Source organism: Neoarius graeffei, chromosome 11 (assembly GCF_027579695.1).
Source record: "Neoarius graeffei isolate fNeoGra1 chromosome 11, fNeoGra1.pri, whole genome shotgun sequence".
NCBI lineage: Eukaryota > Metazoa > Chordata > Actinopteri > Siluriformes > Ariidae > Neoarius > Neoarius graeffei.
In genome coordinates, this window is record NC_083579.1 from 75,510,946 (window position 1) to 75,583,034 (window position 72,089).

Consider the following 72,089-nt stretch of genomic DNA (forward strand, 5'->3'; position numbering starts at 1 on the left):
TTATGTCCAGAAGACTACAAGCACCTACTCCATTCTCACTGATGGAATGATCAAACTGTCTCCTTCCCCTAGGTGTTACATGTACAGGTTAAATTTACACATTGACATCTATTTCTTATAAACTAATATGCTATATAAATTCATAGACTATTTGATAGTAAAAATATCTTATGATTCACAGTGCCTCCCAGAGATGTGTATACTTTTTCTGTTGAGACTTGGTTTTGTTCCAAGGGTGGTTCTTGGTTGCTCACTGTTGCCTCACAGCAAGCAGGTTCTGGGTTTGAACCTGCTAGCTGACTTGAGCTGCAGTTTCCTCCCATGGCTCCAAAACATGTAGATTAGATCAACTGGCTACTCTAAATTGCCCATAGATGTGAATGTGAGTGTGAATGTCTTTCTGTCTCTCTGTGTTAGCCTTGCAATATATTGATGACCTGTTCAGGGTATACCCTACCTAGGGTATATCCTGCCTCTCACCAGGTGTCAGCTGGGATTGACTCTATGATTGACTCCAGCCCACCCGCAATCCACAGTGAGATTATCTGTGGTGTACATAATGAATGCATGCATGAATGAATAAATAAATTAGTACAATTCTATAAAATTGTACATGCATAGTATTTTCCATATTTACTGTCTCGAAAAAATATTTTTATAATCACCTGTACAAATAGGTTAAGTATCTTTGTTTGTGACTGACTGAGTTCACAGAATCACTGCTAGATGGCAGCGGTGGCTTGATTTCCCTCCTGCAAAAGGCATTTTCTCCAACAATGGCCAGCACACAATACTGTAATGTTAATTATTCTAATTTTTGTGATCTTATATTAAATTGCATATCTGGACCATTATTTCATCCAGAAAATTTCCAGCAATCAACCCACAGGCTTGATTTTTTTTGGGGTGGTTGGAGAGACACGGGCAGCTCAGTGGTTAAGGCTTTGGGCAACTGATCAGAAAGCTAGAAGTTTAAGCCCTGGTACTGCCAAGCTCAGATATGCAAAAAGAATGTCACTCTACTGCACTTATATGTGTGACAAAAAACAAACAAACAACCTCCCCCCCAAAAAAAACCCAACAACCCATTATCTTCTTCTATGACTCTTAGGTTTTTAACCTATGAATTAGACCTGTGGAACTCTGACCACAGATTTAATAGCATTATACTTACTTTTACTTATCCTCTTCGCTCCCACTGGAGCACAAGGTCTCCACAAGATCCCTCCATCCGGCACGGTCTTTTGCCTTGGTCTCAGCCTTACTCCAGGTGATCCCAATTTGCTTAAGTTCTGCTTCAACTGTCCGACATGGAAACACTGGACACTGGTCCAGTTTCCACCATGAGTGTCTCAGGAGGATAAACAGAATATTTTGGCCTAACAAGATCTCCAACAAAGACCTCCTCCAGCTCAGCCCGACCACATGCAAGATGACTTCGATGGCTAGGACATGTGCTGAGGATGCCACAGAGAAGTATTGCGAGGGTTGCACTGTGATGGACCCCACAAGGTAAGAGAGCAAGGGGCAGGTCAAGGAACACCTGGTGAAGGACAGTTGAAGCAGTTGAATAGCATTCTAACAGGATTAAAATTCCTAGTATGAGATGCTCATAAAACAATGATGCTCCTTCCAACATTTGTGTGTTGATTTGGATGTGTGTTGGGGTAATTGTCCTTTTGAAAACTGATTCAGCCAGGTTGTAACCTACTAACAGAATCAACCAGGTTTTTGGCTATCCTGGTAATGTTCATGATGCCATCAATTTGAATAAGAACCCCTGGACTACCAAACACAAATTCATCAGTGAGCCACCAGTATATTTCACAGTGGTTATCGTGGCTTGTATCCAGTCATCCAGTATCCACATTTTTTCATGCCAGTGCTTTTCATGGGCAAAAATCTTTGCTGGTATTTGACCAGAACACTTGATTCCAATTAGACTTGAAGTTTGGATGCTGCATTTTGTGAGTCACTTTCCAGAAGAGCTTCTTTCATGCAACTGTTACAAAGAGTTTGCTGCCTCATAGCCACACAATATGGCCAAAAGTACATGCGTACCTGACCATTCAGGTTGAACATCCCATTATAGATTATTAATGCTATAACATACAAAGGCAGGGTGGCACGGTGGTGTAGTGGTTAGCGCTGTTGCCTCACAGCAAGAAGGTCTGGGTTCGAGCCCCGTGGCCGGCGAGGGCCTTTCCGTGCGGAGTTTGCATGTTCTCCCCATGTCCGCATGGGTTTCTTCTGGGTGCTCCAGTTTCCCCCACAGTCCAAAGACATGCAGGTTAGGTTAACTGGTGACTCTAAATTGACCATAGGTGTGAATGGTTGTCTGTGTCTATGTGTCGGCCCTGTGATGACCTGGTGACTTGTCCAGGGTGTACCCTGCCTTTCACCCATAGTCAGCTGGGATAGGCTCCAGCTTGCCTGCGACCCTGTAGAACAGGATAAAGTGTCTAGAGATAATGAGATGAGATACAAAGGCATCCTGGACAAGTTTGTGCTTCAGACTTTGTGGTAAGAATTTGGGGAAGGTCCACATATGGGTGTGATAGTCAGGTGTGCACATTCTTTTGACCATATAGTGTAGTAGATTTTGAAACTCAACAACCCCAAGAATCAACTGATCTGGGGGTGGGTTTCCCAAAAGCATTGCAGCACAAAGATCATCGTTAAATGGTAGAGCGAGCATCACAATGAACACTCTTTCTCCTGGTTAAGATGCTCTTAGTGTTGAGGCTTTTGAGAAACCCACCCCTGTGCCACTTTTTGCGATGTGTTCATGTCATTTTTAAAATTTATCATATAAATATTGAATAAGCATTGTTAGAAAAATAAAAACAAAGGACTACAGTATATTGTGTGTCTGTGCTGTAGATTTGTAATTTGCCCATCTAACTTTGTGGATGCTTTCATGGTTTGTTTTATTAGCATAAGTCTTTGCTGCTAATAGAGATGTTTACGGGCTGTCTGTGCTGTTGTGTTAAATCAGCATGTTGGTTCACATTTGTTTTATGTTCCTTTGTGCCCCCCTTTCTGATAAAGCCTTATGGGATTTGTTATCCCTGCCAGTGTTTCCTTTATTGATCCAGTTCTGTGGCTAAACACCAAGACTGTGTTTGTGCTCCAAGTTTGAGTTGCCAATAAAAGAGAAGGGCTTTAATGATGTGTTCTGGCCATGCTACTTCCTCACTCACGCCATTATATTTACAAATTGAGACGATATTTTAAATTCCCATTTCCAGAGAGACGAGTGCCTGTATTTGTCATGTGTTTATATATTGGATTTTTCTGTGTACTTTTGTTTTTATGATTCTGTTTGCTTTTGCTTTGGTTTTGGTCTCATCTCCACCTCATGTTCTATCAATGGTCCGTTCTCTTGTTCTTTGTTAGATCTTAATTAGTTTGTCTATTTATCTCCTGCTGTTTCTGATGTAGTATTACAAAAACTCATGCCATGCATTTTGGTATCAAGTACTTTCAAGCCTTGTTTTCTTGTTTTCCAAGTTGTTCTGGGTTTCACTTATGGATGTTTTGTCTTTAGCTCCATGATTTCACCCTTGCTATGGATTACAACAATGTGCTCTGGATATCCTCTAATGAAAGCTACATGGAGTTCACGCACTTGTGTTCTGGCTCAAGTCAGAGGTGATTAATTCGTAAAATTAATTTATTGTATATTATAAAATGCATATAAAGTGCATAGAGTGTGAAATGTGCCAGGGAATTTTAGCAATTACATTTTATAATACTTGAAGCTGAGGAGTACAGGCCTGGATTTGTACCATTTTGCCACCAAAGACCTTCATAACTTCTACTGTAGTGGAAATGCACCTAAAGTAAGCGTATCAGACGCTCGCTGGCTGTGCTGTGAAAATTGTCCATGCAGACGCTCATCTAAGTTTCCAAACCTGTCATTGCTTAACTCTTGAATACGTTCTATCATAAATAAATTAAAAAGCTTATAATCTCTGCTTTCCAAAGAAATTTATCTGGCTAAGATCTGTTCAGTACACAGCAAAATTGGAAGTGTTGTTTTGAGTTAATTTTACTGGAGTTAATTATTCCGGAGTTAACCGGAGTCACTGGGTGTTGATTGTGGTGTTAGTTTAACACTGGAAGTGCTCAAAAAGCTCTATGGATGGTGTTGTTTCTAAGAGTTAACTGCTTAACACATTGTGAGAGTGACTTTCCACATCCGGTTTCATTGGGCTTCATCCGTTTGGACAGCGGACATCTTGCATTCTTTCCCAGCCACGAAAATATCATGTCTTAAAAAGGTAAGAATATATAATTGTGAGGTTGATTATATTTCCAAGAACATTTTAAATAGGTGGGCTAGCTAAGAGGGTAGAGGTTTAAGCTGTTTAAACTAGGCATACAGCAAACTTTGTGTTTGAGCTATAGGCTACTCATTAGCGTTTATGGTTGATTATCAACCATAAACACTAATGAGTAGAATCTGTAGCATACATAGCGTATATATACTACATCATGTACAGGCATCCTAATATTCCCACTATTTTCTTTTATGCCAAATGAAATGCGTTTTGAGCATGTATAGCTAGTCTATGCTATTAGACTATGGTTTTGAATAAAGGCGGGAATGGGGAGTGGGTAGCTGCTAGCTAGGGTTCTAGAATCTATCGTGGTCTATTTGAAAATGCAACGGTTGCCACCATCTTTTCTTTCTGCAGGCTTTCATGAGCCAATATTGCTCACATAGCATGTAGTAATTATACTATAAGTAGAAGTAATGTGTGTGGTCTAGCAGACTACTACCACCGCAAATTCTTCTGAAAAGGTAAGAATCGTTTACTAGAGAGAGCCTTTTAGCGAATGGTCTGTCCTTTCCCTTTATCAGTGTTCATGAGCCTTGCTAATGGGAACTCCATCAGAGCTAGCAGTCAGGATTATCAAAGCATATTCCAGCCTTCAATGTCTGTACTTGTTTCTTTCGTTGGGCAGAAACAGCAGTATTAGAAGAAATAAGGTGCTTTAATATAAGTTGTTTGACCTGGAGATGTCAACAACGTTTATGCTTTACTGTGGTCAAATTCAGCCTTGTCCTTGCATTAGAGCAATGCCTCTACATCAATGTAGCATACTAAGCAGGCCTAGACATTAAGCATTTACCACTGGTGGCCCATTGGGCCAGTGGAATTGAAAAGTTACTGGCCCGAATGCGCACGGTACCCAAACCACGGCTGCCACAGGCAGCCGCTGCAAGCACCACAGGTGCTTGCACAAAGAGGGGGGTCCGGGGGCCTTCCCCCGGAAAATTCATCAAATCAAATCTGCATGTCTTTGGACTGTGGGGGAAACCCGGAGCAAACCCACACAGACAACATGCAAACTCAACACAGAAAGGCCCTCGCCGGCCACGGGGCTCGAACCCAGGACCTTCTTGCTGTGAGGCGACAGCGCATTCTGGTCCATTTTAAGGTGAAATTAATGAAAATAAGATTATTCATATTTTGCTAACATTAGTAAATCTTTGTTTGTTCACATTGATATTTTATTGTTTGCATTTCTTGTTCTATCAATTTCTTAGTTACATTTAAAATTTTCCTTTGTTCTTGTTCTCTGTTCGTTTAACACATGCTGTTGATTACTGTTTTACATTAACAATTGTTTGTATAAGTTTTAGAATAAGCTAAGTTTTGCCTCATCATGCAACTGACTTGTTTATAGAATAAGCTTTGCCTGTAACCCACCCTGTGTGATGGAGACATATTTTCCTTTTTTGTCATGGTTTCAACTTTGGCTCATATATTCTCAACATTGTAGATATTGAATTCTCACCACTATAGATATTCTAATAGAAATAGAAGTACAATGAACTTTTTAAATACACCTTTATATAATAGCCACAAGGCACACACAGGCCAGTCCCAAGTCTGGATGAAAGGTGAGGGTGGCATACTAACCCTTATCATGCTGGATTTAAATGGGCATTTTTATTGCCCATGAAGTTTTATTTCTTAATTAATAAAATATAATGAGAATCACTGACAAACCATACATTTCCTGAAAGGGTGGACTTTGGGAAATAATCTAGTGAGATTTTTGCAAAGCCTTACCTGCTCAGGGGTGACCCTAATTACCTGTTAATTACCTAATACCTAATAATAACCCTAATTACCTGTTAATTAGCTTATTAACAGGTATGCTCAGGTGAGCCAAAAAAGGGTGAAATGTTGTATTTTTTTAATAAGACAAGATATAAACACCAAATTTTCAGGATATGTCCTTGGGGGAACTAGTAGTACATTTTTGCAAATTCAGCTCATTTGCATAAACCGTTGCCATGGCAACAGCAGATACCCAAGCAACTGGGGGTATACTGGGTTTAGCATGGTCTGGTTGTACCAGAGAGGGTCAGAATAGTTATTTTTGTTGTAATGAACTAATGTAGACCTAGTTTGGCTATTTTGATAGATTTCATCATCTTTGGATATTTGAAGAATATAATATATGGGATCAGATCTAATTTACCACATTATTTTATCTGTTCTTCTATTTCAGTCATAGCAACCAACATTTATACTTCATTCTTTAATCACTAAAAGTTGATACACGTGTAGCCATATTTCTTAGCAGTGTATCCTGAAATTGATATTAATATACAAAGTCTGAACGATTTTACACCATCTGAAGCTAAAGCGTGTGTGTTGAAATGCTGACGATTTGGCAAGTTGTAAACCGAGCGTGACGTTGCGCGCTCTGATTGGCTGCTGAGTTCAAAATGAAGCCGTTCGTTAACACCTGATAGTTAATTTATGCACGATCGCATTTAAACTGTTGACCTGGCCTTTGGCCAGGTTAGGGAGCATGGAGTTTGAACATATTTCTATTTGAATTTCACCGTTCTGATGGTCTCCTTGCCGCAACTGTCTTCGTCTACAAGATGATATTTTCCCGCCAAAATGACGCTTCCGAACAGCGCCGAAGATGCACGAAGATGACACACTCCTGCGGAGGAGCGGAGCGTGATGAAAACAAAGATGGCGGACCTCGTATCGAAAAGGTGCATTTTACGAACAATTTCTTCACAATTCTGGGTAAAATATGAGTAATAAAATTTGTTAATTTGTATCGAAAACATACTGGCCCGCCCGGGCCACTCTTTGGCCAAATTTAGTGGCCCGAACTGGCCCAAAAGACGTAAAAAACACCGCCAGGCCATCGGGCAAGTGCTAATGTCGAGCCCTGCTAAGGCGGTGACTACATTGTAATAGATGGTTTCTGCTGTTCTCTGAATGTTTCTTTATTATCCGTACAAATATAGGCTACCTGATATGTTAATCCCTTAATGTTGTGTATTAAATGGACTGCATGACCACAGTAGCCGTTCCTGCTTTCCCTCGGAATGTTCGTGTTCGGCCAGAGAAACATTTCAGATACATTGTCAATACATTGAGAGAAATGGACTTGGAGATTTATCAGATTCAGAAGTCGCGTTGATTAGGTGACACTTATAATTCGTTCTGAGAAACGATACGCAGCATTTTAGTTGAAGATTTCCATTGCTCCCCACCTTTGTTACTTACAGCTGCTAAGGGGCCATTTAATGTTACATCCAGCTAATAGGTGAGCTAATATCACATAAGAGTAAATCAAATTGCCTCTCACTGCCTCGGTAACGTCTGGACGCTTACTAAGTGATAGTGAGTTGGTATACTACAACAACGTTGTCCATATCCTGACATAAACAGTCTTAATAAAACTTCTGTTAGCTTATTTGAGCCTCATTTCATAGCTCAGCGTAGACAACTCTACACTTTGTGTCTCCTTTTAGGTAAGGAGAAATGAAAAGCTTAATTGGATTAAAATGTATTGATTCAATGAATGGGTATTTTCTAAAATGTGAAAAGCTGTGTACTGCAAGTGTTTCTTCCCTTCCACTTCAAAATCGTTATCTATTTTGCATTTCTAAATATATTACAGGTGCAGTTTTGGGAGACCATGCTACTGAAAGTAAAGTATCGGAATGTAAAGAAGTATGTCAGTTGGCACTCGGGTATCACCTATGAAGACTTCATCAGTAAAGGTAAGAGCTTGATGATTGATGCCATAAGACATGATACCTGAGTCTGTTATGGCCCTTTTCCACTACCCTTTTTCAGCTCACTTCAGCTCGCTTCAGCTCACTTCAGCCCGACACGGCTCGCGTTTCGACTACCAAAAACCAGCACGACTCAGCTCGCTTCAGCCCTGCTTAGCCCCTAAAACTCGCACCGTTTTGGAGTGGGGCTGAAGCGAGCCAAGCCGTGCCGAGTGAGGCTGGGGGCGTGAGCAGACACTCCCCTGTGCACTGATTGGTGAGGAGGAGTGTCCTCACATGCTCACACATGCCCCGCGAGCGCGCTGGGATCTGTAAACACCGTAAACCCGGAAGGAGAAGAATTACGAATTACGAGAATTTCTGAAGCCTTATGCGCCTCGCCTCATCTATACGCTCTTGCCAGTATCTGTCCACGTTGTCGGTGACAACAAGCCACAGCACCAAGACCAGCAACACTAACGACTCCATGTCCTCCATGTTTATTGTTTACTATCCGGGTCGTGAGACTACCGCTTAAAAGATCACTGATGTCACTGTTTGCGCCGCTTAACGACATCACCTGACGTCCACCCACTTTCGCTAACTCCACCCAATGTGTCCACCCACTTCCAGCCAGCACGGTTCAGCGCGGTTGTAGTCGAAATGCAACTCCAACAGCCCCGCTCAGCCCGACTCAGCACGGCACGGCTCAGCCCGACTCAGCCGCGTTTGTAGTGGAAAAGCGGCATTACTCTCAATAGGTGTTTTTTTTTTTTTCTGTCGGTATTTCATTCCAAAGACATTGTTGTTGCATATTTGGGTGATTTTAGGAAAGGAAAAAAATCATCCCAGTTAATAAAAACGGTGTCTCACGTAGATAACAATACCATTGTATACAAGGATGGCAATGTAGGGTTATTTGAAGCTACATGTATATGGATAGATAAGATCAGTCATTGTTTCTCTTTCCTACAGTCAAAGAGAAGTTTGGCCTTCCTGACGCCACTGAACTTGACGTGTTCGATGATACGGACACAGCAGTTGATGAAGACATTATCACTGAATTATTGGAGTCCAATCCAGATGTATGCTTGACAGTCCGTGAAAAAACTTCAGATGAAGGTATTAGTCTTGTGCTGGTAATGAAGACTACGTAGATAACAGTGTGCAGTGTTTTTGCTCCGTGATGCAGCTGGCATTGAACTGACAACATACAATTTAGCTAAATTTTCAGTACTTCATTGCATAGGAATTGATGTACGGTACACTACTGAGAATTGTTAAGAAATTGGAATGCTACCACAACATCTCATGTCAAAATGGATACTGCCAAATATTAATCAAAGGATCTATTGTACAGTTTTCTCTCCTTTAGACCATTCAACACCTTCTACTTCAGATACTTCATCTTCTCTCATGGACACCCTGCCCCTTTCATCAAGCGACAGCGACCTCAGAGATAAAGGCATTCCTACAGGCCGTAGTAGGTCAAGCATAGAAGGTAGTCCCTCTGCGGTGAAGACGCCTCTGTCAGAGACTGCAAAAGAGGTAACATTTTATGAGTACTGTCATTTGGTGCTTGATAATTTACATGGTATAATGTTGTTTAATAATGATAACTACTTTTGCTTATTCTGTGTAAGCAGATGGTCAAAAATGCCTTGCTTGGGAAATCTGGAGGAGAGGATATTCTTGAGGAGTATAGAGATCTTGCAGTCATGTGACCGTAAAGTACACAACCGCCATCTTGTCGGTCAAAAACACCGCTGAATACTGCTGCACTCGTGTACAGAATGGATCAATTTCAACTGACGGACTACACGGCTCATTTTTCTAATGAACAGATAACTAGATATATGTCTAAAATAAACGATCTACAGATTAGTGACCCTTATGGCTTACTGGACGGAGTTTTCACGACCGTATTTTGAACTGCCAGCGGAATACCCGGACTTGTATAATTACCTCATTAACTTTCCCTCGCTGTTCAGTGGTGAAGCACTGCGTGCCTATAAATCTCTGGACAGTTATCTTTACAGAAATTCAGGATTTGTCAGCGACTCAGATGTGGCATCTTGTAAACAAGAATCCTCATTGGACGGGTAAGTCACTTAAGTATTGAGTATAGCACTGACCAGCCGATTATAGAATAGAATAAGGTAATTCCAGCTGTAATTCCAAATCGTCCGTCTTGTTTACATGGATCTGGCGTTGGAGAGGTAAAGGCTTAGCAGTGGAGGTTTGAGTGGCTGTTTTCTGAGCTTAGTCAACAGGCCGGCTCTGCAGCCTCGCTTTTACTTCCGCTCCCGGCGCCGCCTCCTTCGCTTTGCTTCCGATAACAATCCACGGAGACCCCGCTGGTCTCGCTATCTCGTCCGGAATGTTGTGCATGCGATGGAAATCGCTACAAACCGTCATTTTCTGCTGGAAACCAATGTCCAGTAAGTCCATATGGTTGTAGTGGATATTGAAGTCCGGTACAGACGAACAACACACAAAAATACACACAAAAACCATAAAAAACGTGCACTGGTAGGGAGAGCTTGTAGCCGCAGCCGTTGTAGTAGAATTGTATATAGTAGGGTTTTCCAGAAGAAAAGGTAGAAGTAAAAGCAGAAGTAGAACCAGAAGTAGAAATAGAAGGCGGAATATGGCGTTTGACCGACAAGATGGCGTCTGTCACAATCTGGATCGGCTGTGACCTCACATGCAAGTGCTCCATAGATCAGAAAACTCATTGAAGCACCGCACCAGGAGGCAGCTTGTCAACATATTGGCAAGTCATATGACTGAGAGACATGGGTAAGACCTAGCAAAATGAACTTTCTGAAGGGCATAGATTTGTGCAACAATATTATCCCACCCATCAGTACTAAGTAAATTTCTTGTCTTTTCACTATAGACATATTCCCACCCGCCAGCAGAGGGAGAAATACGGGCTAGGAATCGTTACACTTTTTCCTGCACTGAAGGATCCATTCTCATCTAAAGGCGATGTAAGTTTTGCAGTGATGGTGAGAAAAAAATGGTTTTCATTGGAAGGTAGCTAATACAACTGATAGGATGATTATTGCTGATTTTTATTAATAGCAACTGAAGCAAGACACTCATTTGAAACTGGAGTATGCTATGAACTTCTATTTGAAAATGCAGAAGAATCATAGAGATAATGGCCTGCTTTTATATAAGTGATTATACTTTTGTTTCCTTTTGCCGTGCCTGATGCAAGACTATTTCAATGTTCTTTCATTTGTTGCAGGAGCATTTTTATGATGCTGAGAAAGGCACCGGATATTTGGCGTGGCGTCTGAAGACAATGAACAGGGCTACAGGGAGGAGGCCAGCAAAGGAGCCGTCACTGCCTAAAGACCAAGGGCCAAAACGGAGAAGGAAGGCAACAACACTGCCCGAGCAGCTTGATGGTGATGACTGCAGAGAGGCCATTTCATTTCTTATTCACACCCCTGAAGAAGCAAGTGTGCTGGAGAAAATGAAGATGACGTTTCAATATCGACAGGACTTGGTGCATGACCCAGAAAGAAGCGCTGATGTCTTCAAAACTTTCCCACGCTTTCTGGATGTCAAAGGACTTGTGAGTAGAACATTTCTTTCATTTTAATTTGTGATATTTCATACTTCAGCCTTAGCGTTATTGAATGTATCCTGTTTGTGTGGTTTTGAGAATTTTGTTCAATCACATAGTGTGAAAGCAGATGCAGCATAAGCAATACCAAACCTTGGCTCATTATGTTATCATTTGTGTGATTAACAGGTAAATCTAGACTTCACCCTGCTGTTTGGTATTGAAACAAGTTCCAAGTTGCTTAACAAGTGGGACACAACATTCAAGTTAAAGATCATCAAAGAAGCCACCCAGCTGACTCAATCAACTGATCTGGGCCGTCTGTTAAAAGCGGCTGAGAGACACCCAGAGAATGATTGTAAGCTTGCACGTAGTGTTTGTACAGTATAAGTTATACTTGTTTAATGTTTTCTGTTCATATGTTAATCACAGACTTTTTTTCTCTGATAGACTGGGACAGTGACATGGCTACTCTGCTGCTGCTACTTCATCTTTTGCCTCCCACAGCTGGACGCAAAAAGAGGACCAAGATCAGCCCAAGTGATGCAGCTGATAAAATGGTGCTCTTCCACAAGGTAAATTCCTTGTAAAATGTACCAGACATACTCGTGTTTGTGAGGAATGACCTAGTAGGGAACATGATCTCAAACCAATAGTCATGTCAGAACCAGATAAGTCACTCGAGATGGTCTTGTTTTGTTTTTTATTATGTGTTTTGCAGTCATGCAGCAGCATAGATGAACATCTACAAGAGAAAGAAGGAAAGCAGCCAGTCATCCTTGCAGTTGGCTGTGCCCGCAACAAGATCGACACCTACTACATCGCTGTTGACAAACAGCTCATTCCATGCCATGCCAGCAGCTCCCTGAGTGCTTTTGATGAACTTTTCAAATGCCACTATGTCTTCAACCTGTCGTATGCTGAGTCTCTGGTCCATCTGTACACCTTTGTACAGACCACTGTATTCAACATCGATGTAACCTCCACAGAAGAGTCACCACGTGTCCGTGAGTTGCGTGCCAAGATTTTAAATGACAATGTATAAGTGTTTTATCTGTCAAGCCTTACATACCACCAGTCAGGCTTTAATAAGCCACTTGCGGATAGGACACAGTTTTTACCCAAGCACCAAGTTCAAATTGTTTTGTTCCCAGGATGCCTGTCGGCGTCAGTTCAGTACATATGCAGGTTTGAAGAAACATTTAAATACTGGCCATTGTAATGTTTTATGTCACGGTGATGAGGCAGCAACAGAAGAGTTGTTTGAACCTGATTCTGTCATTTCACAAGATCCTATTGGAGGAAACATTGTCATGCAAAGTGTTGGGCGTTCTGAAAACAGTGGATGTGATCAGTGTATCAGTGACAACACGAAAGACATTTGTGCTGCAATTATTTCTAGACTCAATGGTAGTGGTGTGGCCAATAGTGTAGTATCAACAGTTGCTAGTCATTTAGAAGATTTTGCAGAAGGACTTCATTCTGAGTTTAAGCATAAAGTATTGTCTGCTATACCAGTTGACAATCCTATCAGACCTAAATTGGAAGAATGTCTTGAAACTTTTGAAAACCCCGTTGAGAACTTCAATACTGAAACTAAAAGAAAGAAGTATTTAAGTGAAAAATGGGGAATCATGGACCCTGTGGAAAAAGTGTTAGGATTTCGTTATGATTCAAGACTCAATAAAGGTACGGGTACTTTTGATCAAGTATCAGTAAAAGACACTTTTGTGTATGTTCCAATTTTGGAAACAATCAAATTTATCTGTCGCAATTCTTATATTTGTGGACTGCTTAACACACCCTCTGTATCAAATGAAAACCGATATGAAGACTTTTGTGATGGAAGTTACTTTAGATCACATCCATTGTTTTCAGAACACCAGACATCTTTGCAAATTCAGTTATATTACGATGACTTTGAGACTGCTAACCCACTTGGTTCCAAACATGGTCATCACAAAGTTGGGGCACTGTATTATGTTCTGAGAAATCTGCCCCCAAAGTTAAATTCTGCACTAATGAATATCCATTTAGTTGCATTGTTTCATGCAGAAGATGTGAAAAAATACGGCTTTGATCCTATTTTACAGCCTCTAATTGATGACATTAAAGTATTGGAGAGTCGTGGAATTAATTTGCCCTATTCATCAGTGAATGTCCACGGCACAATTTGTCAAATAACAGGGGATAATTTAGGAATGCATGGGATTCTAGGTTTAATTGAGTCTTTCAGTGGCTGGTATTTCTGTCGCTTATGTTTGATTGAAAAAAGTGATGCTCAGAATGTGTTCAGTGAGGATGACCCAAAGATAATATTACGAGGGAAAGAAATCTTTGAAACTCATTGCAGCGAGTTACAATCTAATCCACGAAAGCTGCATGTGTTTGGTTTAAAGAGGAATTCAACTTTAAACAGCTTACAGTTTTTTCACGTTTGCCAGAATTTTTCTTTGGATATAATGCATGACATTCTTGAAGGGGTCGGTCAGTATGAGATAAAGTTGCTGTTAGAGTATCTATCTGGAAACTTTTTGTCAAAACCTGGTGTTTTGTCCCGAATCTATGCTTTTGATTATGGATACTTGGAGCGGAAATATCGTCCAACAAGGGTCAACTTGGATAGTGGTAACAACACTGTAGGACTGAACTCCATTCAGACTCTTTGTCTGATTAGAAATATTCCTTTGATTTTTGGTGACATTGTACCGGAAGGAGATCAGAATTGGACTTTGCTGTTGCTTTTACTACAAATCATCAACATCATATTCTCTCCATCTGTAACAATAGGCATGACCGTATATTTAAAACATTTAATAATTGAACACCATGTCTTGTTCAAACAGCTTTATCCAAATAGAAACATGATCCCAAAAGACCACTATATGTTACATTACCCGAGTTGTATCAGAAAAATTGGACCCTTAATTCATATGTGGAGTATGAGATTCGAGGCAAAACACCGGGTGTTTAAAAACACTCTGAAAAACTTCAAGAACATCACAGTGTCACTTGCCAAAAAACATCAGATGTTGATAGCTTACAATCGGGAGATGTCTCCTTTAAACCATATAGAGTATGGGCCCCTGAAAACATTTGATCCAGATACTGAGCATGAACATTTAGCCCAAGTTGTGTCTTTAGTGCAAGGTGGAGATGCTTTCTCTGCTAACTGGGTTAAGATCAGTGGGATAGAGTATAGAGTAGGATTGGTCGTTTGTAGTGGCACTGACCATGAGATTCCTGTGCTTTGCCGGATAAAAATGATACTTCATGTAAATAGTGTTATTCATTTCATTGTCAATAAGCTTGAGGTTGAATACTTTTGTGAACATTTCCATGCGTACAAAGTGTGTGAATCAGATGAAAAAGTTATCATTAGCAGACTGTGTCAAAACATATAGGCCCTTTGACCTGCAGAGTGCTTATAGTACTGAGGATGGTGGTCTTTACATTGTGCCGTTATTTTATTTGTAATTGTTTTGTGGTGCTTGGTGTAATAAAAATGATAAATGCATTATTTGGTCATGTCTTTTTCTCCTGAGTTGTGTAAGATGACCCAAGTGACACTTCCAGAACATTTGATGTAGTTGGGTATGTTCCATGCATTTAAATGTAAGGCTGCACACAGTCCAGATTTTAGAAAACAGCAGAATTTATTGTAAATAATAACACAAATGAGTGTTACATAGTAACACCTACAGTGAGTAAAGGTAACCCAATCCAGTGTGGAATTGAACACTCAAATGTGTTAAAATATGACACTATAGGTGTTAAGCTGTTACACTTCAAGTGAAAAAAGTTAACACTAATTGGTGAGGAAAAGACACTAGAATAGAGTCAAAGGTAACACCGTAAGTGTTACAGAATTAACACTGAAATAGTGTTAAACTATTAACACTATTGAAAGTGTTAAATTAACTCTGAACCAGTGAGAATTACAGTGGTGCTTGAAAGTTTGTGAACCCTTGAGAATTTTCTATATTTCTGCATAAATATGATCTAAAACATCATCAGATTTTCACACGAGTCCAAAAAGTAGATGAAGATAACCCAGTTAAACAAATGAGACAAAAATATTATACTTGGTCATTTATTTATTGAGGAAAATGATCCAATATTACATATCTGTGAGTGGCAAAAGTATGTGAACCTTTGCTTTCAGTATCTGGTGTGACCCCTTGCGCAGCAATAACTGCAACTAAATATTTCCGGTAACTGTTGATCAGTCCTGCACACCGGCTTGGAGGAATTTTAGCCCATTCCTCCATACAGAACAGCTTCAACTCTGGGATGTTGGTGGGTTTCCTTGCATGAACTGCTCGCTTCAGGTCCTTCCACAACATTTTGATTGGATTAAGGTCAGGACTTTGACTTGGCCATTCCAAAACATTAACTTTATTCTTCTTTAACCATTCTTTGGTAGAACAACTTGTGTGCTTAGGGTCTTGCTGCATGACCCACCTTCTCTTGAGATTCAGTTCATGGACAGATGTCCTGACATTTTCCTTTAGAATTCACTGGTATAATTCAGAATTCATTGTTCCATCAATGATGGCAAGCCGTCCTGGCCCAGATGCAGCAAAACAGGCCCAAACCATGATACTACCACCACCATGTTTCACAGATGGGATAAGGTTCTTATTCTGGAATGCAGTGTTTTCCTTTCTTGAAACATAACGCTTCTCATTTAAACCAAAAAGTTCTATTTTGGTCTCATCCGTCCACAAAACATTTTTCCAATAGCCTTCTGGCTTGTCCACGTGGTCTTTAGCAAACTGTAGATGAGCAGCAATGTTCTTTTTGGAGAGCAGTGGCTTTCTCCTTGCAACCCTGCCATGCACACCATTGTTGTTCAGTGATCTCCTGATGGTGGACTCATGAACATTAATATTAGCCAATGTGAGAGAGGCCTTCAGTTGCTTAGAAGTTACCCTGGGGTCCTTTGTGACCTCACCGACTATTACACACCTTGCTCTTGGAGTGATCTTTGTTGGTCGACCACTCCTGAGGAGGGTAACAATGGTCTTGAATTTCCTCCATTTGTACACAATCTGTCTGACTGTGGATTGGTGGAGTCCAAATTCTTTAGAGATAGTTTTGTAACCTTTTCCAGCCTGATAAGCATCAACAACGCTTTTTCTGAGGTCCTCAGAAATCTCCTTTGTTCATGCCATGATACACTTCCACAAACATGTGTTGTGAAGATCAGACTTTGATAGATCCCTGTTCTTTAAATAAAACAGGGTGCCCACTCACACCTGATTGTCATCCCATTGATTGAAAACACCTGACTCTAATTCCACCTTCAAATTAACTGCTAATCCTAGAGGTTCACATAGCCACTCACAGATATGTAATATTGGATCATTTTCCTCAATAAATAAATGACCAAGTATAATATTTTTGTCTCATTTGTTTACCTGGGTTCTCTTTATCTACTTTTAGGACTTGTGTGAAAATCTGATGATGTTTTAGGTCATATTTATGCAGAAATATAGAAAATTCTAAAGGGTTCACAAACTTTCAAGCACCACTGTATATAAACTCTGGGAAAGTGTTGAATTTAACTCTACGGGAGTTGATTTAACACTGGCCAATTTGCAGTGTACTTTGGGAGTAATGGCAAGTTGATTTTGGTACAACAGAGTAAAAGCTCTGCTTGTGTGACATCAGGAAACTGCTGGTGCTTTTCTTTTTGAGTCATGGGAAAGCGGTCAGGCTCTCTCTCTCTCTCTCTTCTGATTGGTTTCTGACTGGATTACTCATGAATATCAATCAGATAACTTTTATAAGGATGTTCTCTTGCTCTCACTGTTTCTGATGAAGGATTCAGCAAAATTTTCCATCTGCTAGTTTTGATGTTATGACTCATGGGAGACTTTGAAGTGAGTTTTCATAGCTTTACCTACTTATTTTTTCAAATCAAAATGATTCATGTCAATAAATACCTATTTTAGAATATAACTGGAGTTGTTATGATAAAAATATTGAGATTTTAGTGGTCGGAATGAGATTTAAAAAAAACAGAAGTCAGAAACGCGAGTGCAATTTCAGTTCAGTTAAAGTGAATTGTTTATTGGATGTGGCTCACACAGTTTTTTCGAAGTTCACCTTGAAAGCTGTGAATAGTATCATTTATATTCTTTAATATAAACATTAGTAGGCCCTATTTTTGAGAAATACAAAGGCCTTCAGAGCACAAAGAGGGTATTAGAAATAATCTTTTATTACTTTTTTGTTGAGATTTAACAGTTTTACCTAATTAGCATAATTAATACTAATTAAATACTAATTTGCATGTTTGGTTTTGACTAATTTTTCAAATTTTGTATTCAGTCTACAACCATCTATGTGCCTGCCAATTTCCATGTAAATATCTTGAAAAATATAAAAGTTATGAAGAAAAAAACATTTGATCTCATTGGTTAATGAGACCCATTTTGGACCATGTGATCATCATACAGAATATTATGGCAGTTTTCGAAAAATTTAGCTTCTTTTTTTTTCAATCTTTGATTTGTAATAGCTCAAGAACGGATGAACATATTTTAATTCTGTAAAAAAATACATTGTTCTGCATTCAATTCTGGATTCAGTGAAAGCAGTTCCAAGCAATTTGGATTAAATTTTAATTTTCACCTGATATGCCTACCTAATGCACAGATTCCTAAATACACACAGAACCAAAGCAACCCCTATTTCATCCACAATCTGGCAGATTTGTTTTCTAAACCCTTCCATCTAAGCCCACCCCTGTTGATGTTCCGTAATGATCATTTGTAGTAAATACAGTACCTCTCCATGAGTGCCAGCAGTTACTGCTCTTCCCGAGGTTTATTGGTGGATGCGCTCATATTTTAAGGTCAAGATACACAAAGAGTGTAGGCAGCTGCTTAGCGTAGCTTCATCAATCTCCACTGCACTGGAGTCTCTCTAGTGACGTGAAGATAAATTATATGTTGAGTTTTATGCTGCTTCTGAAAGAGAATCAGATCAGTAGGCAAAAGTCAGAACCCATGCAACATGGGACAGCATTTAGAGAGGATTTACTCAGTGTATGTAAACATACAAGAACACAATTAGGTGTCTAATGTGACTGAGCAATGGCTGCCTTGCTGTTTGCGGATGATTGTGGGTAAGTTCAAGTAGCAGCCAGAAGGAACCACAAGCTGTATGCCTCAGATAGCAGATACTTCTGAGTCAAATATAGCAATGGAAACTGGTTTTGGGACACAAGTGGCCCAAGTGTCCACATTTAAGGTTTTAATGATGCCTGGAATCTGGGCCATATGCAACCAATCATGTCTAATGTTCATACTCCATTTCAGTTTTGGGTTAAATGTGTCCCAACTGTATTTTTCTGTCAGCTGAGCTGTGGCAATGTTCTGGCAACTGGATTTGGATCTTCATCAGCAACATTCTACAACAATATGTAAGCTACATGAAAACTAATTGGGTCATTTGTGAAATGGGACTGTACGCTTGAACCTCTTTGTGTTTCTCCTCTTTGTCCCGCTGAGCTCTGTCCTGATCCAGCATTCTCTATCAAAGAACACAATTTCTTTATAATTACAGCTTTTGCATTTATGCAAAGCCTGCATATGATCACACCGTAAGGCTGTGAGCTTTTGTTAGAGGCTTGGAATCACAAATTGGGGTCATGATGCATAAAAGATGAAGATTAGAGCATGCAGTGCTGGTCTCAGCAATGGACCATACTCTGACAGAAGGCCAAGATGAGAGAAGAGAGACTCCATTAGCCTTAATCAAACACAACAAGGTGCATTGCAAATTCTGGAGAACATATACGTATATGATTAATTATTTTTTTAAACATATTAATTATGCTTGCATATACATGTTGCTCATCTATTAGAGCTCTCTTGTCTATCTCAGACTTTTAAGTAGTCTGTTGAAGACATTGAATAACAGCAGTTGATGTGACAGAACTCCTGATAAAGCATTTGTTATAAACTATATATATATTTGATGATGGTGGTAGTGGAAAGCGCTGTCTAACATGGTATGAAAGCTCCCATTTTTGTTCAAATGGGTTGAAATATGTGGATTTATGTCAACATTGGTAACTGTGAAGGTCATAGGATATGATTGACATTTTCATACTTGGACTAAATGTGAGTGTTTAAGGGGCTCATTGTGTCAAAGCATTAACAATAGATCTGACAAGAGCTGAAACATGACAGTACTGGAAAAAATAAGGCATGTACTTGGATGCCTGGTTAATGTAAATGTGAGTAAATGTTTACAGGGGCGCCGCTAGAAATCTTGGGCCCTATGAAAGATTACAATTTAGGGCCCCCCCCGGTAAAATTTTCAAGCTCAAGCAACTGAATTTGAAGTCTGTTTTTGGCTGGCACTTCTACTTTACTACGCGTGTGATCAGCTACCTAGCAAGTTTAGGTGATACAATTATTGGGTATATGAAATTTTAAATGCAGAACTGTCAGAATTAGACTGAATAGACTGTTGCCTTAAAATGAACATTCCATGATATATATGGAAGATATATATATATATATATATATATATATATATATATATATATATATATATATACAGTGGGGCAAAAAAGTATTTAGTCAGCCACCAATTGTGCAAGTTCTCCCACTTAAAAAGATGAGAGAGGCCTGTAATTTTCATCATAAGTACACTTCAACTATGAGAGACAGAATGGGGGGAAAGAATCCAGGAAATCACATTGTAGGATTTTTAATGAATTAATTGGTAAATTCCTCAGTAAAATAAGTATTTGGTCACCTACAAACAAGCAAGATTTCTGGCTCTCACAGACCTGTAGCTTCTTCTTTAAGAGGCTCCTCTGTCCTCCACTCGTTACCTGTATTAATGGCACCTGTTTGAACTCGTTATCAGTATAAAAGACACCTGTCCACAACCTCAAACAGTCACACTCCAAACTCCACTATGGCCAAGACCAAAGAGCTGTCAAAGGACACCAGAAACAAAACTGTAGACCTGCACCAGGCTGGGAAGACTGAATCTGCAATAGGTAAGCAGCTTGGGGTGAAGAAATCAACTGTGGGAGCAATTATTAGAAAATGGAAAACATACAAGACCACTGATAATCTCCCTCGATCTGGGGCTCCACGCAAGATCTCACCCCGTGGGGTCAAAATGATCACAAGAACGGTGAGCAAAAATCCCAGAACCACACGGGGGGACCTAGTGAATGACCTGCAGAGAGCTGGGACCAAAGTAACAAAGGCTACCATCAGTAACACACTACGCCACCAGGGACTCAAATCCTGCAGTGCCAGACGTGTCCCCCTGCTTAAGCCAGTACATGTCCAGGCCCGTCTGAAGTTTGCTAGAGAGCATTTGGATGATCCAGAAGAGGATTGGGAGAATGTCATATGGTCAGATGAAACCAAAATAGAACTTTTTGGTAAAAACTCAACTTGTCGTGTTTGGAGGAGAAAGAATGCTGAGCTGCATCCAAAGAACACCATACCTACTGTGAAGCATGGGGGTGGAAACATCATGCTTTGGGGCTGTTTTTCTGCAAAGGGACCAGGACAACTGATCCGTGTAAAGGAAAGAATGAATGGGGCCATGTATCGTGAGATTTTGAGTGAAAACCTCCTTCCATCAGCAAGGGCATTGAAGATGAAACATGGCTGGGTCTTTCAGCATGACAATGATCCCAAACACACCGCCCGGGCAACGAAGGAGTGGCTTCGTAAGAAGCATTTCAAGGTCCTGGAGTGGCCTAGCCAGTCTCCAGATCTCAACCCCATAGAAAATCTTTGGAGGGAGTTGAAAGTCCTTGTTGCCCAGCGACAGCCCCAAAACATCACTGCTCTAGAGGAGATCTGCATGGAGGAATGGGCCAAAATACCAGCAACAGTGTGTGAAAACCTTGTGAAGACTTACAGAAAATGTTTGACCTCTGTCATTGCCAACAAAGGGTATATAACAAAGTATTGAGATGAACTTTTGTTATTGACCAAATACTTATTTTCCACCATAATTTGCAAATAAATTCTTTAAAAATCAGACAAATGTGATTTTCTGGATTTTTTTTCTCATTCTGTCTCTCATAGTTGAAGTGTACCTATGATGAAAATTACAGGCCTCTCTCATCTTTTTAAGTGGGAGAACTTGCACAATTGGTGACTGACAATACTTTTTTGCCCCACTGTGTATATATATATATATATATATATATATATATATATATATATATATATATATATTTTTCTTTTATGAGCAACTATTATTAGGCCACTCAGTAGCCTATGGAGTTCATTCAATCCAAATGTTTGTGTTGAGAGAAATTGCATGCATCACTGTATCAGTATGGATTTATAACATTCTGTATGCACATTATGGATACTCCAGCAAACATCATCAATAATCAGGATTACAAAATGTATTCCTTTGTTTCCTCCATTTATTGACTTATTGTATGTGATCAAATCTATGCCTTGATGAATAACTACACTAGTTTTTTGATACAATCACATAGTGCACTGCAAGAAATCCACTAAGTGTTTTTGGTTTCTTTTAGGCATCACACATTTATTAGAAAACACAGCAAATGTTCAAATATTCAAGTTAAATACCTAGCAACAGTATCAATAAATCCACACATGAACAATAGCAATGATATCTATGACCACAGCTAATCTCATCTCATTATCTCTAGCCGCTTTATCCTTCTACAGGGTCGCAGGCAAGCTGGAGCCTATCCCAGCTGACTACGGGCGAAAGGCGGGGTACACCCTGGACAAGTCGCCAGGTCATCACAGGGCTGACACATAGACACAGACAACCATTCACACTCACACCTACGGTCAATTTAGAGTCACCAGTTAACCTAACCTGCATGTCTTTGGACTGTGGGGGAAACCGGAGCACCCGGAGGAAACCCACGCGGACACGGGGAGAACATGCAAACTCCACACAGAAAGGCCCTCGCCGGCCCCGGGGCTCGAACCCAGGACCTTCTTGCTGTGAGGCGACAGCGCTAACCACTACACCACCGTGCCGCCCATGACCACAGCTAATGTGCAAAATATTAAAGTTAAATACTTAACAATATCAATAAATCCACACATGAACAATGGCAAAACATCTAGACTTAATTATACAATAAAGATACCTATGAAAAAAGGTAATTTTTTTTTCACACACAGTGTGATATCCAGACTTCATAATTTATCACACCTGCTCCTGCTTAGCAACTTCTAGAATGTTCACCTCTGTTGCGCGCAGAGAGAAACTGACAGCTGCTCTAAACTGCGCTAATCCCGCGCCCAGAATCACACTGTACCATTAGTAAAAAGGGTGGAGGGGTGAAATGACAATATCATAAATAATTCAAGAAAAATGTTATAGCAAATCATAACCATGTATAATTTGCATATTTTAACAGATGAAATGAAATATTTTATTTCAAAAACTTACACAAGGCAATGCTATTAAAATAATATTAATATCCCTCACAGGGCCCCCCGTCAGTGCCAGGCCCTTAGAATTGTCCTAACTTTCCCCCCCCAGCGGCGCCCCTGAATGTTTACTACATTGAGCACCAACAAGGCACAGATTTAAAACTAAAAGGGCACTCGGTAGAGTTCATACCTTGGCCAAGCCACATATTATCAACATCAAAATCAAATAACTTGAACTTAGGATAATACTAAAGCTGCCCACTAAATTTCATCCAAATCCATTCACTGCTTTTTGAGTTATGTTGGGAACAGACAAAAAAAAAAAAAAAAAAAATTCTGGATTTGCATACATATTTGGATCATGGATCCACATACATAATCGGATTTGCATCAAAATCTAATCAACTGTTCCTTGGACCATGGCCCAGCTTTCCTCAAAATGTAATCAAAATCCGTTCACTACTTTTCTGAGTTACGTTGGGAAGAGACAGACAAATAAACAAACAAATGGAGGCGAAAGCATAACCTTCACCAACAAATTGGCAGAGGTAAAAAAAAAAAAATCAACCATCTGCCTTTTACATTCAGAATTCATACAAATCTTCATCTTAGTAAAAAGTGTATGTGGATGTCTACATAAATCACACGTCTGTTATGTTTGAAATAGCTATATTTAATGCAGAAGGCAGAAAGCTAGGGAATAATGTTAGAATGTACCAGTATTAAACCTAGACTGCCTTTCAGATTTTTCAAGCGGCGGTCTGTGAATGGAGGGCGGAGTCAGGGAAGGTAAGTGGTAGTATCACTGCACCTGATGTGAATTAACCTGTGTTTGTGTGTCTCCTCCAGTGACCGCGCCCCATAAAAGGAGAGAGAGAGCAGAGAAGAAAGAGGGCTCTCTCCTGACCTGAATGCATGTGTGTATATGAGAAAGTAAGCTGAAAAGCTATATTTACATACAAAATAAAAAGTTCGTGAGAACTCAGTTCTGGCCTGCCGTGCTTCTGTGCTCTACCCACCTACTCTGAATTTACAAGGTCATAAAAAGAATTGGTGGCACGGTGGTGTAGTGGTTAGTGCTGTCGCCTCACAGCAAGAAGGTCTGGGTTCGAGCCCCATGGCTGGCGAGGGCCTTTCTGTGTGGAGTTTGCATGTTCTCCGCGTGGGTTTCCTCTGGGTGCTCCGGTTTCCTCCAAAGACATGCAGGTTAGGTTAACTGGTGACTCTAAATTGACTGTAGGTGTGAATGGTTGTCTATGTGTCAGCCCTGTGATGACCTGGCGACTTGTCCAGGGTGTACCCCGTAGTCAGCTGGGATAAGCTCCAGCTTGCCTGCGACCCTGTAGAACAGGATAAAGCGGCTAGAGATGATGAGATAAAAAGAATTTTCCCCGACGCCCAATTATTTTTATTTAGTGGACTGAAAGCTACTGAATTTGAATCACAGACTTCCAATTTTATTCATCTCATCTCATCTCATTATCTCTAGCCGCTTTATCCTTCTACAGGGTCGCAGGCAAGCTGGAGCCTATCCCAGCTGACTACGGGCGAAAGGCGGGGTACACCCTGGACAAGTCGCCAGGTCATCACAGGGCTGACACATAGACACAGACAACCATTCACACTCACACCTACGCTCAATTTAGAGTCACCAGTTAACCTAACCTGCATGTCTTTGGACTGTGGGGGAAACCGGAGCACCCGGAGGAAACCCACACGGACACGGGGAGAACATGCAAACTCCACACAGAAAGGCCCTCGCCGGCCCCGGGGCTCGAACCCAGGACCTTCTTGCTGTGAGGCGACAGCGCTAACCACTACACCACCGTGCCGCCCCGAACAATATTATATTACTTAATATATTTGAAGAAGTAAAAATTAAATCTAAACCTTGAACACACACACACACACACACACACATACACACACACCTCTAAAGAATATATGTATAAGCACATATACATAGTAACTGTTTAGTATTTATAAATAATGGTGTTGACATGCCTTATTAAAGGTCAAAACATGATAGTTTCTTATCTAAAATTGGAAATACAGAATTATCTGATAGAAACTTATAATTCCAAGGTTTTGTTATGTGATGCCATGTTAAAGTCAAACAAAACCCCAAAATACATGCCATTTGCCGATCATGGCAGGTGCCCTGATGTGTCCTCAGCACGTTTAAATTAAAAATAAAGCTATATAACAACAATTAATACATTTTAAAAGTTATGATATTGCTAAAAATAGGTTTATCTGGGATGCAACCATTTGCACTGCAACTGGATATCCACCTGTGTTGTAACTGGTACACTGTGTAACCACCGTTTACATTTGTTACACATGCCATCAAATAAAGGCTTTTAATTCTGAAAAAAAGAAAAAAATCACCAGACACCACTGTTCTCTCTCTCTCTCTCTGTGCGCACACATTTCTTCACTGCTTCAGATGGGTTAGACACAGAGAAAGAACTTCACTGTGCTGTAATGTATATGTGACAAATAACGCTTTCTATTTCTAAAAATCTGCTCAGAAATTTCCTGTAACTGTGTGATTTTTACTGACAACAAAATACGCAAATCAACCGATTTCACCTTTATGAAGTTTAAATCTCATGCGGCTCAATCATGCATATGCAGTACTGACACAGATCTGAGTAAACATTCCCAATGCCGTGGCAACACAATTCTTGCCATCTAAAAAGATCGCTTTTCTCAGTGAATAAAAACAAATGAAAGCATGTCACATAAAATGATCAATGACCTGGCTTATTTTTACACCCAAATGCTTGACACTTGGGCATCTTCAGGGTTGTTTCCAACAATTTAGAAATGATGTATCCACTAGATCTAAGCCTTGGTAAGTCATGTAGTGTGTAAGTGACATCACAGTCTCAGATTCTCCCGCATACCTGATACTAAGAGCGTGATATTTGAACCTCAGTGAAAGGAAGATGGCAGCGCCCAGGGACGAAGAATGAAACGCCATGCCAACAAAATGGTTACACCTCTGCAACACATCATACACCATGCATGTGCCTCAGTACACCATAACTTTATGTCCATTGAACCCCATAGAAACCCCAGATATGCCACAGTAAGGCCACACATACGTCGTGTACATCACAGCACTTTAATTTTGGACAAAATACGCCTCATTTCTTGGTGTTTGACCCACATGCTGCTTATGTGGCAAGATATGAGACAGTGTGACACAAAAATTAAAGCAAGAATAAACTAAAACCGCTCAATACTACTGGAACCTTTAGCTTGGCCAGAAACCCCTGGAGGAGGTCACTATTGCCAAGATATCAGAACTGATTAAATAATATATTTATAACCCCTGAAAAGATGTACTGTAAGAAAAATAGGTCAGGATTTAAAATATAGTAAGGTGTAATTTTCCTCGATTATTATGTGATTTGAATCTTTTTCACTATTTAATGGCAAAAGTTATTAATTTGAAAAGATTGTTTGATGACCGTGCCAGAAGAAGAATAGTCAGCACCTCCAAGTCTGTGGCCATGGTTCCCTGCCAGAAAATGGTGGAGTGCTCCCTCCAGATTGGGAGTGAGTTGCTGCCCCAAGTGAAGGAGTTCAAGCATCTCAGGGTCTTGTTCATGATGTTAGGTTGTGCTGGGAATTGAACCCAGGTCACTGGTGTGGAAACCCAGCAAAAACACCCACTAGGCTAAGCAGAGGAATGACTCAAGTGCAGAGGAGTGAGATCAAAGCTAAAGTTCAATAGAGTTTATTTGCCCAAGCTCAGAAGTCCAGAAAAATCCACAGCTTGAGATAAAACAAATCCACAAAAGGTAAATCCAAGCAAACAGGAGATGCAAGAAAAAAAAAAACATCCAAAAGTTCCAAGAGTACAAAAATCCAAAACCAAGGGAGAGAAAGTAAAAATCCAAACGCTCAGAAGATACAAAAATGGCAAAGTTCCAAGTTAACAAAAAAATAGTCAAAATGTCCCAAAAGAGCAAAATACCAAAAACAAAAATCAACAGGCAAAGGCAGGCAGTACAACAGTGACTCAACATAAAACAGCACAAAGACTCAGTGACTAGAAAGACAAAATGGGGTAGTATAAATACCCAAAGTAATTGAACACATGACCAGGGCATAATTGGCAATTAAGACTAGGTGGGGCACAAAGCACATGAAAAACAAAGAAGCACATGGCTGTCAAAACAAAAAACACAAACCCCCTAGCTGTCAAAACAAACATGACAAGACCAAGATATAATAGCTGCCTCTAGAGGCCAAGATAGTCCCAAAGCCTAACAGGACCCCCCCCCCCCCTCAAGGAGCGTCTCCTGACGTTCCCAGGGCGATCAGGATGGGCCAAATGGAAGTTTTTTGTCTAAAATGTCCCGAGTGGGGACCCAACAGTGCTCCTCAGGCCCATAGCCCTCCCAGTCAACTAGGTACTGGAGACCGCCACGGACCCGGCGGGAATCCAGCAGGCGGCGCACGGTGAACACAGTCTGTCCACGGAGGATGCGGGGAGGTGGGGGACTCCTAGGGGCAGGGGCATAAGGGGACGACAGCACGGGCCGCAACAGGGACACGTGGAATGTGGGATTGATTCTCAGCGACCGGGGTAACTGGAGCCGGTAGGCAACAGGGTTCACTCTGTGCACTACCTTGAAGGGACCAACATAACGAGGGGAAAGTTTGCGGTTCTCCAACCATAGAGGAAGGTCTTTGGCAGACAACCAAACCCACTGTCCAGGGCGAAAACTGTGGGCAGGCCGTCTATGGTGGTTGGCCTGAGTCTGGTTGGCCCTGGAAGTATGGATGAGAGTCCTCTGGACCTTGTTCCAGGTCTTACGACACCGTCTCAGGAAATGATTGACCGAGGGCACCCCAGCGTCCTCCTCCTGTTCAGGAAACAAAGGTGGCTGGAACCCAAATTGGCATTGGAATGGAGACAACCTGGTGGCCGATGACTGAAGGGTGTTATGGGCGTACTCCACCCATGGCAACCAGGTGCTCCATGACATCGGATTGTCCATCGCCAGGCCTCGCAGGGTGGTTTCCAGGTCCTGGTTGAGCCTCTCAGTCTGGCCATTAGACTGGGGATGGAACCCAGAGGAGAGGCTGGCAGTGGCCCCGATCAGCTTGCAGAACGCCCGCCACACTCGGGAGGAGAACTGGGGCCCTCGGTCGGAGATGATGTCCTGTGGAAGTCCGAAGACTTGGAAGACATGGGTGAACATTAGTTTGGCAGTCTCAAGGGCAGAAGGGAGCTTGCATAGAGGTATGAAACGACCGGCCTTTGAGAACCTGTCGACTATAACTAGAATGACAGTGTTACCTTGTGAAGCTGGAAGGCCCGTGATGAAGTTGACCGCCACATGAGACCAGGGATACCGAGGAATGGGCAGGGGATGCAGGAGACCCTGGGGACACTGCTGTGGGTTCTTGCTTCTGGTGCACACTTCACAGGACAGGATGAATGACCTCACTTCTTTCTCCATGTCTGGCCACCAGAAGCATCTCTTCAAGAAATCCAGGGTCCTCCGGGCCCCCGGGTGAGCAGTGAGAGGGGATGAATGACCCCACTGGAGGACCTTGGCCCGAGCTTGATGTGGAATGTATAAGAGACCAGGTGGACCCATCCCAGGACCGGGGTCCTGGTGTTGAGCTTGTCGGACAGCCTCCTCAATACCCCAGCAGACAGGGGCCACAATCCGGGACACAGGGATAATAGGCCCAACTTCACTCTCCCTGTTAGTGGAAGAGAACTGTCTGGAAAGAGCGTCAGGTTTGGTGTTCTTTGAGCCAGGGCGGTACGATAGGGTGAAATCGAACCGACTGAAGAACAAGGCCCACCTAGCCTGTCGTGGATTAAGTCTCTTGGCTTGCTGGAGGTACTCCAGGTTTTTGTGGTCCGTCCAAACCAGGAATGGATGTTGAGCTCCCTCCAGCCAGTGCCTCCACTCCTTAAGGGCCAGTTTGACAGCAAGCAGTTCTCGATCACCCACATCATAACGGGACTCCGCAGGACTCAGCCGGTGGGAGAAGTATGTGCAGGGGTGCAACCTTCCATCCAAGCATTGAGAGAGGACAGCGCCGATGCCACTGTCCGAAGCGTCCACCTCGACAATGAAGGGTTGCGATGTGTCAGGGAGGACCAGAATGGGTGCAGTACAGAAGCGGTGCTTGAGGTCCTTGAAAGCCTTCTCTGCCTGAGGAGACCAGACAAAGGACCCCCCTGTCCTTTTGGTGAGGTCAGATATGGGCACTGCTACCGAACTGAAGTTTCTGATAAACTTGCGGTAGAAGTTAGCAAATCCTAAAAACCACTGAACTCCTTTCACGGACTCGGGAGTGGGCCAGTCCCGGACGGCCAGGATCTTGGCTGGATCCATCTGAAGTTGTCCCGTCTGTACAATAAAGCCCAGAAAGGAGACCTCTGGGACATGAAATTCACATTTCTGGGCTTTCACAAACAGATTGTTTTTTAGCAGCCTCTGAAGGACCTGACGGACATGGTGGTGGTGCTCATGCAAGGACTTGGAGAATATTAGAATGTCGTTGAGGTAAACAAAGCATATCTGTTGATCATATCCCTCAGGACGTCATTGATAAGGGCCTGAAAGACTGCTAGTGCGTTGGTAAGTCCAAAGGGCATCACTTGGTACTCATAGTGTCCCGATGGGGTGTTAAAGGCAGTCTTCCATTTGTCTCCCTGACGGATACGAATGAGGTGGTATGCATTCTGTAAGTCCAACTTAGTGAAGACTGTAGCACCTTGGAGCAGGTCGAATGCTGTGGACATCAGCGGAAGGGGAAAGCGGTTGCATACTGTGATCTTATTCAGGCCCCTGTAGTCAATACATGGTCGCAATCCCCCATCCTTCTTGCCGACAAAGAAGAAGCCGGCACCAGCAGGTGAGGTGGAGGGGCGGATGAATCCAGAGGCCAGGGCATCCTTGATGTATTCATCCATGGCCTTGTGTTCTGGCTGAGTGAGGGAGAACAGCCTGCCCCGATGAGGGGTAGCACTGGGGAGCAAGTCTATGGCACAGTCATAGGCACGGTGAGGAGGAAGAGTGGCGGCCCTACTCTTGCTAAAAACCTCCTTCAAATCCCAGTACTCTGTGGGAACTTGAGATAACTCTGTGAGATCAGAGGGCTCGGCAGGAGACACAGGAGAACTAGAGAGCAGACAAGAGGCATGGCATGTAGGGCCCCATTCCACAACCTGGCTTGTTGCCCAGTCTATGTGAGGGTTGTGGCAGGTGATCCAAGGAAAGCCTAGAATCACTGGGAACTCTGGTGAATGAATCAGGTGCAGGGATATTTCTTCTCTGTGACCTTGAGACTGGAGAAGAACTGGAGAAGTTACCTGGGTGACTCTACCATCACCTAAAGCTTGACCATCCAGAGCAGACACAGACAACAGAGCTTCAAGGGGTACAGTAGGGACATTGATTCTTTGGGCAAAGTGAACATCCATAAAATTTCCAGCAGCCCCGGAGTCTAACAATGCTTGGCAAGAGTGGACGGACTCACACCAGGAGATGGAGACAGGGATGTAGACTCCTTGGCCAGGAAGTTCGGGAGAGAGGGTAGTCTCCATCACAACCCTCCCTCGGCTGGATGGGATGGTCCTTTTCCCCAAGAGCTCGGGACATGATGCTTGGAAATGGCCAGGCTTGCCACAGTAGATGCAGCACTTGTCCCTCCTTCTGCGCTCCCTCTCAGATGTGGAGAGACAAGTACGGCCAACTTGCATGGGCTCCGGATGAACACTGGAGGAGGTGGATGGACTCCAGTTTGAAGCAGTGAGGTAAGGGAAGCTCAGGTCTTGGCTACACTCTCTAACCCTGTTATCAAGGTGAATGGCATGTGAGATCAGAGTTTCAAGGTCACTTGGGCAAGCTATCAAGGCCAGACCATCTTTGATGGAGTCAGACAGACCATGGTGGAAAGCTGAAGCCAGGGCAGTCTCATTCCATCCACTGACTGCTGCGAGCGTCCGGAACGAGATGGCATAGTCTGCAACACTTCCTCCCTGCCAGATGGACATGAGCTTCCTGGCTGCATCTTTGCTGATGTCCGACTGATCGAAAACATGAAGCATCTCCTCCGTAAACCTCTTGAACTTGGAACACTCGGATCCAGATGGCTGTTGCCCAAGCTTGTGCCTTATCAGCTAACAATGTTATCACATATGCAATCTTGCTGTGGTCAGTAGTGTAGGTGGTAGGCTGAAGCTCAAAGGCAAGTTGACACTGGGTAAGGAACTCCTGGCACTCACCGTGCTTGCCATCATACTTCTGTGGTGCAGGAAGGCAGGGTTCATGAGGTGAAGGCGAGAGCATGGCAGGAGGCACTGGAGCAGATGGTGGAGCAGAGGAGTCAGCCGTGCAAGGGCATTCCCAATTTGCTGGAGCAGTGCATCGTGGTGAGCAAGGGTCTCTTGTTGGCTTACAAGTGCTTGTCCATGAGTGTCCATGGTAGCTCCAAAGCTTGTTAAAGTGGCCATTATCTTCTGAAATTCTGTTGGGTAGACAGCTGAAGAAGCCTCTGCTGAGTCAGTCATGACGGAGTCTTTCTGTTAGGTTGTGCTGGGAATTGAACCCGGGTCGCTGGTGTGGAAACCCAGCAAACACCCACTAGGCTAAGCAGAGGAATGACTCAAGTGCAGAGGAGTGAGATCAAAGCTAAAGTTCAATAGAGTTTGTTTGCCCAAGCTCAGAAGTCCAGAAAAATCCACAGCTTGAGATAAAACAAATCCACAAAGGTAAATCCAAGCAAACAGGAGATGCAAGAAAAAAAAACCATCCAAAAGTTCCAAGAGTACAAAAATCTAAAACCAAGGGAGAGAAAGTAAAAATCCAAACACTCAGAAGATACAAAAATGGCAAAGTTCCAAGTTAACAAAAATAGTCAAAATGTCCCAAAAGAGCAAAATACCAAAAACAAAAATCAACAGGCAAAGGCAGGCAGTACAACAGTGACTCAACATAAAACAGCACAAAGACTCAGTGACTAGAAAGACAAAATGGGGTAGTATAAATACCCAAAGTAATTGAACACATGACCAGGACATAATTGGCAATTAAGACTAGGTGGGGCACAAGGCACATGAAAAACAAAGAAGCACATGGCTGTCAAAACAAAAACACAAACCCCCTAGCTGTCAAAACAAACATGACAAGACCAAGATATAATAGCTGCCTCTAGAGGCCAAGATAGTCCCAAAGCCTAACACGAGTGATGGTAAAATGGAGTGTGAGATGGACAGGCGGATTGGAGTGGTGTCAGCAGTAGTGCGGGCATTGAACCAGACTGTTGTGGTGAAGAGGGAGCTGAGCCAGAAGGCAAAGCTTTCAATTTACCAGTCAATCTATGTTCCAACCCTCACCTATGGTCATGATCTTTGGGTAGTGACTGAACAGATGAGATCACAGATACAAGCAGTTGAAATTAGCTTTCTCTGTAGAGTGGCTGGGCTCACCCTTAGAGACAAGGTGAGGAACTCAGACATCCAGAGGGATCTTGGAGCTCCTTCATGTCGAAAGGAGTCAGCTGAGGTGGTTTTGGCATCTGATTAGGATGCTTCCTGGGTGCCTTCCTTTGGAGGTTTTCCGGGTACATCCAACTGGGAGGAGACCTCAGGGTAGACCTAGAACATGCTGGAGAGATTATATATCTCATCTGGCCTGGGAGCACCTTGGGATCCCTCAGGAGGAACTGGAAACTGTTGCTGGGGAGAGGGATGCCTGGAATACCCTGCTTAGCCTGCTGTCACCGCAACCCAACTTCAGATAAGTGGAAGAAAATGGATGGATGGATGATTAAAAATCAAATTTATGTCATCACCGCTGCTCTTACTGTCTGACATTCACCTGAAATGCATGAACATATCACACTTACCAATTTAATTGGACAGATCAGGAAAATAATCATGATCTTATTTTGTATCTTTTCATATAAGTTTCTGGTTATGCCCCTGCCAGCAGAGCATACAACGTGCTTCTGAATCATTTTAGATGCAAGTGTGATTTGCCTTGAGTGCAACACACAGGCGTTGATTTTTAAAAGTAGATGGCCTTTCGATTTCATAAAATTGGTGAAATTTATTTCCCTCTGAAATTTAGTCATTGTGATATATGTTTATTTCTGTAATATCTAAAAAAAAAAAAAACAGGCCATTCTGTGGCTGGGAAGCTATTTAATTTGAGGGGATTAAAGCGAATAATGTGCGTGAAATCGCTTGCTTCGCTCAATCAAGCAGACAGAGGAAGTCCATGTGCACATGCTTCCTTTTGTCTTCTTCATCTTTTGCGTTTTACGGCAGCTGGCATCCACAGTGTTGCATTACTGCCATCTACAGGTTTATCTTTGAGCATGCACTGACAGTTCCATCATTCTGTCACTAAACGAACAGCTGATCACACCAAGGTGCTCGCTGAGCGCCGATATTTATTAGTTTGGTTCTGCGTTTCCTTTCCTTTATATATAACATAACATCCTTTCTTCTCACTTTCCATTACTGTAGTCGGTCTTTCATGTTTCATTTGCACACTCACGTCCTCCATTTTTCTCTCCTGTTTCAAATTTGTATCCCACAATGCCTTGTGTGAACGGGGAAAGCCCACCAAGTGATGTTTGACATTGACATAGTATCTTGAATTGGGTCATGGTGAAGCAGGAAAAAATAGCGGAGAATTTAGGGCCACGTGGCTCTAAATTCATTAATTGTTCTACTAATAAAATTGGAAGTCTGTGATTCGAATTCAGTAGCTTTCAGTCCACTAAACAAAAATAATTGTGTGTCAGGGAAAATTCTGTTTTGACCTATACTTGAAAAATCTGAAAGGCAGTCTAGCTTTAACTCACATTTTAGATGGTGGTCATGCCAGATGCAATAGAACCCAGAATACACATATATAATCGTTTACAGTAACTGGTCTTCGGATGGCTATTCAAGGGATTTGTTGTGAATTCTGGATAGAGTGAAAAATGTTGAGCATTAATGTATTCCAGGTAATTTCTGGAATATTTTTCCCCCAAGTTCATCTAGGCCAAATTAAATGAAGCTGCAGGACATATATACCATAACACTTCCTTCTGATCAGCTTTATTTTTCTGGACCATTGACTAAGCTGTTGTTTGTTCTTTTATATCAGAAAAGCCAAGCCTTTCTCTTGTCTTCTGTGAATGCTGACGCACACCCCAGCCTCCTTATCAAACCCAGACACACTGGTCCACTGCTTGGCAGTTTATAACATAACACCTGCAGCTATTCATCTGCATTATTGCTGCATCGAGAGAAAACTATTAAGCTGAATTATCTGTCACTGTACATGCTTTGATTACAGAAGGGTTTATGTTTTGATAGACGTGTTTTTTTCTGGATAGATCAGAAAAAAGTGTCACAAGCATCACAAGCATCCAGACATCCACTGGAGCAATGATAATGTCAATCTAACAGCTTTTCGCTATTCTGAATCTATGATGCTTTCAGAGATTTCCACTTGAACAACTCTGTCAAAATGAAAAACTGTTGACAAGACAAAATTCATGGCACGGAAAGGACATTTCAAACTGCTCCATCACCATAAAATTACACTTTACAATCCCATTTACAACACTAATATTCTAACCTTTTCCTTGAACACTTTACCATTTTTGTTTTTTACAAGTTACACACTTATAAGCAGGTTACAGCCGAAAAGAGAGCTGACTCTAGCACATATGCAGATGAGTCGTATTTTCTAGAACACAAGCATACTAAACTGGCATTGTTTATTTTTCCCCCCTGAATGTACAGAGTACATTATGTAAGGAATAACAAACAACAGAATGTGTGATTGTGCAAAAATAATCCATGCTGGGGTGCTGTGATGCAGGATGACATGAAGTACATGACTATTCCCACCTCAAAATTTATTCATAAACAACATCCATCCATCATCTGTAGCCACTTTATCCTGTTCTACAGGGTCGCAGGCGAGCTGGAGCCTATCCCAGCTGACTACGGGCGAAAGGCGGGGTACACCCTGGACAAGTTGCCAGGTCATCACAGGGCTGACACAGAGACAAACAACCATTCACACTCACATTCACACCTACACTCAATTTTGAGCCACCAATTAACCTAACCTGCATGTCTTTGGACTGTGGGGGAAACCGGAGCACCCGGAGGAAACCCACACGGACAACATGCAAACTCCACACAGAAAGGCCCTCGCCGGCCGCTAGGCTCAAACCCAGGACCTTCTTGCTGTGAGGCGACAGTGCTAACCACTACATCACAGTGCTGCCCTCATAAACAACATTTAATCAGTGTTTAATCAGTTACCTCCTGTTATCACTTACATTATAGCAGCAATAAAAAAGTAGTTCTCTCATTTGCATCTCCATTTTTCACTCTTTCTCTCCAAAATGCATCTTTTCATATTACAGCTGGGACTACTGTCTGAGCCATATGGTTGGATCTTCTGATTAGAAAAATTCAATTTACAGGGCAGATATATTAGAATTTCCATCTGTCAGGACTGATATGATTTATTCTAAAAAAGGAAATAATTTTAGCTTTTAACTTTTTTTTTTGCACCAAGTCTTTTTATTTATATTTGTGCATCAAAAGATAATGTACAAAGTACATACATTCAAGAACGTATATGATCAAAAATGACACAAATATAAACAACAACAACCCCACCCACCCATCCCTGCAACAATAATACTGTAGTGGTGTGCAACCACTTACATTATAAAAATGATACAGATAGAGTAAATAAATAAAAATAAAAATAAATAAATAATTAGAAAAATAATAATTAATTCCAACAAAACAGCGTGATAAACAAGCTAAAAAAAAAAGTAAATCAACAAGTGATTGACAGTGGTCCTCATGGGTTTCAAATTATACGTAATACAGGATCAGTTATACAAATAATATACTTACAGAACACCAATATTAGTGACATCTTATTTCTCTATATAACTTAAAAAAGGTTTCCATGTAGCATCAAATTTTTGAATACATCCTCTTGTAGAATAACGAATCTTCTCTAGTACCAAATGGTGCAGAAGATCATTGAGCCACATCTTAAAGGTTGGGGGAAGTTTCTCCTTCCACTTGAAAAGTATTAATCGCCTAGCTATAAGAGATGCAAAAGCTATCATATTCTGTGCCTGGCGGTTCAGGTGGGTGTCTTGAGGAGTTATTCCAAATATGGCAGTAATGGCAGAAGGTTCAATAGGTACTTGTAAAACATCTGAAAAAGTTTTAAATATTGACTGCCAGAAATATTCTAGTTTTGAACAAGACCAGAACATATGCAAGAGGGTGGCTGGTACTTGCCTGCATCGATCGCAAATGGGGTCGATACTAGGTGTAAACTTTGCTAGTCTCACTTTAGACCAATGAAGGCGATGCATGACCTTAAACTGGATAACTGTGTGTCGTAAACAGATTGAAGAGGAATGTATTCTATCTAAAGCTCTTTCCCATATCTCCTCAGGAAGTTCAAACCCCAAATCATTCTCCCATTGAGTCTTTAATGATGTCAAAGGTTCCAAATTGTATGTATTTAGTAGGGAATATATCTTCCCAATATTTCCTTTGGAGCCTGAATCAAGCTTCAGAATGAAATTTAGGAGGGTATTGGGCGGTTGGGATGGGAAGTGAGTAAATGATGCTGATATGAAGCTACGGAGCTGCAAAAATCTAAAAAGATGAGAGTTTGGGATGTTAAATTTAAGCTTCAATTGATCAAAAGATGCAAAAATATTATTGATAAATAGATTCTCTATTGTGGCGACTCCTCTATTAGCCTATTCACGAAAAGCACCGTCTATGATTGATGGCATGAACTGATGGTTTTTTGCTATAGGAGCGCAGGTCGGCAAATCCCTGAGAGAGAAACTTCGTCTGAACTGTGTCAGAATTTTAAAAGACTGTTTCACAATTGGATTTGAGGTGAATTTAGATATGGAATCCAAAAGAGGAAGTTTTGAGCATAGAAGCGAGTGTAAAGAAGTATGAAGACAAGAGGAGTTTTCCATACGTAACCACTCAGGTGTGGTGCCACCAGATGGAGAATCTTTCCAAAACAGCATAGACCTAATATTGGCAGCCCAATAATATAACTGGAGGTTAGGGAGGGATAATCCTCCATGTTCACGATGCTGATGTAAAATCTTTTTCCGTATTCGGGGGGGTTTCTTGTTCCATATGAATCCCGACACTAAATTGTCCACCGACATGAAAAAGGATTTAGATAAATGCAGGGGAATGCATTGAAATCTCATCTCATCTCATCTCATCATCTCTAGCTGCTTTATCCTTCTACAGGGTCGCAGGCAAGCTGGAGCCTATCCCAGCTGACTACGGGCGAAAGGCGGGGTACACCCTGGACAAGTCGCCAGGTCATCACAGGGCTGACACATAGACACAGACAACCATTCACACTCACATTCACACCTACGGTCAATTTAGAGTCACCAGTTAACCTAACCTGCATGTCTTTGGACTGTGGGGGAAACCGGAGCACCCGGAGGAAACCCACGCGGACACGGGGAGAACATGCAAACTCCACACAGAAAGGCCCTCGCCAGCCCCGGGGCTCGAACCCAGGACCTTCTTGCTGTGAGGCGACAGCGCTAACCACTACACCACCGTGCCGCCCATGCATTGAAATATGTAAAGGAATTTAAGCAAGACATTCATTTTAATTATGTTAATTCTGCCTCCTAGTGACAAGGGGAGTAAACTCCAACGTTCCATATCTCGCTTAAGGTTAGTCAGTAATGGTGAAAAGTTAGCTTTGAATATATCTTTAAAGACATGTGTTATCCAGATTCCTAAGTATTTAAATTTTTGTGGACTGACTCTGAGCGGGAATAAACCAAAGTCAATTTGCTTAGCCACTATATTCACTGGCATAATTTCGCACTTTTGTAGGTTAATGTTGTATCCTGATATTTTGCCGAATTCTTCAAGCAGGTTGAGGGTATTTGGTAGACTACTTAAAGGATGAGACAGATATAAAAGCACATCATCAGCATATAAGGACACTTTATTATCCGAGTCATATCTCCGTATTCCCTTTATATTGATTTCACCACGTAATGCTGACGCCAGTGGCTCAATCGCAATAGCAAACAGAAGTGGCGACAGAGGACAACCCTGTCGGGTGCCACGATGGAGAGGGAAGTATGAGGAGAGGTTATCGTTTGTTCGAACGGCTGCAAGTGGAGAAGAATACAGAATTTTAATCCAAGAAATGAATTTTCCACCAAAGCCAAATTGTTTGAGAGTATAAAAGAGATAATCCCACTCCACCCGATCAAATGCCTTCTCAGCGTCAAGTGATAATAATATTTCTGGAACATCGGGTGGGGTGGGACCATAAAGAATATTGAAAAGGTGTCTTATATTAAAAAAGGAGTGACGACCTTTAATAAAGCCGGTTTGATCGTCCGCTATAATTGAGGGCAAGACCGCTTCTAAACGGCAGGCCAGCATTTTGGAAAGAATTTTACTGTCTACATTTAAGAGTGAAACGGGACAGTATGAGCCACAATTTAAAAGGTTTTTATCTTTTTTAGGAATAAGAGAGATGATCGCTTGTCGCATAGTTAGAGGAAGAGAACCAGTGGCATGCGACTCCTCAAATACAGAGAGCAGGATAGGGGACAGCTGGTCTGCAAATTTTTTAAAGAATTCGCTCGGGAACCCGTCGGGTCCTGGGGATTTACCAGCTTGCATGAGCTTAATGGCATTCATTAGTTCCTATACAGAAAATGGTTTGTCTAGCTCGGATGCAGTTTGGTTATTAATTGTGGGGATATTTATTTTCTTGAAAAATGAGTCAAATAAAGCATGGTCGTCAAGAGACTCACTATCATACAGCTTTGAGTAAAATCTGTGAAAACATGAATTAATCTCGGAATGATCTATATGCTTAGTGCCCGATTCATCGTTTATCTCAGCTATAGTTTTATCTACAGTTTTCTGGCGAAGCTGATGGGCAAGAATCTTCCCTATTTTTTCACCACATTCGTATGTTTTACTCTGTGATTTATTTATTAGATTTTCAACGTGTCTTGTTGATAGCAGATTGAACTCAGTTTGGAGAGTCAATCGCAGTTTGAATAAATCATCGGATGGGGTGACAGCAAGAGTAGTATCTAATTTAAGAATATCATTTGTTAGCTGCTCAAGTTTCATATTGTGATGTTTTCTTTGTTGTGCGCTATATGATATTACTTGTCCCCTTAGGTATGCCTTCATGGATTCCCACACTGTTAAAGGAGACATTCCTGGGGTCTGGTTATGTTCAAGGAAAAAGGTTATTTCAGAGGAGATAAATTTAACGAAGTCTTCATCTGAAAGTAATAAAGTGTTAAGATGCCAGGGGTGATAATTGGCATGGGAGATTGGTATACATAGAGTCATCAACAGGGGAGCGTGGTCTGAAATAACTATGGCTTGGTACTCACACTTTCTTATTAGTGAAAGAAGGCTTCTGTCCAAAAAGAAATAGTCTATGCGCGAGTATGTTCCGTGGACCGGAGAGAAGAAGGAGTAACTTCTAGCCGTAGGATTTTGAAAGCGCCACACACCAGCTATACCATTCGTATCAAGAAAAAGCTGCAGTTGAGACGCTGCAATGGATTTGGACGCATTCCTAGGCAAGCTGCGGTCCAGAGTAGGTGATAATGTGCAGTTCATATCACCTCCGAGGATAAGATGATGTGTATCCATGTTGGGGATTTGAGCAAAAAAATTTATAAAAAAAGAACTGTCATCCCAATGTGGTGCATACACATTGGCTAAAATAACTGGCGTGTTATACAGTCTGCCCACCACAATTACGTAACGCCCTGAGGAATCTGTTTCAACCTTTGACATTACAAATGGGATGCTCTTATTAACAAGAATGGCCACACCTCTAGATTTGGAATGAAAATTAGAATGATATGATTGCCCGATCCATCCTCCCCTGAGTCGAAAATGGTCAAAGGTTCGAAGATGCGTCTCCTGGAGAAAGGCAACTCCCACCTTTAATTTTCTCAAATGAGTCAATACTTTCTTTCATTTAGTGGGGTGATTTAAAGATTTAACATTCCAACTTACAAAGGTTACGTCACAGTTGGTTAATTTGTTTGAAAAATCTGTGTTAGTTGTAGCCATATTCAAAAAAGGGAAAGATTAGCGGTGCATTAAGTCCGCCTGTACTTGTGCTTTCAAAAGTGTTAAAAGGACCTTTAAAAAATAAGCATGAGCAATGAAGCAAAAGAAGAAAATAAAAAAGGAAAAAAAAACTAATTGTAAACCCAGGTACAGTAATTCCCCAACCCTCACCTGAAGAAACAAGGTGATTCCCAAACCCCTCGCAACAGTATCTACACATTTAAGTGCTTGTGTGAGGATGCACTAGCTCTAGAAGAACAAGCTCTGCTATAGAACATAGTTTTGTATTAGGCACCTTAGGAAACATTTCAATCTTTTTTGTGTGATTTCTTACTGAGCATGAACAGAAAGTAAAATGATACTGGTAGAGGCACAAAGCAGTATTAATCAAATTATTATATCTATTGTGAACAAAAATAAAGGAGTGAAAAACAGCACTGTTTTGATACCATATGTGCTCTCTACTTCTTCATCTGGAACAGACTGGGGCCATTTGGCTCTGTACCAGTCAAGATGATGTGTTTACGTGACAGAATGGACAGCACCAACCTTATTCAAACGTAGAATTCACATATTCTCACTCATTTCAAGTCAAGGTCAGTCTTTTAAGGATCCCGATAGGATTCTGCTTTTCACGTAGGCCATGGCTTCTCCGGCGTTTTGAAACTGTTTCTCAGTTCCATTATGTGTAATCCGGATCCGTGCTGGGTAGAGAAGACCATATTTAACACCATCTCATCCACGAAGTAGTCGTTTCACCTCGCTGAAGGCGAATCTGGCCTGCACAACGCTGGGGGGATAATCAGGGAAAATGGAGATGTCCGTCCCGTTGAACCATAGCGGCCCGGACTCCCTGGCGCGGCGGAGGATATCGGCACAATCCTGGTGGCAGTGGATTTTTGCCACGATGACACGGGGTTTGCCGTTTTGGCTTCTCAGCTGTGGCCCCCTGTGGGACCGATCGATCAGGACTTCTTTGTCTATTTTCAGCGCTTCTTTTAGTAGTTTGGAGACAGCTGTCGGTGTGCTTGAGCCTGGAGTTTCTGGGACATTTAGTATTCGGATGTTGGAGCGTCTCATTCTTCCTTCCATATCAAGGCACTTCTCTCGCAGGCTGCCGACTTCTGTCTCGAGTTTCCCCACTTTTGTCAGCAATGATGTCACGTCATCTGAGCATGACGAGAGCCCCTGCTCCATGTGAGCCACTGTTGTTTTCATTGTCTCCACGTCGGAGCGAATTGCCGCGGTGTTAATTGCTAGCTCTGTTTTTACTGCCTGTAGTTCGGATTTAATGTTTTCAAAACCGTCAGCCAGAGCGATCTTGAGTTCCGACCTGAGCAGCATAGCAATGTCCATTTTCAATTCCGTGAGGATTTCTGCTTTCAGGTCCGCGAACTCCATTGGTATTCAGATTCAGGTGTATTACACCTGGATGGTGAATCACTCGAACTTGAGGCTTTGGGCCCAGTAGCGTTAGCTCCTTTGGTGAACTCGAATTTCCGCAAGTTGTAGGCCATTTACGCTGCGGTGTCACAATAAAAATAACGTGTATTGAAAAAAAGTTTGCTCAGAGCGATGTGTAGTAGTTTTTCGTTGGTGTAAGGTGCCTAAAAAAGTTTTTTAACCTGAAATTCAGCAGAGCATGTTGCTTGTGCTGCCTACTCCATTGCCTGCTCGCTAGCGCCCCCGCTCAATTTTGAGCCACCAATTAACCTAACCTGCATGTCTTTGGACTGTGGGGGAAACCAGAGCACCCGGAGGAAACCAACGCGGACATGGGGAGAACATGCAAACTCCACACAGAAAGGCCCTCGCCGGCCGCTAGGCTCAAACCCAGGACCTTCTTGCTGTGAGGCGACAATGCTAACCACTACACCACATTGCTGCCCTCATAAACAACATTGTGCATTTAATCAGCGTTTAATCAGTTACCTCCTGTTATCACTTACATTATAGCAGCAATAAAAAAGTAGTTCTCTCATTTGCATCTCCATTTTTCAGTCTTTCTCTCCAAAATGCATCTTTTCATATTACAGCTGGGACTACTGTCTGAGCCATATGGTTGGATCTTCTGATTAGAAAAATTCAATTTACAGGGCAGATATATTAGAATTTCCATCTGTCAGGACTGATATGATTTATTCTAAAAAAGGAAATAATTTTAGCTTTTAACTTTTTGGAGTGTAATAGGCCCTTTGCAGCTACAGTACCTTGCAAAACAGTGTCTTTGGTGTTTGTCCTGTTTTGTCACATTACAAGCTGGAATTAAAATGGATTTTTTTGGAGGGTTAGCACCATTTGATTTACACAACATGGCTACCACTTTAAAGGTGAAAATTGTTGTTTTATTGTGACCCAAACAATAATTAAGATGAAAAAACAGAAATCAGAAGTGTGCATACATAGGTATTCACCCCCTTTTGTATGAAACCCTTAAATAAGAGCTGGTCGAACCAATTCACTTCATAAGTCATATAATTAGTTGATTAAGATCCACCTGTGTGCAATCAAAGTGTCACATGATCTGTCACATGATGCCACACTACTAAGCAAGCAACATGAAAACCAAGGAGCCTCCAAACAGGTCAGAGACAAAGTTGTGGAGAAGTGTAGATCAGGGTTGGGTTATACAAAATATGCCAAACTTTGAATATCCCACAGAGCTCCATTAAACCCATTATAACAAACTGGAAAGAATATGGCACCACTACAAACCTGACAAGAGAAGGCCCCGCCCACCAAAACTCACAGACTCACAAGGGGGGCATTAATCAGAGATGCAACAAAGACACCAAAGAGAACACTGAAGGAGCTGCAAAGATCCACAGCGGAGATGGGAGTATCTGTCCATGGGACCACTTTAAGCCATACACTCCACAGAGCAGGGCTTTATGGAAGAGTGGCCAGAAGAAAAGAGATCGCTTAAGAAATCACGTTTGGAGTTTGCCCAACAGCATGTGGCAGACTCCCCAAACACATGGAAGAAGATTCTCTGGTCAAATGAGACTAAAATTGAACTTTTTGGCCATCATGGGAAATGCCATGTGTTACGTAAACCCAACACCCTGAGAACATCATTCCTACAGTGAGGCATGGTGGTGGCAGCATCATGCTGTGGGGAAGTTTTTCATCTGCAGGGACAGGAAAGCTGGTCAGGACTGAAGGAAAGATGGATGGCACTAAATACAGGGCAATTCTGGAGGAAAACTTGTTTGAGTCAGCCAGAGGTTTGAAACTGGTAAGAAGGTTTATGTTCCAGCAGGACAATGACCCTAAACATACTGCTAAAGCTACACTGGAGTGGTTTAAAGGGAAACATTTAAATGTCTTAGCATGGCCTAATCAAAGCCCAAACCTCAATCAATTGAGAATCTGTGGCATAACTTGAAGATTGCTGTACACCAACGCAACCCATCTAACTTGAAATAGTTGGAGCAGTTTTGCCTTGAGGAATGGGCAAAAATCCCAGTGATTAGATGTACTAAGCTAATAGAGACATACCCCAAGAGACTTGCAGCTGGAATTGCAGCAAAAGGTGGCTCTACAAAGTATCGACTTGGGGGGTGAATCTCTATGCACACTCCAGATTTCTGTTTTTTTTTTCATCTTAATTATTGTGTTACAATAAAACATTTTTCACCTTTAAAGTGGTAGGCACGTTGTGTAAATCAAATGGTGCTAACCCTCCAAATGTTTTCTATGGGTGAAAGATCTGGACTGCAGGCTGGCCGGTTCAGTACCCGGACCGTTCTTCTACGCAGCCATGATGCTGTAATTGATGCAGTATGTAGTTTGGCATTGTCATGTTGGAAAATGCAAGGTCTTCCCTGAAAGAGATGTCGTCTGGATGGGAGCATATGTTGCTCTAGAACCTGGATATACCTTTCAGCATTGATGGTGTCTTTCCAGATGTGTAAGCTGCCCATGCCACATGCACAAATGCAACCCCATACCATCAGAGATGCAGGCTTCTGAACTGAGCACTGATAACAACTTGGGTCATCCTTCTCCTCTTTAGTCCGAATGATATGGCATCCCTGATTTCCATAAAGAACTTCAAATTTTGATTCATCTGACCACAGAACAGTTTTCCACTTTGCCACAGTCCATTTTAAATGAGCCTTGGCCCAGAGAAGACGTCTGCGCTTCTGGATCATGTTTAGATACGGCTTCTTCTTTGAACTATAGAGTTTTAGCTGGCAACGGCGGATGGCACGGTGAATTGTATTCACAGATAATGTTCTCTGGAAATATTCCTGAGCCCATTTTGTGATTTCCAATACAGAAGCATGCCTGTATGTGATGCAGTGCCGTCTAAGGGCCCGAAGATCACGGGCACCCAGTATGGTTTTCCAGCCTTGACCCTTACGCACAGAGATTCTTCCAGATTCTCTGAATCTTTTGATGATATTATGCACTGTAGATGATGATATGTTCAAACTCTTTGCAATTTTACATTGTCGAACTCCTTTCTGATATTGCTCCACTATTTGTCGGCGCAGAATTAGGGGGATTGGTGATCCACTTCCCATCTTTACTTCTGAGAGCCGCTGCCACTCCAAGATGCTCTTTTTATACCCAGTCATGTTAATGACCTATTGCCAATTGACTTAATGAGTTGCAATTTGGTCCTCCAGCTGTTCCTTTTTTGTACCTTTAACTTTTCCAGCCTCTTATTGCCCCTGTCCCAACTTTTTTGAGATGTGTTGCTGTCATGAAATTTCAAATGAGCCAATATTTGGCATGAAATTTCAAAATGTCTCACTTTCGACATTTGATATGTTGTCTATGTTCTATTGTGAATACAATATCAGTTTTTGAGATTTGTAAATTATTGCATTCCGTTTCTATTTACAATTTGTACTTTGTCCCAACTTTTTTGGAATCGGGGTTGTAATTCCAGCTTGAAATGTGATCAAACAGGACAAACACTAAGGGGGATGAATACTTTTGCAAGACACTGTAGCAATACCATACTGGAGAGCAAGCTTTCAGGGAAACAAAACCCTTGACAAGGACAAGCACAAAAATTTCAGCACTTTATAATGCTTACTATCTTTCCTTTTCTAGAAGAATTTACTGTGATGATAAAATGTATTTATTACAGCACATCTAGGGCTCATTGATCATTTTATGTGACATGTTTTTGCTTGTTTGTATTCACTGAGAAAAGAGATCTTTTTAGATGGAAAGGATTGCTTTGCAATGAGAATGGGATTGTTTCCTCATATCTGTGTCAGTACTGCATAGGCATTATCTTGCCAAGTGAGATTTAAACATCATTAAAGTGAAGTCTGTTGATTCATGTATTTTGTTGCCAGCAAAAAAAAAAAAAAAAATCAAATGGTTACAGAAATTTTCAGATGAAATTTTTAGAATTAGAAATTTGTCCAATATACATTCCAGCACAGTAAAGTTCTATCTCTGTATTCAACCCATTTGAAGCAGTGAAAACATGTGTGTGTGCAGAGAGAGAGAGAGAGAGAGAGAGAACAGTGGTGTCTGGTGATTTATTTTTTTTTTAAGAATTAGAAGCCTTTATTGGGCGGCACGGTGGTGTAGTGGTTAGCGCTGTCGCCTCACAGCAAGAAGGTTCTGGGTTTGAGCCCCGTGGCCGGCAAGGGCCTTTCTGTGTGGAGTTTGCATGCTCTCCCCGTGTCCGTGTGGGTTTCCTCCGGGTGGTCCGGTTTCCCCCACAGTCCAAAGACATGCAGGTTAGGTTAACTGGTGACTCTAAATTGAGCGTAGGTGTGAATGGTTGTCTGTGTCTATGTGTCAGCCCTGTGATGACCTGGTGACTTGTCCAGGATGTACCCTGCCTTTTGCCCGTAGTCAGCTGGGATAGGCTCCAACTTGCCTGCGACTCTGTAGAACAGGATAAAGTGGCTAGAGATGATGAGATGAGATGAGAAGCCTTTATTTGATGGCTCTGTGTAATGAAGGTAAATGGCATACTAGTGTGCCAGTTACGTCACAGGATATTCAGTTGCAGTGCAAATGGTTGCATCTCAGATAAGCCTTTTTTTTTAGCAATATCATAACTTTTAAAATGGATATATTTGTTGTTATAGTTTTATTTTTACTTTCAACTTGCCGAGGACACATCAGGGCACTTGCCATGATCTGCAAATGGTATACATTTTTGGGTTTTGTTTGACTTTAATATAGCATAGCAAAACCTAGGAATTAAGTTTCTATCAGATAATTCTGTATTTCCAATTTTAGATAAAACATTATTATGCTTTGACCTTTAATAACAGGTCAAACAGGTGTGTTTAATAACAACCTTTAATCAACAGAGTGATTTAAAGTGTTGCACAGATATTCTTCAGTTTAAAAAAAATTATAAAGAGAGACAAATGAGACAATATGCACATGAAATTTAACTGGACATTCATTTTATTTGTTATGAGCTCATGAAATTTAATTTTTAGGGGTTATTTTTTTGTTTTATGTTGTTGGCATTGAATGTAGATGATCATTTTTATTGTTTTGAGCTTATAAATTTTTGTTTTTATTGGTTATTTTTTCCTTTAAGTTGTTGGCATATGTAGCTGATGGTGTAGGTAACTGATACGCAATGTAGGTAATTGGAATTTACAGACCATCTAAGATTCTTTATGTTTTACTAAGGGCCAGACAAAGATAAGAATTACGGTATATTCTTCTTGCTGCTCCTTTCCAATCATGAAAAGAGTCACTTTGATCTATGTATCTTGAATTATGTTCTAATTCAATACTGTATATTGTGCATTTTCATTAAAGGAATGAATAAAAAAAAAGGCATGTGAACACCATTATTTATAAATACTAAACAGTTAAACAGTTGCTTTTATATATATATATATATATATATATATATATATATATATATATATATATATATATATATATATATATATTCCCCCTTATCAGCTGTGTGTGTGTACACTGAATTAGAAGCCTTTATTTGTCACATACACACACAGCTGATAAGGGGGAACGAACTGAGAGGAGGAGGGAAGCCAAGCTTCATTTTATCATCACAGTAAATTGTTTGTTAATATCTTCAAGATGTTGCCAAACCTTTCAAAAACAACCATATACCTTAAAACCTTTTATTATGGAGCTGCTTTGAGCCATTAGAATTACAATAAGTGCTTTTACAAGGTTTTTTGGTGTACATGCCTTGCAAAGTCACCTTGTTGTTTGGCCGTGGAGAATCAAATGCTGTCTGTTAAAAACGTCAATGCTTTTGCGATAAAATCATTTTTTTCCTGTAAAAACGAGCCTACACTAAGCATAGAAAACTACTTTGACAATCTATAGTACTAAAGGAAGGCTGTCTGTCTGTCTGTCTGTCTGTCTCTCTCTCTGTTCACCTCTGCAAATTGACACAGCTGGATGCACATACTCCATACTTTGCACCTGGATTGGACACCCCAGAGGGGCCCAAGACAACATGTTCGATTTTCCAAAACGTGGGATTCGTGCTAATCCAACACACTATTCATTTCCCATAGGCTACATGCTCACGCTAATAGACTGCATGCAGCCACAGCAGGGAATCCCATCCCTGACTCGCCTGAGAATTTCGATTGTACGGAACCTCGAAGAGCACGATTCAGAGGAAATCAGGTTCATGGGCAATAACTGCTACTTCTTATAGAAAAGAAAAAGATATTAAGCACTATAAAAGTGCTGAAACTTTTGTGCTTGTCCTTGTCGAGGGTTCTGTTTACCTGAAAGCTTGCTCTCCAGTATGGCGTTGCTGTGCGGTATCCAAGCACGTAACCTCTCGCTGCAAAGAGCCTATTATTCTTTAAATTTACTCATAGTTTACTAATAATTATGGAGACATTGTTTGCACATAAAGTCACAACAAGGACACTAATTTTATGGTTTCTCTCTCTTTCACAGACCCGCCAAAGGAGAACTGCTGTTTAAAAAACAAAGCCTGATGCTAAAAATGTCAGGCACTCGAAAACACCTGGCAGCCAGCCATGCCAAGCACACTACGGACCATTGCACCATCTAGACCCATTTCCTTTGGTGTACATCAGTCTCTCCTTCTTTCACGTGACCCCAGAATTTAAAGTAAACGCAAGTTCAAGGTTGAATCTGTTTTTAGGATTTGTCCAGGCTTATGTTTACAGTACATCATGTCCCACATCAGGTAAGATCATGACATTTAACAACAGCAAACTGCTCAGGAACTGGCAGGATATCTGAAATCACACACAGCAGCATGATTGACATCTCTGTAGTTCTTCATTACACACACCTAAATCAACTCTGAATAAATACAGCCTATTTATTTATTTCCACCATACCCCCCCCACCAGCAGCCATAAAGACGATAAACACCCTCCAACAAACCTCAATTCTCTATTGATTTTTAACATTTACACAACATGCTCTTTTGTGCAATATCTTCCCCATGTGCATTCAATACTCTGTGCATTATATTTATTTACTAGGTTGAATCCATGTGCAAGTTCTGATTTCTAAATGTTTTTTTAACATGCGCCTTATTTATTTATTTATTTATTTATTTATTATGAAATGGTTTTAAATGATAACGTTTCATGTTGTTATGAAATAGGTGGGTGGATAAATGCTTCTTTAGGTATCCATTTATTATTAATGACCCATAGGTTCATAGGAAGAAGCAACAGTAGACAACCTGAAGAAAACTATTTTGAGGTTACTGGATTTTTTGGGGAGGGTTGTAATCAATGGGATGCAGTCTCCAATATCAATGATAATAAAAAAAAAAAGGTCCCCTATGTGTACATGTGGCCACTGATTATAAATAAAATTGTTTTCTGATCCCATGTCCATACAGTAAATATTGCATATATACATGTTATCAATGATACTCGCCTCGCCTTTTGCAACCATCACCAAGCTGTGAGCAGCATCAGGGCTTGGAGTATTTTGGTTACCAATTTTGTTAACTGTGTTTTGTTCAAAATCCAGTGCTGTGAACTAGATCTGTTTTCAAAATAGATAAAAAAGCACTTGTTCATGAATTGTCTTAGAAGCATTATTTAGTACTAATGAGCACATTTTGTTTCATAAATGTAGTGTAAAGACTCTAAAATGAAAAATAAAATAAAAAAATTACAATGAAAAGCAAAAGTTTGATATCGGCTTCTCAATATATCTGCCAAAAAGCTAACCCCCCCCCCCAAAAAAAAAAAAAAAACCTTACAAAACCTTTCATTTGACCTTTCAGAAGAACCAAACAAAAGCTGTGATAATCAAAAGGTAAATTTTCTGAAAATAAACACCACTTACTTGATATTGAATCAGTAGCCTCGGCGAACTACAAGGTGAATTTCATTTATCTTTTTATCTACCAGTTATCTTCCAATACTACAAAGTTATAACGAGGTTTCTCTTGTTTCATTTCTGGTTCTGATTGGTTCCGAAGTTTATCAAGGAGTAGAATGGGTAATCGAACTTGATTAGGATAAGTGCTGATTGGCTATGAAGTTTCGCTATTGTTACACTCATTCTTACATTCTTACAACACAATGACATTGTGGCTTCACCACTCGTTCTTGTGTACCTTTGATAATGCAAGATCAACTTGCGTTAGTGAAAGTTAGTGCTCAGGATAGTGAAAAAGCTAGTGAGATATACAACCCAGATTCCAAAAAAGTTGGGACAAAGTACAAATTGTAAATTAAAACGGAATGCAATGATGTGGAAGTTTCAAAATTCCATATTTTATTCAGAATAGAACATAGATGACATATCAAATGTTTAAACTGAGAAAATGTATCATTTAAAGAGAAAAAATTAGGTGATTTTAAATTTCATGACAACAACACATCTCAAAAAAGTTGGGACAAGGCCATGTTTACCACTGTGAGACATCCCCTTTTCTCTTTACAACAGTCTGTAAACGTCTGGGGACTGAGGAGACAAGTTGCTCAAGTTTAGGGATAGGAATGTTAACCCATTCTTGTCTAATGTAGGATTCTAGTTGCTCAACTGTCTTAGGTCTTTTTTGTCGTATCTTCCGTTTTATGATGCGCCAAATGTTTTCTATGGGTGAAAGATCTGGACTGCAGGCTGGCCAGTTCAGTACCCGGACCCTTCTTCTATGCAGCCATGATGCTGTAATTGATGCAGTATGTGGTTTGGCATTGTCATGTTGGAAAATGCAAGGTCTTCCCTGAAAGAGACGTCGTCTGGATGTGTGCATGTGTTGCTCTAGAACCTGGATATACCTTTCAGCATTAATGGTGTCTTTCCACATGTGTAAGCTGCCCATGCCACATGCACTAATGCAACCCCATACCATCAGAGATGCAGGCTTCTGAACTGAGCGCTGATAACAACTTGGGTCGTCCTTCTCCTCTTTAGTCCAAATGACACGGCGTCCCTGATTTTCATAAAGAACTTCAAATTTTGATTCGTCTGACCACAGAACAGTTTTCCACTTTGCCACAGTCCATTTTAAATGAGCCTTGGCCCAGAGAAGACGTCTGCATTTCTGGATCATGTTTAGATACGGCTTCTTCTTTGAACTATAGAGTTTTAGCTGGCAACGGCGGATGGCACGGTGAATTGTGTTCACAGATAATGTTCTCTGGAAATATTCCTGAGCCCATTTTGTGATTTCCAATACAGAAGCATGCCTGTATGTGATGCAGTGCCGTCTAAGGGCCCGAAGATCATGGGCACCCAGTATGGTTTTCCAGCCTTGACCCTTACGCACAGAGATTCTAGCTGCTCCCCAGATTGCTCTGGGTATATTAGATAGATAGATAGATAGATAGATAGATAGATAGATAGATAGATAGATAGATGGATGGATGGATGGATGGATGGATGCTTTATTAATCCCAGAGGGAAATTCAAGGTAACATTTCCGCATTGCACAAGATCAATACAAAGACTAAATAGCATTATATGTATAAAAAACTAAAATACAAAAAACAAAATACCAAAAGAAATAAAACATTACCAATAAGAGCAAGTAATAAAATATACAGCTCTCAGTATGGGAGGTAGTGAGGTACTACAGTTGGTAATGTAACCAGTCACAGTGCAAATAAGCGATTCGTGAGCAGTGCAAATACTTTGTGGACAGTTTGTACATACTTGTACAGTGTTTAGTGGTATATGGTAGATAAAAAAGCATAGTATATTACATGATAGGCATAGTTAAAGTATATATCAATACACATAGTATATGTAATAGTGTGATAGTATACGATATATAATATTAAATTAGTATATAAATAAATATTAAGTTATATATATATATATAGGGAACAGGTCTGACTTACTGCCGGCAATGCGAACCAGACTCCTGCTCCGTTCGTACAGGGACCGGACAGCCCTTAGCAAAGAGCCCCGAACCCCATACTCCCGAAGCACCCCCCACAGAATACCACGGGGGACACGGTCGAATGCCTTCTCCAGATCCACAAAGCACATGTGGACTGGTTGGGCAAACTCCCATGAACCCTCGAGCACCCTATGAAGGGTATAGAGCTGGTCCAGTGTTCCGCGACCAGGACGAAAACCGCATTGTTCCTCCTGGATCCGAGGTTCGACTATTGGTCGAATTCTCCTCTCCAGTACCCTGGAGTAAACTTTCCCTGGGAGGCTGAGAAGTGTGATTCCCCTATAATTGGAGCACACTCTCCGGTCCCCTTTCTTAAAAAGAGGGACCACCACCCCAGTCTGCCACTCCAGAGGCACTGTCCCCGACCGCCACGCGATGTTGCAGAGGCGTGTCAACCAAGACAGCCCCACAACATCCAGAGACTTGAGATACTCAGGGCGGATCTCATCCACCCCCGGTGCCTTGCCACCGAGGAGCTTGCAAACCACCTCAGTGACTTCGGCTTGGGTAATGGACGAGTCCACCTCTGAGTCATCAGCCTCAGTCTCCTCAGTGGAAGACATGACGGTGGGATTGAGGAGATCCTCAAAGTATTCCTTCCACCGCCCGACAATGTCCCCAGTCGAGGTCAACAGCTCCCCACCCGCACTGTAAACAGTGTTGGCAGAGTACTGCTTCCCCCTCCTGAGGCGCCGGACGGTTTGCCAGAATTTCTTCGAGGCCGACCGATAGTCCTTCTCCATGGCCTCCCCGAACTCCTCCCAGTTCCGAGTTTTTGCCTCTGCAACTGCCCGAGCTGCAGCACGCCTGGCCTGCCGATACCCTTCGGCTGCCTCAGGAGTCCCGGAGGTCAACATGGCCTGATAGGACTCCTTCTTCAGCTTGACGGCATCCCTTACTTCCGGTGTCCACCACCAGGTTCGGGGATTGCCGCCACGACAGGCACCGGAGACCTTGCGGCCACAGCTCCGAACAGCTGCGTCCACAATGGAGGTAGAGAACATGGTCCACTCAGACTCAATGTCCCCCGCCTCCCTCGGAAGCTGGGAAAAGCTCTCCCGGAGGTGGGAGTTAAAGACCTCCCCAACAGAGTGCTCGGCCAGACGTTCCCAGCAGACCCTCACCATACGTTTGGGCCTGCCAGGTCTGTCCAGCTTCCTCCTCCGCCAGCGGATCCAACTCACCACCAGGTGGTGATCAGTTGACAACTCAGCCCCTCTCTTCACCCGAGTGTCCAAGACATAGGGTCGGAGATCAGATGACACGACTACAAAGTCGATCATCGACCTCCGACCTAAGGTGTCCTGGTGCCACGTGCACTTATGGACACCCCTATGCTCGAACATGGTGTTCGTTATGGACAAACTGTGACTAGCACAGAAGTCCAATAACAAAACACCACTCGGGTTCAGATCGGGGAGGCCGTTCCTCCCAACCACGCCCCTCCAGGTGTCACTGTCATCGCCCACGTGAGCATTGAAGTCCCTCAGTAGCACAATGGAGTCCCCAGTCTGAGCACCCCTCAGTACCTCTCCCAGGGACTCCAAGAAGGCCGGATACTCTATACTGCTATTTGGCCCGTAGGCACAAACAACAGCAAGAGCCCTCTCCCCAATCCGAAGGCGCAGAGAGGCGACCCTCTCGTTCACTGGGGTAAACTCCAACACATGGCGGCTGAGCTGGGGAGCGATAAGGAAGCCCACACCAGCCCGCCGCCGCTCACCACGGGCGACTCCAGAGAAGTGGAAAGTCCAGCCCCTCTCGAGGAGCTGGGTTCCAGAGCCCAAGCTGTGCGTGGAGGTGAGCCCGACTATCTCTAGCCGGTACCTCTCAACCTCCCGCACAAGCTCAGGCTCCTTCCCCCCCAGTGAAGTGACATTCCATGTCCCAACAGCCAGCCGCTGTGTCCGGGGATCAGGTCGCCGAGGCCCCTGCCTTCGACTGCCACCCAATCCACACTGCACCAAACCCCTACTGCTACCTCTGTGGGTGGTGAACCCACAGGAGGTCGGGCCCACGTCGCCTCTTCGGGCTGAGCCCGGCCGGGCCCCATGGGCAAAGGTCCGGCCACCAAGCGCTCGCATACGAGCCCCAACCCTGGGCCTGGCTCCAGGGTGGGGCCCCGGCTGCGTCCTACCGGGCGACGTCACGGTCCTGGATTTTTTCTCCATAGGGGTTCCCGGTGCATGTTGGACTCCGTCAGGGCTGCCCTTTGTCACCGGTTCTGTTCATAATTTTTATGGACAGAATTTCTAGGCGCAGCCAGGGGCCGGAAGGAATCCTGTTTGGGAACCACAGGATTTCATCTCTGCTTTTTGCGGATGATGTTGTCCTGTTGGCTTCTTCAAACCAGGACCTTCAGCATGCACTGGGGCGGTTTGCAGTCGAGTGTGAAGCGGCTGGGATGAGAATCAGCACCTCCAAGTCCGAGGCCATGGTTCTCGACCGGAAAAGGGTGGCTTGCCCTCTCCAGGTTGGTGGAGAAGTCCTGCCTCAAGTGGAGGAGTTTAAGTATCTCGGGATCTTGTTCACGAGTGAGGGAAGGATGGAGCGTGAGATCGACAGGCGGATCGGTGCAGCCTCCGCAGTGATGCGGTCGCTTTACCGGTCCGTCGTGGTGAAGAAGGAGCTGAGCCAAAAGGCGAAGCTCTCAATTTACCGGTCGATCTACGTTCCGACTCTCACCTATGGTCATGAGCTTTGGGTAATGACAGAAAGAACAAGATCGCGGATACAAGCGGCTGAAATGAGTTTCCTTCGCAGGGTGGCTGGGCGCTCCCTTAGAGATAGGGTGAGAAGCACAGTCACTCGGGAGGAGCTCGGAGTAGAGCTGCTGCTCCTCCACATCGAGAGGAACCAGCTGAGGTGGCTCGGGCATCTTTTTCGGATGCCTCCTGGACGCCTCCCTGGGGAGGTGTTCCAGGCATGTCCCCCCGGGAGGAGGCCCCGGGGAAGACCCAGGACACGCTGGAGGGACTATGTCTCTCGGCTGGCCTGGGAACGCCTCGGTGTTCTTCCCGAGGAGCTGGCCGAGGTGTCTGGGGAAAGGGAAGTTTGGGCTTCCATGCTTAGACTGCTGCCTCCGCGACCCGGTCCTGGATAAGCGGAAGAAGACGAGACGAGACGAGACGAGACGAGATATATATATAGGGCGGCACGGTGGTGTAGTGGTTAGCGCTGTCGCCTCACAGCAAGAAGGTCCTGGGTTCGAGCCCCGGGGCCGGCGAGGGCCTTTCTGTGTGGAGTTTGCATGTTCTCCCCGTGTCCGCGTGGGTTTCCTCCGGGTGCTTCGGTTTCCCCCACAGTCCAAAGACATGCAGGTTAGGTTAACTGGTGACTCTAAATTGACCGTAGGTGTGAATGTGAGTGTGAATGGTTGTCTGTGTCTATGTGTCAGCCCTGTGATGACCTGGCGACTTGTCCAGGGTGTACCCCGCCTTTCGCCCGTAGTCAGCTGGGATAGGCTCCAGCTTGCCTGCGACCCTGTAGAAGGATAAAGCGGCTAGAGATAATTAGATGAGATGAGATATATATATATATATATATATATAAGTAGGTACATTATAACAGTATATAATAATAAAGTATATAATAAGGTAAAGTACAACATACCAGCTTATTTACAAATATCTGTATATACCATCTATGCGTATAATGTACATCTATAGTGCCTTGAAAAAGTATTCATACCCCTTGAACTTTTTCACATTTTTCCACCTTACAACCACGAACTTAAAAGTTTTTTATTGAGATTTTATGTGATAGACCAACACAGAGTAGCACATAACTGTGAAGTGAAATGAAAATGATAAATGGTCTTCAAAATTTTAAACAAATAAAAATTTGAAAAATGTGGTTTGCATTAGTATTCAGCCCCCTGTACTCTGATACCTCTAAATACAATCCAGTGCAATCAATTGCCTTCAGAAGTCATCTAATTAGTTAATAGAGTCCTACTGTGTGTAATTTACTCTCAGCATAAATACACTTGTTCTGTGAAGGCCTCAGTGGTTTGTTAGAGAACACTGAAGAACAAACAGCATCATGAAGACCAAATAACTCACCAGACAGGTCAGGGATAAAGTTCTGGAGAAGTTTAAAGCAGGGTTAGGTTATAAAAAAAATATCCCAAGCTCTGAACATCTCAAGAAGCACTGTTCAATCCATCATTCAAAAATCGAAAAAGTATGGCACAACTGCAAACCTACCAAGACATGGCCATCCACCTAAACTGACAGAGCGAGCAAGGAGAGCACTGGTCAGAGAAGCAGCCAAGAGGCCCATGATCACTCTGGAGGAGCTGCAGAAATCCACAGCTCAGGTGGGAGAATCTGTGCACAGGACAACTATAAGTCATACACTCCACAAATCTGGCCTTTTTGGAAGAGTGGCAAGAAGAAAGCCATTGTTGAAAGACGGGCATAAGAAGTCCCATTTGCAGTTTGCCAGAAGCCATGTAGGGGACACAGCAAACATGTGGAAGAAGGTGCTTTGGTCAGATGAGACCAAAATTGAACTTTTTGGCCTAAATGCAAAGTGCCATGTGTGGCAGAAAACTAACACTGCTCATCACCCTGCACACACCATCCCCATTGTGAAACATGGTGGTGGCAGCATCATGCTATGGGGATGCTTTTCTTCAGCAGGGACAGGGAAGCTGGTCAGAGTTGATGGGAAGATGGATGGAGCTAAATACAGGGCAATCCTGGAAGAAAACCTGTTGGAGGCTGCAAAAGACTTGAGACTGGGAAGGAGATTCACCTTCCAGCAAGACAGTGACCCTAAACATACAGCCAGAGCTACAATGGAATGGTTTAGATCAAAGAATATGCATGTGTTAGAATGGCCCAGTCAAAGTCCAGACCTAAATCCCATTGAGCATCTGTGGCAAAACTTGAAAATTGCTGTTCACAGACGCTCTCCATCCAATCTGGCTAAGCTTGAGCTATTTTGCAAAGAAGAATGGGCAAAAATTTCAGTGTCTAGATGTGCAAAGCTGGTAGAGACATACCACAAAAGATTTGCAGCTGTAATTGCAGCAAAAGGTGGCTCTACAAAGTATTAACGCGGGGGGCTGAATACTAATTCACACCACATTTTTCAGATTTTTATTTGTTTAAAATTTTGAAGACCATTTATCATTTTCATTTCACTTCACACTGTGATGACCTGGCGACTTGTCCAGGGTGTACCCCGCCTTTCGCCCGTAGTCAGCTGGGATAGGCTCCAGCTTGCCTGCGACCCTGTAGAAGGATAAAGCGGCTAGAGATAATGAGATGAGATGAGATTTCACTTCACAATTATGTGCTACTCTGTGTTGGTCTATCACATAAAATCTCAATAAAAAACTTTTAAGTTCGTGGTTGTAAGGTGGTTCAAGGGGTATGAATACTTTTTCAAGGCACTGTATGTAAGCAGCAGAGAAGTGCAATGGGCATGAAAAGAGCAGTGTAACTAGTCCTGAGTACAGCAGAGTCACAGAGTCTTATTTTTGCTGAGCCGGGAGGAGTTGAACAGTCTAATGGCCTGAGGGACAAAAGACTTCCTGAATCTGTCCATGGTGCAGGGCAGGGACAACAGTCTGCTACTGAACAAGCTCCTCTGCCTAATGATGTCGCCATGCAGAGGGTGGTGAACATTGTCCATGATTAAGAGCAGTTTGCTCAGGGCCCTTCACTCTGCCACTGATGTAAGGGACTCCAGCTCAGTTCCCAGCACAGAGCGAGCTTTCCTCACCAGCCTGTTGAGCCATCCAGCATCTCTCTTCTTAATGCTGCCTCCCCAACAGACTACAGCACAGAAGAGGACACTGGCTACCACAGACTGGTAGAACATCAGCAGCAGTTTTCGGCAGATCCTGAAGGACCCGAGCCTCCTCAGGAAGTAGAGGCTGCTATGACCCTTCCTGTAGAGGGTGTCAGTGTTCACTGTCCAGTCCAGCTTGTCGTCCAGATGTACACCCAGATATTTGTAGGTCCTGACCATCTCCACATCGACCCCCTCAATAGAGATCGGCTGCAGAGTTGGCCTGGACCTTCTAAAGTCCACAAGCATTTCTTTTGTTTTGCCAGTGTTCAGCTGCAGGTGGTTGGATTTACAGTGCTCAGCGTAAATGAGTACACCCCCTTTTGAAAAGCAACATTTTAAACAATATCTCAATGAACACAAACAATTTCCAAAATGTTGACAAGACAAAGTTTAATATAACATCTGTTTAACTTATAACGTTAAAGTAAGGTTAATAATATAGACTTTGATTACACATTTTTCAGTTTTACTCAAATTAGGGTGGTGCAAAAATGAGTACACCCCACAACAAAAACTACTACATCTAGTACTTTGTATGGCCTCCATGATTTTTAATGACAGCACCAAGTCTTCTAGGCATGGAATGAACAAGTTGGCGACATTTTGCAGCATCAATCTTTTTCCATTCTTCAACAATGACCTCTTTTAGTGACTGGATGCTGGATGGAGAGTGATGCTCAACTTGTCTCTTCAGAATTCCCCATAGGTGTTCGATTGGGTTCAGATCAGGAGACATACTTGGCCACTGAATCACTTTCACCCTGTTCTTCTTCAGAAATCCAACAGTGGCCTTAGATGTGTGTTTAGTCATGTTGGAAAAGTGCACAACGACCAAGGGCATGGAGTGATGGTAGCATCTTCTCTTTCAGTATAGAGCAATACATCTGTAAATTCATGATGCCATCAATGAAATGCAGCTCCCCGACACCAGCAGCACTCATGCAGCCCCACATAAGGACACTGCCACCACCATGTTTCACTGTAGGCACCATGCATTTTTCTTTGTATTCCTCACCTTTGCAACGTCATACAGTTTTGAAGCCATCAGTTCCAAAAACGTTTATCTTGGTCTCTCATCACTCCAGAGTATAGAGTCCCAGTAGTCTTCATCTTTGTCAGCATGGGCCCTGGCAAACTCTAGGCGGGCTTTTTTGTGCCTGGGCTTTAGGAGAGGCTTCTTTCGTGGACGGCATCCATGCATGCCATTCCTCTGCAGCGTACGCCATATTGTGTCACGGGAAATAGTCACCCCAGTTTGGCTTTCTACTTCTTTAGATAACTGCAGTGAACTTGCATGCCGATTTTCTTCAACCCTTCTCATCAGAAGATGCTCCTGTCTAGGTGTTAACTTCCGTGGATGACCTGGACATCTCTGTGAGATGGTTGCAGTTCCATCTTTCTTAAATTTTTGTACCACTTTTGCTACAGTATTCTGACTGATAAGTAAAGCTTTGCTGATCTTCTTGTAGCCTTCACCTTTGTGGTGTAAAGAAATTATTTTCTTTGGGGAATTCTGAAGAGACAAGTTGAGCATCACTCTCTATCCAGCATTCAATCACTAAAAGAGGTCATTGTTGAAGAATGGAAAAAGATTGATGTTACAAAATGTTGCCAACTTGTTCATTCCATGCCTAGAAGACTTGGTGCTGTCATTAAAAATCATGGAGGCCATATAAAGTACTAGATGTAGTAGCTTTTGTTGTGGGGTGTACTCATTTTTGCACCACCCTAATTTGAGTAAAACTGAAAAATGTGTAATCTAAATTATATTATTAACCTTACTTTCACGTTCTAAGTTAAACAGATGTTATATTAAACTTTGTCTTGTCAACATTTTGGACATTGTTTGTGTTCACTGAGATCTCATCTCATCTCATTATCTCTAGCCGCTTTATCCTTCTACAGGGTCGCAGGCAAGCTGGAGCCTATCCCAGCTGACTACGGGCGAAAGGCGGGGTACACCCTGGACAAGTCGCCAGGTCATCACAGGGCTGACACATAGACACAGACAACCATTCACACTCACACCTACGGTCAATTTAGAGTCACCAGTTAACCTAACCTGCATGTCTTTGGACTGTGGGGGAAACCGGAGCACCCGGAGGAAACCCACGCGGACACGGGGAGAACATGCAAACTCCACACAGAAAGGCCCTCGCCGGCCCCGGGGCTCGAACCCAGGACCTTCTTGCTGTGAGGCGACAGCGCTAACCACTACACCACCGTGCCGCCGTTCACTGAGATGTTGTTTAAAATGTTACTTTTCAAAGGGGGTGTACTCATTTACGCTGAGCACTGTACACCACAACACAAAGTCCTGTATCAGGCTCTTGTACTCCTCCTCCTGTCCATCATGAACAAATCCCACAATCGCAGAATCATCCGAGAACTTCTGCATGTGGCAAGACTCCGAGTTGTATTTGAAGTCTGATGTTGTATGTTGCTCTGGATAAGAGCATCTGCTAAATGCCTGTAATGTAATGTAGTGTTCATTATTTATATCCCGTTAGCATTTCAAAGTGGTTGCAAATAATATCTTCATAGTTCACGCCAGATTTATAATATTAATTTGTAAAATAAATGACTATAACAGAGCGACATGGTCGTGTAGTGATTAACACTGTTGCCTCACAGCAAGAAGGTTCTGGGTTCAAGCCTAGTGGCCGACGGGGGCCTTTCTGTGTGGAGTTTGCATGTTCTCTCTGTGTCTGCGTGGGTTTCCTCCAGGTGCTCTGGTTTCCTCCAAAGACATGCAGGTTAGGATAATTGGTAGCTCTAAATTGACCATAGGTGTGAATGGTTGCTTGTCTCTATGTGTCAGTCCTGCAATGATCTGGCGAGTTGTCCAGGGAGTACCCCGCCTCTCGCCCATAGTCAGCTGGGATAGACTCCAGCTTGCCCGCAACCCTGCACAGGATAAGCGGTTACAGAAAATGGATGGACAATCAAATGGAATGCTTGATTTCTTATGCTCCCTAAACGTATTAGTAAAATTTTGCTTGTACAAAACTTGCCCTCTTGCCGCAAATGTTTCACACTATCTTCAGTGTGCCATATGCAGCATGGAGATGAAGAGATTAAGAGCCTTCTGTGTGCATGTTGGTACTTTTGGGGAGGAAAAATAGCTGCATTTTAAGTGTTTTTATGTAAGCATAAAAGCTGGAGCTGGGATAAGCTCCAGCTTGCTTGTGACCCTGCACAGGATAAGCGGTTACAGATAATGGATGGATGGAATATAACAAAAATGGAGATTGTAAAGTTTTAAATCAAGCAACCCAACTTGGGGTCATGACCTCTAGTTTGGGCAACCTTGAACCTCTTTTGCAATGCCAGTTCTATACCTTTTCAACATTGAGGGCCAGGTCTCCAATTCAAGTCTTCAATTACATTGGGGACTCCTGTTCTTCAAATAGTGCCATATTTTGAGTAATATTACAAGACAGTGTAGGAATTACACAACTAAAGGAGCATGCTAGGGTAAACAATAGCTTTAAAACATTTTGCTCAAGTTTTCTCCTTTGCTGTAGCTGTCTTGCTGTGCGTGGCATTTTTCTAGTCTTGTTCCACTTCCTTCCAACTTAGCTAAGTAGAAACAGTTCCTGATCGACACAGTAGACTGTGTACATTGCTTTAAGGTGTCCAAATAGATTTTTTGAGTGGTGCTTTATTGGGCAGCATGGTGGCGTAGTGGTTAGCACTATTGCATACAGCCAGAAAGTTCTAGGTATGAACCTTGTGACTGACTGAAGCCTTTCTGTGAGATGTTTGCATGTTCTCTCCAAGCCTGCATCAGTTTCCTCCCACAGATATGTTAAAAATGTTTATAGTCATGTTGTCTGTTATCACCCAAATGAGGATGGGTTCCCTTTTGAGTCTGGTTCCTCTCGAGGTTTCTTCCTCATGTCGTCTGAATGAGTTTTTCCTTGCCACTGTTGCCACGGTCTTGTTCATTGGGAATAGATTAGGGATAAAATTAGCTCATGTTTAAAGTCGTTAAAATTCTGTAAAGCTGCTTTGCGACAATGTCAATTGTTAAAAGCGCTATAAAAATAATCTTGACTTGACTTGAGATATGTGGTCAACTGGGTACTCTAAATTGCCCATGAGTGTGAGTGGTTGTTCATTTCTGTTTTCGACCAACAGGGAATAGGTTCTGTTGGGTTAAAGCATGGTCTAAAGGTTAGTGAAGCAGCTTTAGGATCAAAGGGTTGCTGGTTCGAGTCCCTGGACCAGCTGGAATGGCTGAAGTGCCTTTAAGCAAGGCACCTAACCCCCAACTGCTTCCCAAACTGCTCTGGGTATGTTGTATGGATAAGAGTGTTTGCTAAGTGCCTGTAATGTAATGTTAGCCTTGGGATAGATTGGTGACCTGTCCAGGGTGTACCCCATCTCTCAGTTGTTTGTTTTGTTTGCTGAAAAAGGTCCAGTATCTTGTCTCATATTCCATAATCAGAAAAGAGACATAATCACTATGGTTTTTGATACATAAAAATAAGCCACATGATATGAAGGATTAAAGTGAAGTATTAGTGGATTTGACATTTCTGATAGCTCCAAGATCCCAGGAGAGTGTAGGGTTTTCTTGGATGACTGCTCTCATCTATCACAGGAGTCCAAATGTGATTTAGAGAACTGCTCCTGCAGAAGTAGAATGGTCATTTATATTCAATGAAAAGGAGCCAGCTGGTATTGTTGTATTTTTCAGTGAGATTTTCCTCTTTTTTTCCATTTCCAGTGACTACCCAAGACAGCAAACAAACAGCTCTATTCCAGGAGAATTTACATTTGCACAAATTATTTTTGAATGATTCTGAGAAACTGTATACAGTATGTTTGTATACAGTGACACAGGGCTGCTAAAAGGGTATAATAATGAGCAAATATTGTAAAAGTGCACCATTTCCTATGACATGTATCTGAACAAAATCTAATGATAGTGACAATAATAGTCTCAGACATTTCATGTGATGATAAAACATGACCTTGTGGCTGAACATTCAAATGGGTTGATAGCAAAGTTTATTAATCTAAAATCACTGGCTAGTTTTTCCCTCTTTCTTTCCCCCTCACATAGCCTTCAGACATTTGCACTACTCTTTTTTTGTCAACATTACAATCAAATGGAGGCAGGCATGGTGGTGTGGTGGTTAGCACTGTCACTTCACAGCAAGAAGGTTCTGGGTTTGAGACCAGTGGCTGATGGGGGCCATTCTGTGTGGAGTCTGTATGTTCTCCCCGTGTCTGTGTGGGTTTCCTTAGGGTGTTCCAGTTTCCCCCACAGTCCAAAGACAGGCAGGTTAGATGAACTGGTGGCTCTAAATTGACCGAAGGTGTGAATGGTTGTTTGTCTCTATGTGTCAGGCCTGCGATGATCTGGTGACTTGTCCAGGGTGTACCCCGGCTCTTGCCCATAGTCAGCTGGGATAGGCTCCAGCTTGCCTGCGACCCTGTAGAACAGGATAAAGCGGCTACAGATAATGAGATGAGATTACAATCAAATGGAGGCAGGCATGGTGGTGTGGTGGTTAGCACTGTCACTTCACAGCAAGAAGGTTCTGGGTTTGAGACCAGTGGCTGATGGGGGCCTTTCTGTGTGGAGTCTGTATGTTCTCCCCGTGTCTGTGTGGGTTTCCTCAGGGTGCTCCAGTTTCCCCCACAGTCCAAAGACATGCAGGTTAGATGAACTGGTGGCTCTAAATTGACCATAGGTGTGAATGGTTGTTTGTCTCTATGTGTCAGGCCTGCGATGATCTGGTGACTTGTCCAGGGTGTACGCCGCCTCTTGCCCATAGCCAGCTGGGATAGGCTCCAGCTTGCCTGCGACCCTGTAGAACAGGATAAAGCAGCTACAGATAATGAGATGAGATTACAATCAAATGGAGGCAGGCATGGTGGTGTGGTGGTTAGCACTGTCACTTCACAGCAAGAAGGTTCTGGGTTTGAGACCAGTGGCTGATGGGGGCCTTTCTGTGTGGAGTCTGTATGTTCTCCCCGTGTCTGTGTGGGTTTCCTCAGGGTGCTCCAGTTTCCCCCACAGTCCAAAGACATGCAGGTTAGATGAACTGGTGGCTCTAAATTGACCGAAGGTATGAATGGTTGTTTGTCTCTATGTGTCAGGCCTGCGATGATCTGGTGACTTGTCCAGGGTATACCCCGCCTCTTGCCCATAGTTAGCTGGGATAGACTCCAGCTTGCCCACGACCCTGCACAGGATAAGCGGTTACAGATAATGGATGGACAATCAAATGGAATGCTTGATTTCTTATGCTCCCTGAATTTATTAGTAAAATTTTGCTTGTACAAAAATTGCCCTCCTGCTGCAAATGTTTCACACTGTCTTCAGTGTGCCATATGCAGCATGGAGATGAAGAGATTAAGAGCCTTCTGTGTGCACTTTGGTACTTTTGGGGAGGAAAAACAGCTGCATTTTAAGTGTTCTTATGTAAGCATCTGCTGCATAAGCTTTCAAAATCGAGATTTCATTAAGCAGATCGACAGCCTATATTCTTCTTAAAATCCCTAGATTAGTGGGACATGGATACCATTTACCCTCTGATCTCTCGAGCCACTCACATTATCACACACATTCGAAAGGCTCTTGACCTCTTTAGCTGAGATGAATTAATTAACTTTTGTCAGGTCAGGATGATTATATATAATGTATGCCTGCCTTTCCAAAGTCTCTGTTGAAATAATCCTCTTTGGCAGTCGTGGATCTCATCATTTCTTCTCAGGCCATATTCAGAGTTGAGTTATGCACACAGTGAGGATTTAATACTGAAATTGCTTGCATTGGTATTCAGACCTCAAATATAACTACAAACATAAGCACTATTCAGATGTCATTAAATAATACCCATGAGAAGGAGTTGGAGCATGATCTATACAGGATTTTAAGCTCCAGTTAGTTCAAAATGCAGCAGCAAGAGTCCTTACTAGAACTAGAAAATATGACCACATCACCCCTGTCTTATCCACACTGCATTGGCTCCCAATCAAATTTCATATTGATTATAAAATACTACTATTGACCTTTAAAGCACTGAATGGTCTCGTGCCACAGTACCTGAGTGAACTTCTGGTCCTCTATGACCTGCCACGCCTACTTAGATCAAAAGGTGCAGGCTATCTGCTGGTACCTCGTATAGTGAAGGCTACATCAGGGGGCGGAGCCTTTTCTTACAAAGCCCCACAGTTATGGAACAGCCTTCCAAGTAGTGTTCGGGAATCAGACACAGTCTCAGTGCTTAAGTCTCGGCTGAAAACATATCTGTTTAGTCAAGCCTTTTGTTAATGGTGTTTATGAGGTAAAGGTGTAGATCTGGAGGATCCTCAGACAGAGTGTTTTGGTAAACTGGGATGTATGGATGCTGTCAGTCCCCACTCACTTGCTCACTCGAGTTTGTTGACGGTGTAGTGGCTGCTGCTTTATGTCCCGGGGCTCCCTCATGCCTGTGTTACCTTCTGGCTCTCCCGTTTTAGTTATGCTGTCATAGTTAGTTGCCGGAGTCCCTGCTTGTACTCAGTGCAATATGTATACTGTTCCTACTTATTCAGGTGACATTGGGCATACCTAACAACCTGTGTTTTCTCTTCCCCCCGCCCAAATCTGTCCCTCTGTCAGTCCTGAGATCGAGATGCTGGTCTCTTCTGCTCCTCGAACCTGCCTGATCCATCCTGGTGCCCTGTGTCTGGTTGGAGTCTCATCGCATCGCTCCTGTGGAGGGCGGCCCTATGTGGACAGTTGGGGGTCATGCCTGGAGGACGCTCTGGACTCTTGCAGTGGTGTTTTTGTGGCTGGGGACTGCAGTTGACTTGCTGACTTTGGGACTGCGGTTGTTGTGAACGGTTTTGCACTTGGGTTTCCGTCGGTGGGGGGTTTATAGCATCAACAAAGCTGACTTTGTTAGGACTGTTAATGTTATAGTTATGTTGTCTGTTGTTGCCCAGATGGGGATGGGTTCCCTTTTGAGTCTGGTTCCTCTCGAGGTTTCTTCCTCGTGTCGTCTGAGGGAGTTTTTCCTTGCCACCATCGCCACAGGCGTGCTTGTTGGGGATAGATTGGGGATAAAATTAGCTCATATTTTAAGTCGTTCAAATTCTGTAAAGCTGCTTTGCAACAATGTTTATTGTTAAAAGCGCTATACAAATAAACTTGACTTGACTTGACTATTACATGGCTGTGCTAAGATATGAAGTTTATCTTCGAGTGGTGAATATATTCACGAGTAAGCAATGCAAACAAGTGAAAATATTTTCAACATGAGAAAATAAACTTCATATCTTTGCACCACTATGTAATGCTCTTTATATTATATGGACACATCCAAAAAAAACATGCAAGTTAATCAAAATAATTTAAATTTTGAACCGGTTCTCCATTTTGACAATGCACATCAAGTCAGCGGGAAAACACTGGGAGTGACATCATCGGAGTGAAATATCAGGAATCATTATACATACAGGACACTTTTTCCATGGAATAAAAACACGTGTTCTATTCCCTTCTAGTGGGTTTCAATCATTTGGTTTGATAGCATGCAATATTGTTAGCATATCGCTTATCCTACATGTATTATGTCACTCTACCCAATGGAGAATGAGTGTTGAATATGGTTTATGATATTGCATGGTTGTCAAGACAACATGACAACATGACATCACACATCAGAGATCATGCGAATAATCAATGACAAAACAGTAAAACACTTGTGTCCATATCATATAAAGAAATAAAGTGCTATTTTATAAGCTGCTGTATAATGAATGTGGAAGCAACTTTGTTAAATTAAACTAAATCTGTAGTGTTTTATGGTACAATTACAATGAGGACTATTCACACAGCAATATATTGGCAATATACTAGACTCATATTAGCCGTATTCTCATTCATTTATCATTGCATTAGCCTTCTATTTTCCATTTTCAAATTTCCTTTTGCTTCTTCAGTCCATATTTTCTATCCCTGATTTTCTCAGGCTTAAATGCAAGTATTTGTGTTTAACAATGGCAACTGAGACGCTATTGAAAAATGCTGTCTCTGACTTCTACTCAAGCAAAATATGGAAACCTTGAAGGCCTGAACTACATTCTAGGAATTTGCATAATCTGAATTGGGAGCCTCAAAAATCGACTTTAGCAGTTGCATATGCATATCTTTCCTTGCATAAGCATTGACATAACTTTTGGACATAAGTCATCAACTCTGAATATGGCCCCTCATTATTTTAGTATTTGAAGCAGTCTAATCAGTGAAGAAGAAGAAGTAGAAGAAACATTAGCATTCTTGGTAACATTTCAGTCATGACAGCCATCATAATGGATCAAAAACATCAACACTAATTATGCTAATTTTTATCAATTGCTCAGGATTTATGATACATCTTACAGTGTATCACATGACAAAAATAACCAAGTACACTGCAACCCCACTATAATGAACTCTTACTATGAACTTTCGCATATAACGAACTAAGTTCATGTCCCCTGCCTTTAATGACAATGAGTCGGAGTCTTCAAAAAAAATCAGTGTCACATCCACACACGTTGGTGCTCAGAGCATGCAGCACCATTAGGATTAATTACAGTACTCTGCACCTGTTCCAGATTAGAGCACAATCACAGCACACTCTAAACGCACAGACTTGGTGAAGTATACATGCTGTACCGAGTGTCTCACATTACCAAGCCTTGTATCTGTGAATTGTCTTTCTGTTTTTGACTTTGTTTTGCGTATTTGGACCCTGCATTTGTCTTTGCCTCCACCATTCTGTTTGTTGCATTCCTCGCACGACCATTGCCCATTTCATGACCCTGCATTTGTCTCGCATTTTTGAACTGTTTGCCTGCCTGTTTGTAAATAAACACTCTTCCTGCAATTACATTCTTCATTGGTGGTGTAGTGGTTAGCACGGTCGCCTCACAGCAAAAAGGTTCCGGGTTTGAACCCAGCGGCTGGCGAGGGCCTTTCTGTGTGGAGTTTGCATGGTGTCTGCGTGGGTTTCCTCCAGGTGCTCCAGTTTCCCCCACAATCCAAAGACATGCAGTTAGGTTGACGTGGGGCGGCCTTGGGCTGAGGTGCCCTTGAGCAAGGTACCGATCCCCTGACTGCTCCCCGGACGCTTTGGTGTGGCTGCCCACTGCTCTGAGTGTGTGTGTTCACTGCTTCAGATGGGTTAAATGCAGAGGATGAATTTCACTGTGCTTGAAGTGTGCATGTGATGAATAAAGGTTTCTTTTTTTTCACCTGCTTGCATGACACAGAGCCATGTGTCCCTCTTCCCATCAGAGACAAACAATAAGTAATCAAGTCCACAGTCAAGTTAACAATACGCATTAACGCCATAAAACAAAGGCTTAATGAGCTTCACTTAGGTGTTGATCGCTAACAATTATAGAGAATGATGATCAAAGGATTGATAAAAGGATGAAATGACTGCTGATAGAGCTAAACTTAACACCTAGCTAAAGAGATGCTTTTATACCCCCCGCCCCGCCCAGACCCACAGTGTGACATAAATGACATCATCGGTGATTTGCAACACATGAATGAACTGAATGGTGAAGATTTAGAAAACAGAGCGAGTCAGGAAGTGGACATTGAAAACGGTACACCGGTAACCTCAGTCATTTCCATAACAGATGAAGAAATCATCACCTTCGTTTGTGATCCTTTAACTCAGTCGATGAACTGTGATAGTGACTCGGAAGGAGAAATTCATGATAAGGAAAATGTGCCTAAAATTTCGCATATTGCTGGGTTTCAGTCACATGACTTTTCTTTGCGGTTTTACCGGAAGTTAAATAGCTGGTGGTCTAAATGGCTGCTGTAATGCAAACAACTAGTGATAACTTATCAGAGTATGCTCGTAATCCAGAAGCCACTGCTCACTTTAGATATATTCAGAAGATTGCTGTGTGCAATGGAATCGACCCCTACAGTCTGGGAAAGAAGGATTTGTCATACGATCTCAAAAACTACCCTTCAGTCGAGTTCCCCGACATCTCGAACTATCTGGTGTTGCAGACGTCCTTCTACACCGCAAAACAGATGAAAGCGTGGAAGAGTATGGAGGCTTACAACTTTTTTTTTTGTATGTGGCTGGGTAAAGGACCTCGGTATCAAGTCGCTGCCAAATGAATCCTGTATTGTTTTTGCCCGTGTAAGTTTGTTTTTTTAAGCTTCTCGTTCGCGTCTTTACAACGAAATGCTGCAAATTGAAGTGTAAACAAACAACAGTTGGCTTGATTCTCACTTGTGTTGGCTCTTGTCTCTCTGGTAAATCATTCACGAAGATCATCAGAAACCCCTTTAAAGACCTGGATCTTAGTTAAACAAGATGGAGAAGTGATCACGGCGCATTGTAACTGTACAGCTGGGTAAGAATTTTGTCGCGACCTTCATGCATATGGACTTTGTGAGGAGTGAGGAGGAAACAAAGAAACAGCTGGGGACTTTAGCGCTTCATGACTAAAAAAAAGTACCGTAAAATAATGACACATAGCAAGAAAAGTACTTGGAAAACACTAAGGACAGAGCTGAGAGGGAAATACAAACCTTTCACCAAGTGATCACTGCAAACTCGAGCATGCTTCGACTCGGCTCCCTTCGATTTCAGTGAGAGGTTCAAAAGCCACCTTTCTTGATATCTTTTTGTGAAATCCTGTGTTCATTCACCCTTTTTTATTAGTTCATGGGGAACCTTGAAGAAACTTTGATCAGTTTCTTCAGGTTTGATCGATTCAAACAACCTACTGTAAAACAATGCAAATGTAAGCCATTTTTCATGCAAGCAATGCACCTTCTATGCTTTGTCAACTGAGTTTTGGTAGACCACCAGCTAAAGTTTTGAATAACTAATGAGGCGGATGTAACGTCATGTGAAACCCAGCAATACCGTGAGTGTTTAGTGTGACAATTGGGTCCATTTCAATATTACAAACTTTTCAGTCTATGGACATCCACCAAGGAGTTCATTATAGTGAGGTTGCAGTGTACTTTTAAAAGACTTGGAGATAATAGATCATGATTTTGAGTGTTTTATTAGGTCACAACAGTGTTCCTTGGAGACTTTTGAGCACACTTATTTTTCTATTGGAGGTGTTAATTTGGCATGGTAAGGATGCACTGATAACAGATGCATAAAGCACATTTCTGAACATCTGGATTTATGTCTGTACTATTACAGTTGAATCACTATTATTACCACAAACCAAACAAGGTGCCAGCTTGCCCTCAACCCTGTACAGGATAAGCGGTTACAGGTAATGGATGGATGGATGGATGGATGGATGGAATACTGAGACATCCAATTAAGTTTAAAATAACCATCTGCCCTCACTAGCTGGAACTCATTTCTCTCTCTTATCATTCAGTTTTTATCATAGCAAACATTAGCATGTTCTTTCTTTGTTGGCTAATCGCTCAACAAACACATCGATCAACAAAACACAAAGACAGAACAAATTAATCATTTTCTGCATTACAAAAATAAACAAAATATTATCTGTGCCTGTCTTTTGTGTCTGTATAAAGCTGTTGAACAACATCCTTACACAGCAGCATTTTTGTCTGACAGTGATGTAGCACCATCACTGATATGAATCATGTTTTATCATGATTTGTAAAAAAAAAAAAAATCTTATGAGAGTAACAATAATGGTCACTTTTTTATTCTAATTACACATACATGAAATTCTGATAACTTGAAAACTGGAATTTGTGCATGCTTATTTTATGATCAAATTTGACCATACACAATATGTTTGATGAATGACAACTAGTGTTCATAAAAAACTTTAAAACCTTCCATCCAATTCACTTCCCCAGTTTCTTGTTTGGGTACGACTGATACGTTCTCCTGTTTTCCACAAAAAAGAAAGAAAGAAAAAACCCACAGAAGGATGGTATTTTGATCTTATGCTTAAAGAAAGAGATGCTTCTTTGCCTTGTTTCTGACAGAATGTGCAGTCGTGTGCTATAAACCATTCAAGTGGTGAAGGAAAAAGTGTTTCGACTCTACCCTCTCCATAGCAACTGTGCTAACAGGAAAAATCAAGCATAGTTTCATGTAATATTGTGTACCATGTTTATATTCATGCGAATATGTGCATTTTGCATTGTTCAGTGCAAATGCCATGATATAAACACTGTAAACACTTGACCACCAGACAGCGAAATTTGTATCTTTATTTACATAAGATAGATGGGGTTTTATCCGGTGCTTATTTTTAATTTGCTTTTTTTTAATAACATGGGATTATTGACTAAGATATTTTATGGAAGATACTCATGACAGACAGTTTTATATAAAACGAGTTAAAACAGTTATTAGTCTACGAGCTTGTTGGACAGTTGACAGTTTCTGTCATGTAAGGGCGATAGATGGATGTAAGTGCAGGAAGAGTTTTATTGAAAACATGCTAGCAGACAGATCTAAAACGTAGACAAATGCAGAGTTGAAAATCAGGCAGTGGTGGAGTGAGGCACAAACAGGATATTAGAGGTAATACAATACGCAACATTCAAAAACACAAATAGGGTCAAAATCAGAAAAGGGATACAAAATACAAGGCTTGGTAATCTCAGACACAGGGTACAGAGCGTACACTTCGCAAAGTCAAGTTTATTTGTATAGCGATTTTAACAACATAAATTGTCACAAAGCAGCTTTACAGAAAATTAAAGACTTTAAACATGAGCTAATTTTATCCCTAATCTATCCCCAATGACCAAGCCTGTGGTGACAGTGGCAAGGAAAACTCCCTCAGACAACACAAGGAAGAAACCTCGAGAGGAACCAGACTCAAAAGGGAACCCATCCTCATTTGGATGATAATAGATAGTGTGACTATAAATAACTCGCTTCTATAACAGTGTCCTATAGAGTCACAAAGTACAACTGTAACCAGGAAATTCATTATAGTTGCAGCATGAAGTCTATTTTGTTGATGTTATAAACTGTTCATTGATGGAAACTTGAGTGTAAAACTGTTCATGACAACTGCAGTCCTAAAGTTAGCAAGTCAACTGTAGTCCTCAGACATAAAAGCATTACTGTAAGTGTCCAGAGCGTCTTCAAAGTATGACTTTCGACTGTCCATAGGGGGCCGTCCTCCACAGGAGCGACGTGATGAGACTCCATCCAGACACAGGATGCAAAGTCTGTGTGTTACTGAGAGTCCTTATATGTATGCTCTGTGATTGCAGTCTAATCAGGAACAGGTGCATGGTCATTAGTCCTAATGGTGCTGCGTGCACTCCAAAGCACATGGACATGACAGATGTAACCAGATAACTGTTTGACATATCAAGTTTGATATTGGATAATAACTCTATCGTAATGATGTCAAGTGAAAATGCTGGTTCACTGCTTATTGGTCTCACTGTCACAAGACAATGCAGCAATTTATTGATGTGAAATACACGACACAACACAATTCAATGGTTCATTCATGGTGCTGTAATATTATTTTATTCAGGTTGGTATTGTGTCCTTGCAAATATTTTGCTCATACACTCATCAGGAGCGCTGCTTTCAGGCAGTGACTAAATATCTATATTACCAATGAAGTTAAATTTCTTGGTACTAGTTGTCAGAAAACCTGAAGGAGGGAAGGTGTCAAAGTAGCCTTTGGCCAACACGATGAGCACTGAATGGCAGGCAAAGCTCCATCCCCTCCACCAG

The 72,089-nt window shown here is 42.1% G+C and overlaps 1 protein-coding gene across 1 annotated transcript; it reads left to right on the top strand.

Annotated features, from left to right (window-relative positions):
- The first annotated feature begins 7,974 nt into the window (after positions 1–7,974).
- On the top strand, positions 7,975–12,681 carry LOC132893721 (uncharacterized). Its single transcript, XM_060932834.1, has 9 exons — positions 7,975–8,059; positions 9,029–9,175; positions 9,429–9,568; positions 9,697–9,773; positions 10,778–10,855; positions 10,956–11,049; positions 11,826–11,991; positions 12,150–12,211; positions 12,358–12,681. The coding sequence occupies exons 1-9, from the start codon at positions 7,975–7,977 to the stop codon at positions 12,679–12,681; spliced, it is 1,173 nt and encodes a 390-aa protein (XP_060788817.1).
- Positions 12,682–72,089: the final 59,408 nt, after the last annotated feature.

Coding starts and splice junctions, on each gene's coding strand:
- LOC132893721 (XM_060932834.1), top strand. CDS start 7,975: ATGCTACTGAAAGTAAAGTATCGGAATGTAAAGAAGTATGTCAGTTGG. Junction 9,176..9,428: donor TGAAAAAACTTCAGATGAAG/GTATTAGTCTTG, acceptor TCTCTCCTTTAG/ACCATTCAACACCTTCTACT. Junction 9,774..10,777: donor TATAGAGATCTTGCAGTCAT/GTGACCGTAAAG, acceptor AGTGCTCCATAG/ATCAGAAAACTCATTGAAGC.